This window comes from Marmota marmota, unplaced genomic scaffold, assembly GCF_001458135.2.
Source record: "Marmota marmota marmota unplaced genomic scaffold, marMar, whole genome shotgun sequence".
Taxonomy (NCBI): Eukaryota; Metazoa; Chordata; class Mammalia; order Rodentia; family Sciuridae; genus Marmota; species Marmota marmota.
In genome coordinates this window covers 7,627,363-7,699,451 of record NW_026000057.1, presented here as the reverse complement: position 1 = coordinate 7,699,451, position 72,089 = coordinate 7,627,363, and positions in this window count along the sequence as shown.

The window sequence follows — 72,089 nt, the reverse complement described above, 5'->3', positions numbered from 1 at the left end:
GAGAGGAAGATTAAAAACTCATGTGCTGAGGATATGGCAGGGATCACGAAGGAGGAGGCGGCGGTGTGAATGGAGAAGAACTCTAACATGCACACCAACAGAAGTAGGAGGAGTGGTGGGTTAGGGAGCACGAGGACAGCCACGGGCCAGTGGGGCTCTGGGAGGTGGTGCAGGAGACAACCGACAGAAACCCATGCCTCCATGGGCCAGGAAGGGGTGAGGGCTGAAAATAGAGAGTTCACAGTGAGAAGGTGACTCAAGCCGTTCCAGGAGAACGTGGAGGCAATGAACCGAGGACTGTCCTCGTACTCAAAGTAGATAGTGAGGACAGAATTTGCATTTGAGAACTTTGGTGATGAACATAGGTGCACAGCAATAGAAAAGGAGGTCCTACAGTGAAAGTCCGCGGCAGATTCAAGCACCTAAAAGCTTGAAAGCCCTCACAAAGGGCTGTGAAACCATTTGGTAAACATAGTCAAAGGGAGAACCCGCCTTATAGTTTGTGTCTTCTTGGACCTCAGTGTGATGGTTGTGACTTGGGGTATGCTCATTTGATTTTTAGAATGTCTAAATATGTTTACCAGCAAACTCTATTATATAGCAACTCTGCTGCACATGACTCTAAAGTATTAAAATCACCCTTTTACTTTCCTTATTCGACTGCTAACATTTCCTTTTATAATGCAGGGTTGATGTGACGACAGTTCTTGGGCTGCAATCAGGCACAGGCTGGGAGAACCCCCTCTTCCAGTGGGCTGCTTCCAAGTCTCCCTCAGCTCTTTGAGACCCTCTGAGTGTGGGTGTCTCTGTGCACAAAAGAGTCAGACATATCTAGTCCCTTTGATTGCTCATCTTCTTGAGTCACAGATAGGCCCACAAGCCTTCTGTGGAATTACTGCCCTAATCTCTTCGATGAGTGACATGTTAGCTATGAAAACTATTTTCAAGTTATTGTTTTAATAGACCTTTACCATCAGGCTCAAATAAATCATGACTACTTCACACTGGTTGGAAGACAGATTTAGACTTAATGAGAGAGCACAACTAAATCAAAGTATAATACTGGGAAAATTTACCTCCTTTTAATGTCATATTTCTTTCTAAATGGCTGTGATGAGTGGTTTTTTAAGAAGGCTTATGAAAGTAGTAGAGTATTTAAAAAAGTTAAGACTGTATGACAGGTTTCAAAAATATCTGAAAGTCAGTATATATGTTCAAGCTTAATAGTTCCATATCATAATACCCCTAATAGATTTTAAAGATCTTTCTTGGCAATTAAAAAATTAACTAATGCTAAAGAGAGATCAAAAGAACTTAAAACCAAATGAAATGTGTCAAGATTATTAGGTAGAAGCTGAAAATGAATATGTGGGCTGGAGAATAAGGGCAGACTTTTTATTTAAAGCTATCTAAAGTTTAGACAATGTGAAATTCTTAAGGAGGCTGATTTTCTCCTGCAACCAGGGGGAATGATTTTTACAATGGTTAGGAATCTGCCTCCTTATGCTTGTGACAAGGTGACCTCTGAAACCAGGGAAGACAGGGAAAACACTAAGTAAAATTATGGATCAGGTAAAACGTGTTTCCAGTACTTTCAGACCCTCCTTCCCGTCTCTCTGAGTGTTCTCTTGAATTCTTTCTGGCCATTTATCCTGCCCAATCCTCTTCTCACGAATAGGTCAGGCGAGGGCAATTTCCAGTTTACAACAAATTTGCCCATCTTTTACCTTCTGAAGGAGATTTATGTTTGAAGTTTTATTTCTAGTTATTGTGTCATAGAAAGGTTTTATCTTTTGTCAGATTTCCAAGCATTAGTCCATTTGTGGAAAGGTCTTTGCAGGAAGAAGGGAGCTTCCCAGCATCCTTAATATAATACCGTGTAGGTATTATATGCTTCGCAAAGCATTCACCAGTGTGGTTTTAACAAGTGGGTTGAAGGCAGGACTATGTGTTTGTAATGTCTATAAAATAAGCTGCATGGGTATTAGTTCAGAGGCAGCTGGGTCCTTTACTCTCATTGCTCAACTTCCTAATAAATCTTCATCGCATGAAATCCAGTGTGTGTGTTAGTCAGTTTTCCATTACTATAACAAAATACCTGAAGTAATCAAATAAAAAAGAAGAAAGATTTATTTCAACTCACAATTTTGTAGGTTTCAGTCCATAGTAGGTTGGCCCCATGGCTTTTGGGCCTGTGATGAGACAAAACATCATGGTGGGAAAAAGCTCCATGTGATGGAGAAAGCTGCTCATCTCATGGCAGTTGGGAAGTGAAAAAATAAAGGAAGAGACCAGGGTCCCCCAATCCTCTTCAAGGGTATGCCCCCAGTTACCTAAGATCTCTTACTAGGTCCCAACTCTTTTTTTTTATTTTTTTTTTGTATACTTCAGTATGTTTATTACAATAATGGCAATTTAGAAACAACCTAAAATGTGCAAGATTAGGGATTAGCCAAGTAGATTGTGGCATCTCCCTAAGATGAAATAATATGCATGTATTAATAAGGATAATGCAGACATAATTGTACACATGGAATGATGTTTACAAAATAGTAAATAGAAAAGGCATCTAAATAGAATATTAGAGTATAATCTCATTTCTGTGTATTTGATCCAAAAGAATGTATAAAGTATAAAAAGACTTACTTCTTGGTGGGAGATGGGACTTAAAAGTAAATTAAAGCTGGGGGGCAGGGTGCCTGTCGGTAATCCCAGCATTCAGGAGGCTGAGTCGGAGGATCAGAAGTTCAAGGCTGGCCTGCCAGCAGAGTGAGACCCCGTCTCAAATTAAAAAAAATAAAAGGGGTTGGGGACTTAGTTCGGTGGGTTCCATTCCCAGTACCAAAAGAAAAAACAAGAATTAAAGTTTTCAGCCTATAAGAATTTCAGAAAGTGAAAATGAATCATTTATACTGTGAAAAGGCTTTGGGTCAGGTTTCTCACATATGAAGAAACGTAACTCCTACCTATACCTGAGAAGCCCTGCAGATGCTCCTTTCGCTGGACGCATTTTCCAAAGCAGATGGGACTTCTGCTGTGGTTGGGATCTGGAATGGACTTTCAGGGAAGGATTTGATTGAGGGGGTTGGGCCCTGAACTAGGTCCTGCCTTTTAAAGGTCCCCCCACCTCCCAATGGTCCCAGAGGTGGGGACCAACCCTTTAACACATCGGCCTTTGGGGACATACCAGGTCCAGACTGTGGCACCCGGTGACTACCCTTTCCCACTTCCCACTAACTCGCTAATGACTCCTTAGTTATTAAACCCAGGAGACATTTCTTGGTGCTCCTTGTGTCCTGGCAGCACTGTTTGGCATGGGCACACACTCTCTCTCCTCCTCTGTGGTCCTCATGATGTGGAGCCTCTCTTCAGCAATTCTGCTGCCTCTGCTCACCCATGGGCAGGAGCCTTTCTCCTCTTGGCCTCACACCCACAGGCCAGCTGGGCCAGCTCCTCCAGGCCTCCACTTTAACTGCTCCTTCTGCTCTCTTTATATCCAGATCTCACAATGGCCCCTCCTGCCCCAATTGTCTGCTGGTTTTACTCCAGATGGAAACTTGGGCGTTATTATTGTTTCTTGCCTCTGACTATCAAATCAATTACTGGGGGCTTCCGTATTCCCTGCCTTCTGGTTTCTGGAACTTGTGTCTCATTGTGGAACTCACCATCTCCAGCCCGAGGGTCGCCCTGTGCCTCTCCGCCCAGCCAGGCTTGGTGCTGTGACCAGAGGGACCTTTCCATATCTGAAAATAGTCTTTTTTTTTTTTTTGAGGGGAGTACTAGGGATTGAACTCAGGGGCACTTGGACACAGAGCCACATCCCCAGGCCTATTTTGTATCTTATTTAGAGACAGGGTCTCACTGAGTTGCTTAGGGCCTGGCTTTTGCTGAGGATGGCTTTAAACCCCGATCCTCCTGCCTCGGCCTCCAGAGCCGCTGGGATTACAGGCATCTGCCACCACTCCTGGCTGAAAACAGTGACTCTTGTTTTTTTTTTTTTGTCACACTTCTCTGTGTCCCACCTGGTGGATAAAATCTGAATTCCATAGCCAGGCATGACTGTTTGATTCCTGTGGGCTGCTCCTGGTTTTCCTCCTCGCTTTGGTCTTCCATCCTGTTTAACCCTTTAGCAACACCGATCTGGGAGCAGGTCAAACGGGATGCTGTTTCATGCTCCAGGTTTGGGCAGCTCCTTTTTCCTGGAATGCTCTCTCATATTCCTCTGGATCAGGAAATCTCTTTTGCGTTTTTTCTTTGTGGAGTCTTTTTTGCCAGACACTTGCAGGAGTTTCAAAGCTCCCACTGTACCTAAATATACTTCTGATACTTCTTTTATCATATTGGATTGTAATTGTGGCCTATGTGACTTATCTTCTCACTAAGGCACAAGCTTCTTGATGGAAGGGGTTGTGTATTTCCTTAAGTCTCTGTGGTTTCTAGAATGGTCCTTAACATTTTAAGTAGATATCTATTCAATGAAAAAAATGTGTGATAATTTAAAATGCCCCAAAAGTTTTTTTTTTCTTTTTTGGAAAAGTGTTGGAACCCTTAAAATAGAGGTTTAGCTATTAGGTCCTATGGTCCTTTCCCTCTGTAGGTATTCTTCATGGGTCTTCTTTAATAGTTATTTGTGGAATCTATACATTTTGTACTCTTTTGCATTGCGTTGTAGTTCCACAGCTTATAGACATTCAAAAAGGTGTTTTCTATCAGAAAAAAAAAATTATAAACTACAAAGGGTGGACTGATAAGGAAGAAAAGCAAACCCCAAATATGGTTCAAGCTACTTTTTTTTTAAAAAAATGAAAATCACATTTAACTTCATTGTAAAGGTAGGATTCTGATTTTAAAAAAGTACTGACTAAATTTATCTTATAAGCACTCTAATTTATTTGGTCTTTCCAATAAGATGAGAAAAAGATTTGAAAATTAGTACTTTATCAGAATTATTTCTATTTTGACACTGTTATTTAATTCTTGAGTAAAGACAGCATAGCATGACAGTCACAGGTTCTGGGAGTTGGGAGGAACTTTAGAAGTCTTTTCTTGATCATTGTCCCATAAAAGTTCATGCATCGAAGATTTGGACTCCAGTGGATGACATTGTTGGGAGGTAGCGGAAACTTCCAGAGGTGAGGTCTAGTGGAAGAAATTTAGACCTCTGCTCTCTCTTTTTGCTTCCTGTTTTCGATGAGGTGAGCAGCTTTGCTCACATATTCCGATTATGATGTTCTGCCACAGGCCCAAAGGAAATAGGACCAAGGGACTATGGACTGAAACCTCTAGAATTTTGAGCAGAAACAAGCCTCTACTCCTTTAAGATGATTATCTCAGGTATTTTGTTACAGTGATGAAAATCTAACACCACCACAATAGAAAACATTTATTGAATAGCTACCACCAGACAGGCTCTATATACATTCATTCATTTCATGAGGTTCACACAATTATTACTATCCATTTTACACACGAGGAATAAAAAATAGGCACAGTAAAGTTAAGTAAGTTGTTCAAGATTATGGAAACTAAGTGGGAGAGCCAGGCTTTGAACCTGTTGAGTTCAGTTTGTTCATTTGATATAGGAGAGAACTAAGACCCCTCACAGGCACACACTTAACTGTAGGTACGAACCGCTCTCCCACTGTGGTTCCGGTAGTACATTAGCGCTTTTTGATTTGTTCTGGGTATGTTACAAATTGGTAGCAGATCATCTCCAGCATCAGCCTTATTCAGTGGCTGTTCACAAAACAAAATCAGTTCTGAATCAGAAAAGACAAAGTCCACATAAACTCTCTCTCTCTCTCTCTCACACACACACACACACACACACACACACAACACACACACACACACAAACTCTTGCATTGGCCATTCTTATCAGTGAGTCTCTTTGATCATTGTGGGAATATTGAACAGGCCAGAAAAATCCCACAAGCATCCACGTGTACACTATAACAAGATGCAGGGATATAGAATATAATTACCTGAGACTTGACTTTTGATTTTTGAAATATATCTTTGATATAAAACTATTCTGAGTCTGGTCTTTCTCTATTTCTGATGCAAGAGCCTTGAATTCCTGAGTCCCTGGCCTCACTCTGAGCAGCAGCCGACCCAGATGGGATGGCACATGTTCAGTGGCGGTGGTTCTGAGTTGCAAGGCTGTGGAGAAAGAGCTATGGCACTGTTTTCTATGGGGATTACAGAAATAATTGTCACACTGGTTTTTGTGTCTTTAAATTAGAAGTTCTTTGTGGTGGTGGGCTATTCTTTTAGCAGCATGTTTCTACTTACTGAAAAGCTTTGCTGAACACAATATACCCACTCTGCTATGTAAATAAAGACATTATTGTTGGAATAATGCAGTTCCGGGGATGCCTCTTCGGGTAGGCCTATCTGTCAATCTGGGTTTAGTTGGCTTTCTCAGCCCACCCATTCTAATTACTGCTTTTCACTCTCCTAGAATGGGGATCTGGGAAGGGGATTTGTTACAACTGGGTTATTTAAATGGAATTTTCCAAATATACAGTATCTCCTCCTCAGATCACAAGTTCACTCCCCCATTCCTTCCTGCTTGCTTTAAAAGGCCTTGGCAGGCTATGATTATGAACTGAAGGGCAGGTTTCAAGCACCCTCTATTTATGAGAGGGGTGAGGGCCATCAGAAAGCTGCATGCATTTGGAATTGTTACCCTTTATTCTAATTTCATTTCAACTTCTGCTGAATTCGAGAGTGAATTCATAAATGCTGGATATCAGATATGCTATCAGTCGTCTGGCCTTTTTTTTTTTTTTGTGATTGAAGTTTGCCCTGACCTTTTAGTAAATATAGGTAATTTGATGCCATATTCTTAACATTGTGTGTTAGCAAATAATTTCATATAGATTTCTTTTTTTTTTTTTTGGTATGTGCGTGGTGCTAGGAACAGAGCTAGGACCTTCTGCAAGATAGGTGAGTGCCCTACCACTGAGTTACACCACCAGCCCTAGAATCTATTGTTTGAAAAAGACGGTAAGATGCTAAATTCATAGTAGGAAGGCAAACACTACCTTGAAAGACAGCACACTCATGATGTTTGTGATCTGTAATAAGGTGATGCCTATCTTTGCAATTTCCTCACCCAGGACCTCATGGCCCAGAAACAGGTACCCAAAAGCTACAAGTGACTGTGATATGGTTTATATCACGCCAGCATAAATTTCTCTGTTTTCTTATATCTGTGAGGCTGCCAGATGTATTCTCTTGTGAGCAATCTGTAAAGGAAACACTGAGACACTGGAGGCAAATCTTCCTGCTTTATAAAATGGATGGTTCTTTTCGACCCATTCTCTTCTAAAAGGGGCTACAGATTTTATGTGGATCATAATCCATTTAAGCAGCTATTTGATCCTAATATTTTCCCCATCTCAACCTTTCCTTTCTCAACCATACTTCCTAAAACTCATTGCTGCCTGCATTTCTAATCTCCTTCTCATGTGGGAAGTTCCTTATAGATTGGCTTCCTGTCCCAATCACATGGACTAATCCAGTGAGCCCTGCTCTGTACTCATGTCTTTTAAATGTCTGCCTCATCTCAGGGTATCAAACATTCCCCCAGTCAATTTCTTGTAGTAACCATAATTACAATAATGGTCAACAAAGTTATTATTAATAGTAAACATAAATCATGTAATATATCATTTGTAACACTATTGCCATTTTAATTCTTGGTACTGCAAAGGCTGTCTTTCTATTTCCAGGTCAATTTCTTCCATCTTTTTGAATGGACTACTCTTTTCTACAGTCTACTGTCTATTGGCATCTTCCAATTTACTTAGCTTGGAAATTTTTGAATCATTTTGATTCCTTGCTCTCTATCTTTCCCTTGGTGATTATCAGTTAATGATCTTGGATCTTCCTGTGGAGGGCCTTGCCCCAACCCTTTCCTTGTCATTACTTCATGTGACATTTGCAGCTTCCAATTCTCCCCTACTGTAGCCTGCCCTGCTCGAATGAACTCCGGAATAACTTATGTACATGTCATTGACAACCTAAACATCATACAGAAAAGGATTCTCCAAAGATTATATTTATTTGGGAATATGCATGCCATCATGGACATAAGTGCTTATTCAAAGAGGCCAAGGCAAGGGGAAGTTTTTAAAGACAAAGAGGGTGAAATTCATGTGTGCTACTTGGATACAAAGGTCACTGATCTCAGAGACCCAAGGCCTGAGTTGGGTCATTGATGAAGGTGCCATAACCTGGCCAGTGTTACATCGGTGGCATCTCATCTGAATTGCTGCAGTCTCAAAGAATGTTAAGGACAAACTTTGTTACAAAATTTTGTGCACATGTGGAGACATGCAGAACATGGGTGCATGTAGAAGGTGAAGAAACTTCTTTTGGGGATTTAGAGAGTCTGGAAACAGTATTAATTTCAAAAAGGGAGGAGCTTTCCCTCTTCATTATTTCTGAACTAGTTTACTCTGGATCTGACATGAATGATTTCCTCTTAGCATAAGCAACTTTCACAGTATCTTCCTTGCCAAAAGTTAAGGATGGATACTGATGGATGAATTTTGAACTTCATAGTCTGTACCTATTTTTTTTTTTTTGGTACTGGGGATCCAACTTATGGGTGCTTAACCATTGAACCACAGCCACAGTCCTTTTAAAAATATTTTATTTAGAGACAGGGTCTCGCTGAGTTGCTTAGGGCCTCACTACGTCGCTGAGGCTAGCTTTGAACTTGCAATCCTCCTGCCTCAGCCTCCTAGGCCAGCCTCCCAAGCTGCTGTGATTACAAGCATGAACCACCCTACCCAGCCTTAGTCTATATCTAACATTACATCCTGTTGCTCCCTTACGAGTGCTATGCTTCAGCCAAATATGCCATGCCTAGTTGTTAAAATTTTAATTTCTTCCTTCCCACATCTGCCTCTCCTTCCTTACCCTGGTCCTCCTCCTTTTCCTCTTTTGCACTCACCAGTTTACCCTACAAACATAAATGAAGACCTCATCACAGCAAGGCATTGCACAGACCCTAGAAATATAAAAAGCAAATCCACGAATCCATGACATCCCCTTAGGCTCTGTACTAGCAAGTGGATCTAACAGGGTAGAAAAAAAAGGTGTTAATATAATAAATGACATATGCATGTTTTGCTTAAAGAGTTTTTGGAATGCAGAGAGCTAGCAACCAACACTGTGTCATACAGTGAGAAAGTGTCCTAACAAGAATATGACTCTTCAGCTAAGTACTGGAACCAGATTTTTTCAGGTAAACGGGGGAGGATCACTCCAGTCAAAGGGCACAGGCTGCAGTTATGAGGCCTCATGGAAGATTTTGGAAATGGCAAGATATCAAAAAGCTGGATCTCGAGGGAGATTGGGTGGAGCGGGTAGTGGGTAGACAGGCAAATGATGAAACTTTCTGTATTCTTTCATCCTGTGGTAGAGGAAGCAGAGGCTTAGGAGCATTTACAGAATGACAACCCCATTTGTAATTTAGGAAATAATATTCTGGATCCAATTTTCAGGATGGAAAGGGACTAGCAAACTTTCAATGACTGTTGAGAGTAAAGTAGAATAAGAGATATTTAGGACTTATAGGACTTTGTGACTCATTGGTTCCTGGGGAAAATAGAGATGAAGAACTAGGGAGAAAATCTGGACATTATTGCACAGGGGCTGCTGAGGCTATAGAAGGACATGAGATCACCTTGCAAAGAGAAAGCTTAGGACAGACCATTATCTTCTTCTCTCCTCCAACCCCCCACTACTTTTATATCAGGGATTGAACCCAGGAGCACTTAACCACTGACCCACATCCCTAGCCCATTTTTAAATTATTTTTTTATTTTGAGACTAGGTTGCTTATAGTTTCACTAAATTGCTGAGGCTGGATTGAAACTTGTGATCCTCCTGCCTCAGCCTCCCAAGCCACTGGGATTACAGGTATGGGCTGCCATGCCAGGCTCAGACCCACTTCTTTTTATCTTTCTACTGGGCTCTTTAGTCCAATGTGTACCCTGGCACCAATATGTATGACAGATATGAAAACAGGACTTCTGACACAGAAGCTTAGCTGCTTGACCTCCTCTCTTATCTGAGCCCATCAATGGCTGGGGCTCCTGAGGACCCTGGGGAAACCACTGCTGGATGTGTGACAGGGAAAGAGTAAGGTGGGAGGAAATTGTAATTATTGAGCATCTCTCTCTCGTAGCAGGTACTGGTCTAGGTACTTCTCCTGATGATTGTGATTGTGATTGATGATCCTGAGGATGATAGCTGGTATCAGTAATTTCTCTTTTCTAAGATAATAAAAATTATTGCCAGAAAAATCCTTTCAAAAGCACTTAAAAATTCTCTATTCCATTTGGAACTGGACTACATACTTTTCAAGTCAGAAAGATGCTGAATTTGTTCCCCAAAACCAGTTGCTTGAAATGATTTGACTCTAGAAATGTAGTTTTCCTCATGTATGCCTTAAAAAAATAATCTCTTTTGAAAATACAGAGGTTCTAGGTAACCAGTGATAATAATGTCTATGAGGAATTATTTTGCCAAGACAGGTTCTTTTAGCACATCTGGCAAATCTGTTCTGTTCTTGCTCTCTTATTTTTATGGGCCATAAATGACACATCATAAATGATTCTGAGCTAAGTGTCAGGCTTAGTTTTCAAAAAACTTTCTCTACTGATGTTTCCAGAATTTTTTGAGAACTAAACATTAATAGAAAAAAAATTGTTGGGTACTTTTTAGCAAGTAAGTTATTAATCATCCTGGAGTATATTTAATTTTTTTCTTGTGTTACTGCATTCTAATAAAGATCTGTATTGTATTCACAGTCGTCCTGTACGTGCCTTGGCTTTGCATTGCTATGCTTTATCAGAATATAGTAGAAAACTTTTAAAGTAAAAATTCCTGTAGGAATTGACTCATTCCATGTGTTAAATTTTCAATTAATTATATTTCTAAATCCACCCTTTAAATGCATTAGTTCAATTTATATTTTGTTCCTCCTTTGTGAATACATGATTAATTTTTATGGATTTTTCCTATGAAAATTTGTTTATAATTTTATCAGAATAATACATTGTGTCTATGATGTATTAAAAGCATGAACAAAGCTTCTTCGTAACTACATTTTGTGCACAGAGATTGTAATGCATTATAAATTGATGCTCATAAAGTTTTAGATTTTAAATTTCTAAACTAACATTTTAAAAACAGAACTTCTGTATCTGAGGAAATGCCCTTCTCTTGTGATAAGCAATGAAACTATTTTAAAATAAATCTTTCACATGGAAATTTAATTATCCACAGCTTGATGGGTTGTTTTAGAAATACTTTTTTTTTTTAATAGTAAAGAAGCATAAACAATCAGCTCACAAAATACCAAAAGCTTTAGGCCTACTTAATCAGTGAATTGGAGGACCTAAGGATTTTTTTTTTCTTGGTGAGATATTTAATGACTTGCCATTGCTCTCTTCAATGCTGGGCTTATTGTGACCTGAATTAGGGAGTCTTTTGTGCTTTCACCCTTTAATTTAATTAGATAATGATTTTGCAATCAGGAGTTCCCTGGAGATAGCAAATTTATTGACACTGTAAATCAACCTCTAGATATAATTTCATGCTGTTCATTTCATTGTTGGTGGATAGAGAGGCCATGCAGAGTAGGGGGCAAATGTTAATTCGGTCAGAAATTAAGTCCTCGGTGGTCTAGGCCTAGTTTGATAGAAATGGCAGAAAGATTGAGCTAGGAGGTCAAGTAAATGAAGTCCCACAGAGGATCAAGAATATTAAGACATTTCCTAAATACAGGCAAAAAAATGTCGTTCATTTTGTATAATTAAGCACGTGAAGGTATGGGGTTAGTGAAAACCGACACTATCAGATTTTTCAACTAAAACTACGGTTTTAGAGATGAGAATATTTGGGGCCTGAAAGATAACATGCTATAGTAATTTTACTTGGTGTTGGCATTTAGGGTGTCTCATCCATATGGCCAGCTCTTGAGTTCTGAGTTGGACTTTGCTCCTTTGTATCTTTGAAAATCTTTTTTAGGTATTAACAGAAAAAAGTGTATTTCTTCCTATATAATGTTTTGCAACTTTTTTTTGGTTTTGTTTTTTGCACTATAACCTTTTCAGTTAAAAAATGTTCACAGAACACCAATACATAAAAATTCAATTTTACAAAAATACATTTATTTTTTAAGTTCAAATTTTATGATGTTTATTTATAAAATAATTTAGTGAGAATGTGAGGCTACCTGTCTGAACAAGGTATTATAGACAAAAGATGAAAGTTTATCTGCAACCAATCATCTTTTGTTTTTTGATTGCGAAGCACTGAAAATAATGGTACGCAGTTAAGTAATTACAAAGAATAAAATGATCACTACTTTAAGAATTTCCCTTTAAGGACTTGTGTTGCAATGTCTGACTATGCAGCCAAGGAGAGCCAGCAATTTGAAAGAGAAACAACAAAGATGTCTAGCAAGATGGAATAACTAGACATAATATTATGAAACAATGGTTTTCAGATATTGGACACCAGGCAGCACAGAACAGGGAGCCCTGAGAGATGGGAAAGACACATGGTAGGCCTATGATTAAACCAGTTGGCTAGTTAAACCTCCAGGCTGCAGTGCTGGCAGGGTGAATCCAGGGATGTACCAGCCTCTCTGAGTTGAGGAGCCATAGCTGAGAGTCAGGCAGGACCAATGATATTAGAATTTATAAAACACGGTCGTGGAGTACAGACAGTAGCTCAGGCATGTACGAGTCAGAACTATGACGGGGGCTCCCCGTGAGTCATCAGTTGAATACTCTCAGAAATTACGTGAGACAACTAGCCAAGGCCTGGGAAGGCACCAAAGGAGACAATCTCTGAACACTGTACAGGCCAAGCACAGTCCGTGTTCCCACCAGCTGGCAGAAGAAGCCTATATTCTTGAAGCTTTGAGTATTCAGCAGGGTGTACCCTCAAGAGTGGGGCAAGATCCATCCTAAATTAGGGGCGGGTAAGCTCTTTATAGAAGGAGCCAGATGGTAAATATTTTAGGCTTTGTGTGTGACATATGGCCTCTGTTGATCCTCTTCCTTGTTCTCCTCCTTTTCCTTCTCTATTGTTTCCTTCTTCACACCTCTTTAAAAAATTAGAAATCATTCTTAGCTTATAAGCCATACCAAAAAAAAAAAAATCACCCATAGTCTGTATTTGGCCCATGGGTCAAAGTTTTCTGACTCTTACCTTAGATTTAAGATTGTTCTGGTCCTGCCTAATAAAGCTTAAAAGCCAGTAATTTCTCTTTTCTAAGATAATGAAATCATACCGTGTCCTATCTACTTAACTGTATTATAAAAACAAATCTCACAGTCATTTAGAAGAATGCAGAAAAAAAAGGAATGCAAAAATATATAGCATACAAGAGAGTAAAATTCACAGACTGTCGACCAATCAAAAATTTCTAATCATAAAAAGAAATGAAGAAAAAAAATCAATTGATCAAAACTGACTCAGAAATTACCCAGATTGTAGAATTAGCAGATAAGGACATTAAAATATGTACTATACACATGTTGTATTTATTTAGTAAGTTACATAAAGATGGACCTGGCTAGGCAGAAATAGAAAAGATGAAAGAAGGCTCATTCTAGGAAAAATATAAACTATCTAAGAAAAAATGTGCTATATGAGATCAGTAGCAGATTAAAATTTGCATAAGTTTAGTAAATTTTAAAGACATAGCAATAGAAACTACTCAAAAAGAAACACAGAGAAAAAAAATACTACTTGCCACCACCAAACACCATGAACAAAGACACAAAAACAGAACAAAATGAGTCAACCATATGAAAGGATTATACAATAAAAAGGGTAATATTTCATGCCAATTAAGGTTTGCCTCAGGAATGCAAGGTTGGTTTAACATTAAAAAAATCAATGTAATTGGCTACATAAGTAGAATGAAAACGAAAAATATCCATATTATCATCTCAGTAGAAATGGAAAAGGCATTTATGAATAGTCAGCACTGATTCCTGATTAAAAACTATGAGAAAACTTAAAATGGAACTTCATCAACTTGATAAAGTACATCTATAAAAAACATGCTATTAGTATAGTTATTGGTTAAAACAGAATGCTTTTCCTTTTATTAGGAAGCAAACAAGGAAGTCCACTCTCACTACTTCTATTTAATACTTTCCACTCAGTGTTACTGAACTACCAGAACTAGTACAACAGTTTAATATTCAAAAGCAATAAACAAAAATTGACTGCATTTCTCTGTACTAATAAAAAAACAAGTGGAAATTGAAAAGGAAAAATTGCCATTTCTGATATCATAAAATATGAAATGCTTAAGGATAAATCTAACAAAAAATGGGCAAAATCTCTACATCTGAAATGTATAAGACATTCCTGAAGGAAAATAAGGAAGTATTAGATGAATGGGAGACTTACTGTATTCACACATCAAAGACTCAAAATTTGTTAGGAGCCAATTCTCCCCAAATGCATAGATTCAACCAAATCCCTCATTCCAACAGTTTTTAAAAACAAATTGGTAAATAAATCCTAAAATTTATACGGAAATTTTATCTAGAGCAGCCAAAACAGCTTTGGAAAAGTTCAAAGTTGGGAGACAGATGGATGATAAATCTGCAGTAATCAAGACACTGTGATAATGGTGTAAAGATAGACAAAAAGACCTTTAGGAAAGAAAAGAGTATCAAGAAATATTCCTACACATGCATGGTTGCTGTCATTTGGCTCTGGAATGCATCCCAGAGGCCCATATGATAAAGGCTTGGCTCCCAGCTTGATGCCTTTGTAAGACTGTGGAAACTCTAAGAGGTGGGGTCTTTAGGTCACTGGGGGTGTGCCCTCAAAGGGACTGTAAGACTCTCGACTCTTCCTTGTCTTTGCTTCCTGGCTCCCACAAGGTGAGCAACTTGCTCTACCACATGCCTGTGCCTTGCCACAGGCCCCAAAGCAACAGGGCCAATTGATTGTGGATGGGAACCTCCAAACCTATGAGCCTGAATAAACCTGATCTCTCACAAGTGGATTAACTTAGGTACTTGTAATGGCAACAGCAACCTGACCAACATGATGGTCCATTGATTTTCCACAGTTTCCAAGGCAATTCAATGGGGAAAAGGACGATCCTTTTCACATATGGTACTGGAAAAACTGGGTAGTCATATGCAAAATAAGTAAATAAAATTAAAAAAATTAGCTTGACTTTTAGCTCATACCATATTAAAACAGTAACTATGGATGGCTCTTAATTTAAGATGTAAAAAAATTCTAAAACCTTTAGAAGAAGAAGAAGGCATAAGCAAAAACATAAAATGTAGTGGCTTTGAGTTTGGGAAAGAGTTTTTTTTTTTTGTTGTTGTTATTTTTAAGGGAAAAAACAATAAATTGGACTCTATGAAAACAAGAAGTGTTCGCTCCTCAGAAAACACTGGCCAAAATGAAAATAAAAGTCACAGATAAGGAGAAAATATTGATAACAAATATATTTGACAAAGCTCTCATTTGTAGAATATATAAAGAATTTTATTCTCATTGATAAAAAAATATCAGCACAAAAAAACTGGAATAAGATTTAAACAAATACTAAAGAAGATATACCAATGACATATAGACATATGAAAAGATGGTCAACATAATTAATTGTTAGGAAAATGCAAATGAAACTCACAGCACACACTCACTAGAATGGTTACAATTTACAAAATCCTCATACTACCAAATGTTGGTGGGAAAGTAGAACAAGTAGAATTTTCATTTGCTGCTGGTAGGAATGAAAAATGGTCCAAACTGGTTTGGAAATTTTGGCACTTCCATAAAAACTTTAAACAAAAGAACTAATAAGTGACCCAATTCCACTGGTAGGTATTTATTAAGTGAAAAAATATTTTCATTCAGGTATTTGCACACAAATGTTTATAACAGCTTTATTTTATTTATGATGGCCCCAAACTGGAAATAGTCAAAAGTCCCATAGGTGAGTGGATGAACAAGCTGTGGGGCTGTCACTCAGTGGTAGAGTACTTTCCCAGTGTGCACAAAGTCCTGGGTTCCATCCCCAAAGCAAATAGGTGGTTGCCTGAGCACTGCAGGGAGACACAGTAACAGAATTATGTAGGTATATAAGCACAATTTTGGGGAGAAGTGGATTTGTTCATCAACCTGCTTGTGTTGTTTTATGTGTATCTATAAATGTCACAATTTGTCAAATTGTATACTTCAAATAATTTGGAATTTACAGTATGGTGATTGTACTCAATACAGCTGCTAAGAAAGAATAATTGCAAATATTTTAAAGCTGAATCAGTAGAGTTATCTAGCCAATATTCTTTCTTTACCATAAGCATAAGAATCAGATGAGAAGCAACTGAACTGTATAATCAGTACTAAAATGATTTTAATACAATCCTATTACTGTGCTCCATCTTAATGCTTTCACATGTTTTTGCAAAATTGCACATTATGCATTGAGGAGAGCAGATGCACCCATATTATCGCAGAGTGTTTGCACAAAATATTTTCCAAGTACAGACATGCATAGGATTGTATTATTAGAAGAAATATTGTATTACCCCAGAAAATGAAAACATATGTCCAAAGACTCATACTCAAATATTCATGGACATTCTATTCCTAATAGCTTCGACTAATGAATAGATAAACTAACCATGATAAACCCATATAATAAGGTATATTTAGCACTAAAATTAATGAATTACTGATAAATACAATGATATGCATGAATCTGAGAAATGTTTTTCTAAGTGAAAGAGGTTAGACATAGAAAGCTATATTCTGTATAATTCCATGTGCATGAAATACCAGAAAAGGCAAACCAATAGTGACCAAAAGCAAATTAGTGGTTGATAAGGTTCAGAAAGCAGGAGTTAGACATTGACTGAAAAGGGGCACACGGGAACTTGGGAAGGTAGTGAAAAGAAATATCCTATTCTGTGATTGTTGTGGTGGTAACACAACTGTGTACCTTTGTCAAAACATACCAAGTTGTTTAATTAAGAATGATAAATATAGCCAGGTGTGGTGGTGCATGCCAGTAATCCCAGATACTCAGAAGCCTGAGGCAGAAGGTTAACAAGTTTGAGGCCAGCCTGGGCAACTTGGAGAGACCTTGTCTCAAAACAAAATAAGAGTTGGAGGTGGAGCTTAGTGGTAGAGCACTTGCCTCTTGGTTTTGATCCCTTATACTATGAAACAAAATCAAAAAATGAGAGCGATGAATATAATAGTATATAAATCAATGAAGCTGGCAGAAAGAGAATATCAAGTCTACATTTAAAAGAAATTAGTAGGTATACAAAGAAAGGGTGGGAAAAGCTAAGATCTGAGATTTGAATAAAATGGAAAATAAGTCAGCAGAAGTTAATTAAAGGTCTTTAGTGTGTTAGAAATTTATTTTTAATACATTCAAGTGTCCATGTGGACTCGATTATAGTTTTAAAAAGTTACATGTATTTTTAGAAAGGAATTAAAATGTGTGTCAAAACCCTGGAGTATCATTCAATCCAGCTCCTACTTAATATTCTGCTTGCACCTCAGCTCATCCCTTGTTTTGATTGTTATTGTGGTTGTTGCAGTAATCCATGGTTGGGTTATGGAGCTTGTTTTTACCCCAGTTTAAAAGTGGTATAATCCTGCTTATTATTTTCCTGTCTGTCACTAAGACATCCTTGGCAGCAAGGGTGTTGTTCTGTGGACAAGGAATAAGTGCATGGTCATTCTCTAGAAAGACCACACAGTGGTGTTGGATTATACCTTCCACGCTGGATTTGAGAAGCCCTAGATGCAAAGCGACTGTCTGGGAAGAGTACAGAAGGGTTTGATCTCAACAATCTAGTTTTTAGTATTCAGATGCTTAAATTCTAGTTTGAAGCAAACAATTTTAAGATACCCTATCAAAGTTGTGCTACACTGCTCAAAGTTTATACAACTCACCATATGATAATCTCCTAACTTTACTTAAAACAACATTATAACATTTGGCAAATTCATTTCACTCTTGAAGGTACAATTTCATCAACAATCCCAATTTAGAGATGTAAGTTTTACAAGTAGCTTTAGTAGCGGGGTGAGGACGATTCTTCAAATATTTAGGAGCCATGTTATCTGGCTGCCATTTAAGGCATTCTTCTGATGAATCTAACAATTAGAAGCTGAAGAGTGAATAAGTAATTTGTTTATTAATGGAACTATGGGACCAAATATGGGTACTTGGCAATCAAGGTAGATAGCTTCTTGAGGAAGAAGAAGGACATAGAAATGGAGAGAGCCAAGGTAGAAAGGTTAGGTGGTGATGTGAGTGTTCTATCTAACTCTTCCTTGTCACTCCTGGGTCTCACCCAATGCGGGCAAGAAGGAGAGTAAAGACTGGTACCAGGACTAACACTGTAGACATGTGACTTGTGAATCTAGGAATATGTTATCCTTTAGGAGATGCATGGAGGAGACATTGAGAAGTTTTTATGGTATTCTCCTATACTTCATAGTGCCATGCATTATTTTATTGTCACAAAGACTAGAGAATCAAAGTGGAAAGTTATTGGAGATATGTTCATAAAGATAGGCAGGGAAGGCCATGTAGGGCCTTTCAAGTGACTTAAAGTCTGCCCCCCAGCATGATGGCAAGATGTTCTTTGCAGAGCTTACATTGACTCTTACCTGGAAACTAGAACAAAGGGGTTTACCTATGAACTAAAATAAAGAAATGCACAAGCAGAGAACTGTTCATGTAGTGCCTAAAACAATTGGATTTTGTCTGTGTCATGCAATAAAAGGACTAAGAAGGTCGTCAGCCCAAGTGCAGTGGCTCAGGGATATTGTCAAGGACCTGGGCTTCTTGGCCTTTCCTGTGCATCATTCTTAGCTTGTGGCTTTTATCTCTTAGTTGTAATACGGCTATTTAATTTTTGAATGTCCTGGTCACATTATGGGAAAGCAAACAGAAGAGCAAAGTACTGGAGGCATACGGTGATTAAGTCTGTCCTTTTGAAAGGCTCTTCTGAAAACTCTACTTGAGATTATTCTGATTATTTCTCTTTGGTCAAGATTGGGTCAAATGGCTATGCTTAGTTCCAAGAGCAGCTCAGAAGCTGCTGGAAAAAAATCGGGGTTCAATTAGTAAGAAAGAGTGGCAGAATGGGTATTGGGTAGACAACTAGAACCATTTTCCACAGGGAGTGAGACTGCAACCTCAGGGTCAAGTTTGAAGTCCATTTCTGGAACTACCATGAGAGATGATGGAGCTTGGACCAGGGTGAAAAGGGGTGAGAGTGCAAGTGCTCAGGAGTATAATATATATTTATATTTTAAAGAGCCAATACCTTGATAGTAGTCTTGATCTGAGATGACAATGGTAGTGAGCAGTTGTTGAGAGCTGCTACACAGGAGCGAGTGCCCTGTAGCTTGGAGCCATGGAGATGTGGAGACTGGCTTCCCTGTGGGGAAGCAGGGGGTTCCTCACCTCTGCTCAGCAGGGGAGGAGGGCTTTGGGAGTGGGCTGCCTTCTTGTTCCTCTGTAATACTACCCCTGACCTTTTTTGGATGGAATGTTCTACCAAATGGCTCCCCTCACTAAATAGGGCTTCAGAATGAGCTTCTCTCTTTCTTTTACCTGCGTCTCTTGCTTCCCTTGTGGGAGATGGGGTTGAAATGCCCCAAGAAGAAGGTACTTTCTTGTGTCTGTGTGATTATTTAATAGCCTGCCCAATTCACCTGGAGTGACCCTGATGTAGTCACATGTCGCAACAAGCAGTCAAGGATGATTTCCAGATAACTCCTAGTCTACAGGAGAAAAATGATAGTATCATCTACTGAAATAGGGAAACAAATCTAGAGTTCTAACTTAAACAGAGATAACAGCATTGCTCATGTTGGTGGTGGAAGTACTTTGGGCTGATTGCTTAGCAGATCTGTTGTGGCAGATATTCAGAGGGGAGACTGGTTGATGGACATCACTGTTGACCTTTTCAAGCTCCCTAATATGTTGCCCCACAGAAAGCAGCAGCTGTAGTCAGGAAGTCTGCCTTTGACACTAGAGACCTTCAATCCATTCAATTCTCTAATATTTGGATTAACCAGGCTTTTCAAGTAAGAAATATCCTCTTGGGCTTGGGAGCACGAGAGAATCTCTCTAAATTAGTCATGTTGCTGTGTTTCTGAAGAACATATAGCCCATGTGAACAGGGTGGGGAACATACTCAGGCACTGTGGCAATGGAAAGGGAAATTGTCACTTTGAAGATTTGAGAGAGAAAAATTCAGTTTGAAACAGTGGAATGAGACTTGCATTTAATTCTGTTGGACATTGCTTCCGTAATAACACTAGGACACCACAGTGCCTTGAGGGCTATTAAGATAGAGTGGCCCATGAAGCCTGGAGTCAAGTCCCATTTTCTTGACCCACTTTAAGAAATCCTTCAAAATACGACTGTATCCAAACACATGTCTCATGTTGGCTATCAGTGCCTGTGGATTGCTTCTCCTGCTGCTCTCCTCTCCAGTTCCTACTCTCCAGGCTCCCTCCAGCTGTCACCCCCATGTTGCTCCACAGTCTATACAGATTAGATGTGGCCAGGAGGTTTATCAGTGGTTCAAAACTATGATCAGATGGGGATTAGAATTAACTTATTGTCCTCTAGACTCCAAGTTCTGGGGTACCCTTAGATGCCCGAGAGACCCCCTTGATAATTTCTGAGTCACAGCTCTATACTAGGTGCAAGGCTTTGAATTCAACTCCACTCTTCACTCTAACAAGCTATCCCAGGGTATCATTGCTTCCTTTGAAGACAGGGCTTGCTGCTCAGATTTCCTAACTACAATTCCCTCCAGTCTTGCTTCCTTGGAGAGTTGACTGATATTTCTTTTGGTGTTAGCTACAGGTTTTTTTCTTCTTTTCCTATTATAAGCAGACAAGTCTCCCAGAACCACACACAATTCCTGCTGACTCTTACGTAACCACCCAGAGACTTGTCACTGTGTCCCATCCTGTGGACTAGTTCTTGTTCTGAGGTATACCGGACCAATATTTAAATGTATCTGGCTCTGAGATTCTGTGTTGCAAACTCTTATACAGATTTTGTAACGTTTCTCTATTCCCACCTTCTGGTTTGTTTTTCCAACTTAGCTGATCTCACTGTTCTTTGAGTGCCCCTCTCTCCCTTGTGATTCCCCTCTTGCTATTCACCTCAGCTGAACAGGGCTTTGTTTTTCTTTCTACACTCTAGACTCTATATACCTGATGAGGTCCACCTCAAGTGCTAGTTTTATAAAACATACCAACGTCTAGTCCCTGTAGTAAATAGCAGAACAATAAAACAACAATTTAAAAAAATGGGCAAGGGATCTGACTAAACATTTCTCCAAAAATATTTGCAAATTGTCAATAAATACATGAAAAGATGCTCAATAACATAGCCATCAAGGAAATGCAAATAAAACTGTAATGAACTACCTTTTAAAACCCACTCTTACCTTCTAAAATGGCTTTAATAAAAAGGCACAATAATAAGTGTTGACAAAAATGTGAAGAAATAGGGACCCTCATGCATTGCTAGTGGGAATGTAAAATGGTGCTAATGTTTTGAAAAAAAGAGTTTGGCCATTCCTCAAATTTTAAACATAGTTACCATATGATGTACTAGGTATATGCCCATGAGAAATATGTCCATATGACCAGTAGTATTATTCATAATAGCCCCAAACACCACAAATGTCTACCAACTGGTAACTAGTAAATGAATAAATAAAATGTGGTGTATTTACATAAGGGAATGAACACACACACACACACACACACACACACACACGCGCACACACACACACACACACGGCATATCTATGGAATGGAATGGTATCTGTTTTGGGCAATAAAAAGAACTGAAATACTGATTCATGCTACAGCATAGCCCTGAAAACATGATGCTAAGTAAAAGAAGCCAATCACAAAAAGCTACACACTGTACAATTCTGTCTATATGAGATGTTCTAGAACAGGCAAGTCAGAATGTAGACAGAATGTAGTGTTTGCCTAGGACTGAGAGATGAGGGGACTGGGAGAGTGATAGACAACGAGTATGCGGTTTCTTTTGTGTTGTTTTAAAATTGATTGTGGAGATACACAACTGTTACTATGTTGAAAGCTATTGGATTGCATATTTTAAGAGGATGAATTTTATAGAAGGTGAAATGTGTCTTAGTAAAGCTGTTAAAAAGAAATCTCACTCTATTCTGCTCTTTCCCACCAAGGGAAAAAAAATGGCTGCCATTGAGTAGTTCTTCGGATGCTGGGTTACACAATCCGATGCACCCCTTAAAGAATGAAGGATTTATTTTTGCAGTGGCTGAGGATTTTGACTGCTAGTGACTCACAGTGGAGTCTTTCTGAAATTACCTTCAGTTGATGAACCTCTAAGGTTACACCTCATCCCACCACTGCTCATATCAAACAACTGCTCAAGTGAGTCCACTGGTTGAGGGAAAAATGTCAGTTGTATGCAGTGCTATGAATGATATCATATGAAGCTCCTAATTAGAGATATTGTGTTGTAGAGATTGGAATGGGGACAGGTGAGAGGGTTGAAGAATGGTTTGCAGTTGACGACGCATGTGAACCCTTTGCAGAAGTTCATCTATGAATGGGAAAGAGACAGGTGAAAAGGGATGCAGGATGAAGAAAGTATTTGGTTTTCTTTCTGTAAAGGAAAGAGTTTGAATATAGCACTATAGAACACTTCATGAAATACAGAAAAAAAAAGATATTAGAAAATATGGAGGATGATTTATGTAACTGGTAATATGAATAAAATAAACCTATACAGAAAGGGAGCAATTTCCAAGATATATTTTAAAGAGAAAAAGCAAGGTGCAAAACAGTGTTATGATGCTAGATAGACCTATATGGGTCTATTTCTGCATGGGTAGACATTTAGATTGCTTCCAAACTTTTTCCCCTTATAATCAGTTTGGCAGTTAATATTCATGTCCATATCCTTGCAAACATAGGTGTGCATATCTACAAGATAGATTCCCAGAAATAGAATTGGTCTATAGTTGCTTATTTTTAAAATTTTGATTAGATATTGTCAGTTTGACTTCCAGAGAAATTGTCTTAGTTGATGTATATAAATATATGGGGGTGTCTGTTTTTGTATAGTTGTTGACATTATGTGTTATTAAATCATGTCAAACTAAGAAATAAGAAATCTCTGTCCATTTATAATTTTAATTTGATTGGATATAGACATTTTAATGTGTATAAATTATATTTGTATTTATTTTTAAATGAACAATCTATTCTTGGCTTTGATCATTTCTCCCCCTATTGGCTTGTGCATATTTTTTCTTAATGATTTTCAAGAACCTCTGGAGGTCATATATAACTTCTAATTGGTCATTTGTGTGACTTGGCTTGTGGGGAGCCATTTTGATGTGTTAAATTGAAAAAATTTAAAGTTAAATCAATGAAGGTTTTGAACTTTGTAAGTTACCTTACTTTGAAATGATTTTAAAATGTATTAAATCTCTGTTAAGTTTCATGGTTTTTCATTATGTTTGTGCATGTGAACTGTTAAAATATTTCTTATTGTAAAGAATAAGTAAGGATATAACATTTTCCCCAGATGTCTGTAAAATCACCCATCTACCCTACTACTTGGAAATGCCCCTATATTGAACAATAAACAACTGACACATATGAACCAATCGCTAGACTTTCTGAACATTTCTACTATCAAACTATTTTAATTAATTTTTTAAAAACTTATTTATATTTCTTCTAATTATTCTAATATATGACAGAATGCATTGTGATTCATTGTATACAATTGCAATACATGTTTAATTTCTCTGGTTGTACATGATGTAGCGTCATTCATATGTGCAGTCATACGTGTACCTAGGGTAATGATGTCCATCTCATTCTACCATCTTTCCTGCCCCCATTCCTCCTCCCCTCCTCACCCTCCCCTTTGCCCAATCACAGTTCCTTCATTTTCCAATGCCCCTCCCCCCTCATTATGTATCAGCGTCCATTTATCAGAGAGAACATTCAGCCTTTGGTTTTTTGGGATTGGCTTACTTTGCTTACCATGATACTCTCCAACTCTATCCATTTACCTGCAAATGCCATAATTTTATTTTCTTTCAATGCTGAGTAACATTCCTTTGTGTGTGTGTGTGTGTGTGTGTGTGTATCTATGTATTTATATATCACAGTTTCTTAACCCATTCATCTATTGAAGGGCATCTAGGTTGGTTCCATAGTTTAGCTATTGTGAATTGAGCTGCTGTAAACATGCATGTGGCTGCATTACTATTGTAAGATGATTTTAAGTCCTTTGGGTATAGACTGAGGAGTGGGATAGCTGGGTCAAATGGTGGTTCTATTCCGAGTTTTCTAAGGAATCTCCATACTGTTTTACAGATCAGTTGCACAAATTTGCAGTCCCACCAGCAACATTTGAATATGTCTTTTCCCCCATATACTCGTCAACACTTATTATTGTCCATATTTTTGGTAACTGCCATTATGACTGGTATGAGATGAAATCTTAGAGTAATTTTGATTTGCATTTCTCTAATTACCAGAAAAGTTGAACATTTTTTCATATATTTGTTGACCAATTGTATACCCTCTTCTGAGACATATCTATTCAGCTCCTTAGCCCATTTATTGATTGGGTTGTTTGTTTTTTTGATGTTAGTTTTTTTGAGTTCATTATATATCCTGGAGAGTAGTGCTCTATCTGATGTGTGTGTGTGGCAAAAATGTGCTCCCAGAATGTAAGCTCTCTTTTCACCTCATTGTTTTTGTTTTTGTTTTTTTTGCTGAGAAGAAGAATTTTATTTTGCATCCCATTTATTGATTCTTGGTTGTATTTCTTGCACTTTAGGGGTCTGGTTAAGGAAGTTGGGGCCTAATCCGATGTGATAAAGATTTGGGCCTACTTTTTCCTCTGTTAAGCACAGGATCTCTGATATAATCCCTAGGTCCTTGATCCACTTTGAGTTGAGTTTTGTGCATGGTGAGAGATAGGGGGTTAGTTTCATTTTGCTGCATATGGCTTTCCAGTTTTCTCAGCACCATTTGTTGAAGAGGCTATCTTTTCTCCAATGTATGTTTTTGGAACTTTTGTTTACTAAGAGATAACTGTATTTATGTAGGTTTGCCTCTGTGTCCTCTATTTTGTACCATTGGTCTACATGTCTATTTAGGTGCCAACACCATGCCAATTTTGTTTCTATAGCTTTGTAGTATAGTTTAAGGTCTGGTATTGTGATGCTTCCTGCTTCACTCATCTTGCTAAGGATTGCTTTGGCTATTCTGGGAAAAATAAGATTTTTCCAAAGGAACTTCATGATTACTTTTTCTATTTCTATAAGAAATGTTATTGGGTTTTTAACTGGAATCACATTGACTCTGTGTAGAGCTTAGGGTAGTATGGCCATTTTGATAATATTAATTCTGCCTATCCAAGAGCATAGGAGATCTTTCCATCTTTTAAGGTCTTCTTCAATTTCTTTCTTTAGTATTCTGTAGTTTGCATTATAGTGGTCTTTCATCTCTTTTGTTAAATTGATTCCCAAGTATTTTTTATTTTTTTGAGGTTATTGTGACTAGGGTAGTTTTCCTAATTTCTCTTTCAGAGGATTCATCACTGATATATAGTAAACACATTTGATTTATGGATATTGATTTTTATATCCTGCTATTTTGCTAAATTCATTTATTAATTCTAGAAGTTTACTGGTGGAGTTTTTTGGATCCTCTAAGTATAAAATCATGTCATTGGCACATAATGGTAGTTTAGGTTCTTCTTTTCCCATTCATATCCCTTTATTCCCTTTCATCTGTCTAATTGCTCTGACTGGAGTTTCAAGGACTTTGTTGAATAGAAGTGGTGAAAAAGGGCATCCCTGTCTTGTTCCAGTTTTTAGAGGGAATGCTTCCAATTTCTCTCCATTTAGATGAGTTTGGCCTTGAGCTTAGCATAGATAGCTTTTATGATTTTGAGGTATGTTCCTACTGTCCCTAGTTTCTCTAGTGTTTTGAACATGAAAGGATGCTATATTTTGTCAAATGCTTTCTCTGCATGAATTGAGATGATCATATGATTCTTATCTTTAAGTCTATTGATGTGATGAATTACATTTATTGATTTTTGTACATTGAATCAACCTTGTGTCCCTGGAATGAGACCCACTTGATCATGATGCACTATTTTTTAAACATGTTTTTGTATGTGATTTGTCACAATTTTTTTGAGAATTTCTGCATCTATGTTCATCAGGGATATTAGTCTAAAATTTTCTTTTCTTGATGTGTCTCTGTCTGGTTTTGGTATCAGGATGATACTAGATTTGTAGAATGAGTTTGGAAATGGTCCCTCCTTTTCTATTTCATGGAAAAATTTGAGGAGTATTGGTATTAATTCTTCTTTGTAGGTCGTGTAGAACTCTGCTGGTAATCCATATGGTCCCAGGTTTTTCATGGTTGGTAGGCTTCGATGATGTCTTCTATGTCTTTGCTTGAAATTGATCTATTTAAATTGTGTATGACCTGTTGACTCAGTTTGGGTTGATCATATGCCTCTAGAAATTTGTCACTGTCTTCAATGTTTTATATTTCACTGGAGTATGAATTTTCAAAATAGTTTCTAATTGTCTTCTGTATTTCAATAGTGTCTGTCACAATATTTCCTTTTTCATCATGAATTTTAGTATTTTGACTTTTTTCTCTCCTTTTCATTAGGATGGCTAAAGGTTAATCAATTTTATTTATTTTTTTAAAGAATCAACTTTTTGTTTTGTCAATGTTTTCAATTGTTTCTTTTGTTTCAACTTCATTGATTTTAGCTCTGATTTTAATGATTTCCTGTCTTCTACTGCTTTTGGTGTTGATTTCTTCTTCTTTTTCTAGGGCTTTTTTTGTTTCTTTTTCTAGGTCATTTATTTGTTGACTTTTTCTTCTTTTAAGGAATGAACTCCATGCAATGAACTTTCCTCTTAGTACTGCCTTCATAGTGTCCCAGAGATTTTGATATGTTGTATCATTGTTCTCATTTACCTCTAAGAATTTTTAAATTTCCTCTTTGATGTCTTTTGCAACCCATTGTTCATTCAATAGCATATTATTTAGTCTTGAGGATTAGCTTCTATATCTTTTATTGTATCATTGATTTCTAATTACATTCCATTATGATTTGATAGAATGCAGGGTAGTAGCTCTACTTTTTTGTATTTGCTAAGAGCTGCTTTGTGGGCATAATATATGGTCTATTTTAGAGAAGGATACATGTGCTACTGAGAAGAAAGTGTATTCACTCATTGAAATATGAAATATTCTATATATGTCAGTTAAATCTAAGTTATTGATTGTCTTATTGAGTTATATGGTTTCTTTGTTCAGCTTTTGTTGGAAGATCTATCCAGTGCTGAAAGAGGTGTGTTAAAGTCACCCAGAATTATTGTGTTGTGGTCTACTGGATTCTTGAACTTGAGAAGAGTTTGTTTGATGAACATAGATGCTCCATTGTTTGGGCCATATATGTTTATGATTGTTTATCTTGTTGATGTATGGCTCCCTTAAGCAGTATGAAATGTTCTTCTTTATCCTTTTTGATTAACTTTCATTTGAAGTCTACTTTATTTGCTATGAGGATGGAAACCCCTGCTTGTTTCTGCAGTCCATGTGAATGGTGTGTTTTCCACCAATCTTTCACCTTCAGTCTGTGGATGTCTTTTCCTATGAGATGAGTCTCCTGAAGGCAGCATATTGTTGGGTCTTTTTAAAAATCCAATCTGCCTCTCTATGTCTTTTGGTTGGTGAGTTTAGGACATTAACATTCAGGATTATTATTGAGACATGATTTGTATTCCCAATCATTTTTGTTTATTTTTGGTATTTAACTTGACTTGGTTTCTGTTTTAATTCATTTTTCTTTTACTATAATTCCTCTCTTTGCTGATTTTCATTGTTGTTCATATCTTCCTCATGGAATATTTTGCTGAGGATGTACTGTAGTGCAGGCTTTTGAGTTGTAAATTCTTTTAACTTTTGTTCATCATGGAAGATTTTTATTACATCATCAAATCTGAAGCTTAATTTTTCTGGATATAAGATTCTTAGTTGGCATCCATTTTCTTTCAGAGCTTGGTATATGTTGTTCCAGGATCTTCTAGCCTTTAAGATTCTATTCTTATCCTTTATGCTAGGCATTTTCATTATAAGTGCATTGGTGTAGATCTGTTGTAATTTTGTACATTTGGAGTCCTGTAAGCCTCTTGTATTTGATTTTCCAATTCATTCTTCATGCTTGGAAAATTTTATGATATTATTTCATTGAAAAGATTGTGCATTCCTTTGGTTTGAATCTCTGTGCCTTCCTCTATCCCACTAAGTTTCAGATTTGGTCTTTTGATGCTATCCCATAATTCTTGGGTGTTCTGTTCATGCTTTCTTACCATCTTCACCCTGTGGTCCACTTTATTTTCAAGATTGTATATTTGTCTTCATTATCTGACGTTCTGTCTTCCAAGTGATCTAGTCTGTTGGCGATGCTTTCTATTGGGTTTTTTATTTGATTTATTATTTCCTTCATTTCAAGGATTTCTGATTTTATTTTCAGAATCTCTATGTATTTCTTGAAGTAATCTTTTGCTCCCTTATCTCTTTGTTGGTGTGATCAATGGATGCCTATATTTTCTTTTATCTCTGTTGGAGTGATCAATTTTTGCCTGTATTTGCTCTCTTACGTCATTCTTTAATTCACAGATAATTTTAATTATGTACATTCTGAACTCTTTCTCTGACATTTCAGCAACTGCACTGTCCGTGGATTCTATTATTGAAGTATCTTGATTTGTTTGGGGCACTTTCTTCCCTTGTTTTTTTCATGTTTTCTATGTGTTTCTTGCAGTGTGGATCTGAGGTATTACAGTTCTACTCTATGATCTTGTAATGTCCCTGCAGATTACCTGTACCTCACCTTAGTGTTGGGCTTTCAGTCCCTGGCCAGTGTCTCAAGAAGGATGCTACTGCAACTAAAGTTGGTGGCAACAATCGTGGAGGTAACTCAAGAGAGCAGTGAGGGTGTCCCAAGATGGATGCAACCACTTTCAGGGATGGGGCTGAAAGTGTGGGCCTTACAATGGCTTTGGGCTGCCTGTTTGGAGATGTAGCTGTCTCCAGGACCTGTCTGTTGTCTCATGGTGGAGGTTACTGTGTGGGGAGGGCTATAGTGATGGCTGCAGTGTCCCAAGATGGTGGTGTGCTGGGGGAGCAACATGTTGGTAAATGGGGAGCCTTAGAGTGGTCCTCTGCTTTGCGTGGGGGTAGTCCTAGGCCTAGGCTCTCACATTGGTCAGTGGGGGCTGTCCTGGGCCTGACCTGGGCTTGGGCTCTGGTAGGGTTTGGTGGGAACTATCCTAGCCTTATGCCTGGGCCTGGGCTCTGTCATGGGTCTCCCATGACATGAGGGTCCTGGGCCTGACCTGGGCCTGGGCTCCTGCCTTGGTCGTAAAAGTTAGTTTTTAAAAGTTGGAAATTCACCCTTAAATAGATGAATCAATAAAGAAAATGTGGTATACATAAACAAGGAAATATTACTCAGCCATAAAGAAGAATGGCTTTATAATATTTGCCATTGAAGACCTCAACAAAGGAATACACCAGCATGCAGGCATGGAAAGTGCTGGGCCATTTGTTGAGGGTCACACCTTCTCCAGTGTCTCTTCTTGTAAGACTCAGAATTCATCTCCCATAGGAACACATATCATCTTCATCACCTTCTCTTTTAATCACTGCCTCCTGTCCTCCTATTCACCTGTCAAGAACCTAAGTCCAAGAGCCAGATTCAGTTCAGTTTTATCCCTGCAGGGGATGAGGTAGGGCTGGGATGTACTCAGCCCTAGATGCCAGCTGCCTGCTTGGAAAGGGCAGAGAAATAGGAAAGGCTGAGAATTTTTCTTACATTCTTATTGTTACAAGAGTCACCTTTTGCTGTTTTTTTGAGAATATTCACAAACAGGAAGTGAAAAGGATATGAAACAAAGATTTCATTCACAAATATCTGTTTTCAGAAAATATTTATGGTACTAAAATTTTTGATTTAGCACAAAATAGCTTCAAAAATGCTTAATCCAAAAAATTCCCAAATTTTCATAGCGCTCTTAGTGTTCTAATAATCATTTCTTAGAATTCTAAGCCAAAAGAAATAGCTGTTTGATTTATTAAGTAGTTCTAAAAAACCTAATGGGTATTTATATGCCAAGAACCTACTAACCTTTGAAGAATAATTTATAAATTTCAAAAATACCTTCATTTTTAGGTAATGGCATGAATAATATGTATGAGCCTTTAGGCACCCAAAATTCTAAGTCCTGGGCATCAGATTGCATACCATCCACTTTCGTTTCCTGTTCCACATTTATTTTTGCATGGTGGTTACTTGTTCCTCAAACCAACAAAACTCAGATTTTGCAAAGATATGGGATCACTGATGTAGCACTATCTAATATTGAAACTGAGAACTACCTCAAGCTAGTAATCCTTGCAATTTCTGTTTGCCTGAATATTTCAAATATTGTGCAGTGGCCTTGTGAGTTTGTTACAGTGATTTGTGAGTTTATTACAGTGACGGTATCTCAGCACGCAGTTTGAGAACCATGGGCTTAAAGTATAATGAAGGTGTGCATGCAGGAGAGTGCTAGCAGATACATTTCTGTTTATATCTTTTGGGTGCCATGTTGGTTATGGGAGTGCTTCTTACACCCTCTGATTCTCTCAGTACAATTTTATCACTCTACTATAGTATACCGTGGGCATAAAACACTGTTTCTCCATATCATTTGTAGATCAAAACACTATTTCTCCATATCATTTGTAGACCTAAGTTCTTTTTCCTCCTCCAGGCAGGAAACAACTTTCTAGATCCTGAGTTTCATTCTCTACATCAGATTGATTAAGGAGAAAAATAATAAGGAAAGGTATCAGTTTGTAGAAGCTTACTCCTTGCTTGTAACTAGAATGTGGGATTGTTTTGTCATTTGTGCCAATCAATTTGAATTGCCAAATTAAGACAATGTTATGATGTCAATTTTAATTTTAGATTTCTGCTACAGATTATTTTGTAGAGAGTCATGAAAATGAAATAAATATATGAGCATATTTTTACTAATTCCAGGTCATATACACCTCTACTTCATTTGCTGTTGAGTGATCCAGAAAACCTGTACATGGAAATAAAAGATCACTTTTATTTAAGCTGTAATTCAGAGAATATCTTCCAATAACTCTTCCTGCTCTGATCATTCATATGCTTAAAAATAATATATTACTCCTTTATAGAGACACCAAGTATATTGAAATTAAACATGTATACTTTATGACAGATCATTTGTAGAAAACAAAACTAAGTCGTATGTAATCCAAATGGGATCTAAGTTTCTTATCTGAGTTGACAAACAACAACAACAACAACAACAACAACAAAAAACAACACAAAACTACACTGTATTTTAATGAATAAGATGTTATGTTATGTAACTTTGCTAAGAGGCTTATATTTCTTCTTATGGCTTCAAAATCTGTCTTGAAGCATTTGTTGGTTAATACAGCAAAACAGATATTTTTATTTATAATTTTACTTGAACATGATTGTTTTTCTATTTACTTTCCAATATTACTCTAGCTTACTGGTACTAATTCTTTGAACAAGTAAATAATCCAATTATGTATTATCATTTTTTATGTGTAGAAAAATGTGGAGGATTTTCATTTGTCCAATGCATGCAGTTATGAAATCTGACATCAGTGGAATATCTATGTGTAAGCCTTTTATAGAGGACAGACTAAGGAGTTTCTACTGACGTGATCTTCCTCACTTAACCTCCTTTAAGCCCTTTGAGATTGTGTTCTGGGCCCGTATCTTTGCCTCCAGAGCTTCCTACATTTTGAGCTTGTCTGCCTCACACTGGTCAGGAACCAGAGGCCCCTCAGAGAGACTGTGCTATAAAAGAATGGAAACAAATATTCAGCTCAAATCTTGTTGTACTTCTAACACATAAAATCGGAAGTTCAAGGTGAATGTGAAAGGTTCTTCAAGAATATTGCCTTTCTTAAATAAAATGAAACATAAAGAAAGAGAAGAAGGAAAGAAAGAGTGTTCTGTTGTACAATACTCACCAGGGAGACTTTTTGCAAGATATAAATAAAGTTTGCATACATAAAGTTTTTAGAATAGTATCCAGCTTGAAGCACTACACAAATGCTAATTATTATAACTATTTTTAATTGTTGTTGTTGGCTAAGTTCTACCTCTCTTCAATGCATGAAAAACTGAGATGGCAAGAATTAAGAGGAATGGAAACTAGATTATTTCAAAGTAGTATTTCTACTATGCAGACAATGACAGAAGGAAGATAGATTACTTCGGAATAGAAAGTTTCTATATACACCCCCCTTCTGAAAACATCCTTTTATTCCCTTACAGAGATAAGTGTCTAATCTATTAATTATTTTGTAGCAGCTGAAGAACAGCACATTGTTTAGCTGACGGATCTGGGTGCTTCTTCGAAGGTGGGACATGAGAATCAGTCTTACCATGAAGCCAATTTTTTTTTTGGTAACACCCATCTTTGGTACCCCAGGAATAGCATGAGGTGGGGCATAGACCTGTGTCCTGACCTGTTCCTTCCCACAGTTCCCCAACTGTCATCCTCAGAGTGAGAATCTGTATTAGTGTAACTGCTTTTCCTGCAGATGGGAAGTCCTTCATTTTCCTTCAAGGTCAAAGGCACCTGGTTAAGAGCTGCAAAAATAACACAGGACAACTTTCCAGTGTGAGATGTCAGTAGTCCCATCTTTATTCCCTGAATCACTGTCTCTTCTTCCTCTCTCCATGGGATCAGAAGTACTGGTCAGTCAATCCTCCTTGGGTAAAGGCCTTCTTCTGCAGCCTGATTCCTACCAACCAGGATCCACAGCTGAAAGAGTCAGTTGGCAGTAACTATTTATTTCAGTGCTTACCTCGAGTTGTCCTAGCTTGGTTTTGATAGCATCTTTAGTGGTGAGCAGCGACAGAAAACACATTCCATTGCTTTACTAGGTAGGCCTAAAAAATCACAGTGCTCTGAGTCTCTTCCTTACCGTTCTTAGCAAAATGCTTGTAGAGCTGAGCATTGGTTGGCTTGTCCATATCACTAGGAACAGTAATGTCTAACCCAGTGGTTTTCAAACCTTAAAAGCCTTTGGGTCTTAAAAGCCTTTCATACTCTTAAAAATTATTGCATACTCCAAAGGCTTTTGTTTATGTGTGTTATATTTATCATATTAGATATTAAGGTCGGTTTTTTTTGTGGGATTTTGTTGGGTTTTGTGTTTGTTTTCTTTTTGATTTGTTTTTTTGGTACCAGGGATTGAACCCAAGGGCACTTAACCAGTGAGCCACATACCCAGCCACCGCCCCCCTCCTCTTTTTTTTGAGATAGGATCTCACTAAATTACTTAGGGCCTTGCTAAGTAATGGCTTTGAACTTGTGATTCTCCTGCCTCAGCCTCCTGAACCACTGGGATTACAGGCATTCACTACCCTGCCCTCTTAAGGTAATACTTTTAAAACACAATAATATACAACTACACATTTCATCACCCCTACAGCAACAATAGTATCACTGTTCACTTAAGAAGAAAGGCCACTGGGAGCTCTCACACCTAAAGACTTTAACACAACCCCCGTCACACACAGAAGGGCTGTCTTTTTTAGAACTCCAGTGTTGAATATAAACATTAAAATTGCTTTCACATATTCCCCTCTTCCTAATATATTCTGAAAAATTATAGAGTAGATTAAAATACTGGAAATTTTCTAGAAAAGTTGCAAAACTTTTATCTTCTTTCTTGAATAGCTTCTTCCCAGAAGCTTGAGAGCCACCTGAAAAATCTCTCCAAATCCAATTTTATCTCAATTCACTGATATACACCAAATCAGACTCATTCTATGAAAAATCCTTTTTTATATTCCATGCACCAGTTCTCAATAAGGACATGAATATTGTCCTAAATATGAACCTATTTCTAATATTTCACTAGTTACATTAAGACTATGTTTGAAGGCCTCTAGTTTCATGGCCCACCCCTTCTCCTCCCATTCATAGCTTTTCTTATATATCTTGTACCTAAGCAAATGCACACTCCACCCCACATGGCCAGGCTTCATCCAAAGCTCCTTCCCTTGGGCCTAAAGGAGTATACCAGTAGCATGGTTTTATGTAAGTGGACATCCAGGGAGAAGAAGCCCATGCTGGCCCTTTGGACATATTTGGCATATCTGGATAAGGAATTCCAGAATAGCCCAAGTGTTAGTTTAGAGTGAAGGACATAGGCTTAGGGTAGGCACATACCCTGGGTCTACTGCCTCTTCACCCTTGTAGGAGGGCCCCGAGAGAAGGACCAGAGAGAAACTCCCCCCAAACCTGGTTGCCTAGCTTTAAGGATAATTCTGCTAAAAGTCAATGGCTCTATTCTATGAGTGAAATAATTGTTGTAGGTGTGTACTGTATAAGGATTATAAGAATCCTAGTTAGAACTCTGGAAAGCAGCGTCGAGATTCCTTAGAAACTTGGAATGGAATCACCATTTGACCCAGCTATCCCTCTCCTCAGACTGTACCCAAAGAACTTAAAATCGGCGTACTACAGTGACATAGCCACATCAGTGTTTATAACAGCTCAGTACACAGCAGCTAAATGGAACCAACCTAGATGCCCTTCAACAGATGAATGGATAAAGGACTGTGGCATATATACACAATGGAATATTACTCAAACTTAAAGAAGAATTAAATCATGGCATTTGCAGGTAAATGAATGGAGTTGGAGAATATCATGCTAAGTAAAATAAGCCAATCCCCCAAAACCAAAGGCCAAATGTTTTCTCTGATATTCGGATGTTGATCCATATGGGGGGGGGTGGTCAGGGAAATATGGAGGAACCTTGGATTGGACAGAGGAGAGTAAGGGGCTGGGTTATGGGGGTAGGAAAGATGGTGGAATGAGGTGGACATTATTACCCTATCTACATGTATGATTGCACAAATGATGTGACTCTGCATCTTGTATAACCAGAGAAATGAAAAGTTGTACTCCATTTGTGTACAGTAAGTCAAAATGCATTTGGCTGTCATGTAATTAGAACAAATAATGGAACAAATAATAATAATAATAATAATAATAATAAATCCTGGTATAAATCACAAAAGTAACCAAATCATCCTGAAGGCTCTGCTTGCTTTTTTTATTTTTATTTTTTTCAGTACTGGGGATCAAACTCAGGGCCTTGAGTATGCTAGTCAAGCACTCCACCACTGAGCTATGTCCTCAGCCCAAGGCCATTTACTTTGAAAGACCAGATTTTGGTAATTTTATTTCCCAACAACTTAGTTAATAGAAACTGATTTCTCTCAGAATTTTCTTTGGCTTTTGTGGGATTCCCCCCAAAAGTCTATTTACTACTGGAATCACAACACTGGCTCCAACTGGTGGATGTTACTTTCCCATGAGACCACCAAGAAGGGTACACTCCTAACAGTGTCCCTCACTAGAACCCCAAGGTCCCTGTCAAAGGTACTAAGTATAGATATTCCTAATACCTCCAATTTTTGAAATACCAGGTTTATTCTGGGTATCTTTAGAAAGTGAAAAGAATGGCATCTTGTCCAACTCTGTAACATTTTTGTCACCAGAGTCTCCAAACAACTCTATTTATGCCCCATATTACAAAAAGTCTCCTTCATATAGTTCTGTGAATTTCTGGATTTCTTTTCTCTCTAAACAAGCCCTGCTTCACAGATTAAAACAGATACAGACACCATATCACGTACCCCAATTCATTCACTTACATTCCTTATGTCCTTCATAAAACAAAATCTGCTGTACGTGTAACGGGATGAAAATAGGTCATACGAGGAATGAAGCAGAAAAGGCGTCATCCAGTGTGAAGGTGTTAAGTACAATTTGAAGCCTGGTTTGGGATAAATAAAACCATTTCAAGAAATAATAACAAAATAATTGATACGGTATCTAAGTTGCGTGTTGCTTAACAATGGGGATATGTTCTGAGAAATGCATCTTTAGGTGGTTTTCTCACTGTGCGAGTGTGGTAGAGTTTACTTACACAAACTAAAATGACAGTGATATTGCTAGACAGTAGAATCTTATGGGACCATCATCCTATCTACGGTCTGTCCTTATGCAGCGTTCAACGGTATTTTGTCTTGAAGGAGTAAGAAAAAATCTGCAGATGGGAAGTGGCAGCTGAGCAGTTAGCCCTCAGAGGTTTCACCTTTGTAATGGAATTGCACCACGTCTGTCAGGGCTTCTGACACCACATTAGCTTCCAGAGATCTAAACTTCCCCTTCAAAGCCCTGGCTCACCTGTGGCCAACCCTTCTGTGTCAGTCTGATCCTCAGAAGCAGATGATTAAACAAGATTAAATGTACAGGAGACGCACTGGGGGGAGTCACAGGTGACTATGAGGAGGAAACGGAAGGAAACTGGAGAGTCTCAGAGCATGATCCAGGTCTGACTCCTACGAAGAAGAACAGGAAAAAAAGAAGTGAGTAGAAGAGGGAGAGAACACACACACACACACACACACACACAGTCCATTACACTCTCCAGAGCAAAAGATCGGAAAGGTACACTTTGGTGGCCTCCATCTTCTTCCTTTGGATCTCAGACCCAGGATTGTCCTTTATTTAATGTTACCCACAGACCCTGGACATTTGGACCTGTGAAAGGAAACTGCATCTCCAGCTGATGATCTAAGCCAATGTTAAGCATTACGTACTCTGTCCTACCTGCTCCCACACCAGACAGCATTGGTTGATGGTAGCATTCTTTCATGACAGACAAGAAAGGAACCTAAGAATTATATTCAGCACAGTGCTCCAACCAGCTACTCTCCATCTAGCAGAATTGGCATTGCTATTATTTACCATCATGATTTAAACTCATCAGGAATTACCCTACCTCAGGCTACATCTTTCTACCAATTTGCACGTTTATAATATTACCAGTGGAGCATGACCTTTTTAAAATTCAATCTTGTCTTCCTATATGGATTCTCATACTTGTACCCTATTATTCTTTGTCTTTTTGAGACCCTTCTTTCTTATCACTCACCTTAATATCTTGACTTGGATTTAGAGAAAACCTACAGATCTCCCACGCAGTGGGGAAGAATAAACATCAATACCTTCAACAAAATAATATAGATGAAATAGATAAATTTGCTTCCAACTATAAAATGACATATAGCTTACTAACACCAATCTCAAACACTTTGAGATGGATTTCTGATTTAGGTTATCCAAGACCATTGCCTTCCCATATTTCCAACAATAAAAACAGACAGAAGAAAATATAATGAAACATCTTCAGTTTCCTTTACCCTGGGCTGAATGTTCAGTATAGGATGATCATTGATGGGTAGTACATTAGAATCAATATGGTAATTAAAACTAAGAGATATGAAATGTGTGTAAAAGGGTAAGAATGGCAATCAACAGGGAATTGCCAGTTCTGAATTGAAGAAAATCAAATTATAGTACTGCTTAATTTTTAGTGCTTTGACAGGGGCCAAAAGTTCTACAGTATCAATGCTGGTTAAAAGACAAATTGGTTACGGCAGTTGATTACCTTTTAACAGCTTTTCTTCTTAAAAAAGTCAAGTCACGTTACGTTATAGAGATGTGCACCCCTGAAAATTCCAGAACATTCTGGGACATAATCATTTATTTCTTTTATATGAATTTGCAGAGCTCTTTAAAAGAAAATAGATAAAGAATAAAAAGTAAAAAAGAAAAGAAAAGAAAAGAAAAAAAGCCATACAATTTACCTGTGACTATAAGTGCACATAAAAAATACGTATTTCAATAGTGACTACATAACTAAAATGAAAGGTGAACAAGCAGCCCATTTTTTAAAACCCAGAAAAAAGCACTCTTTTAACCTTCTTTTGGATGTACTAAAATCACTGTTTTACCACACAAAATGGAAAGAAAATCTAAAGCAAAGACTGTTGGTTCTGTGAAATATGCTGTATTTTCCCACCTGTTTTCCCACAGGTGCTTAATGCATTTTTCAACACAATAAAAATTCTTATATTTTCTTATGTGTTGAGATGCATATGTTTTCACAGTCTGGATATTGTCATTATTATTTTTGTATCACTTTTAATATGTTGAATTCAACAGTAAGAAATAATAGCTACATAATGTCTCTCAATTAAAATTTTTCATTTTTTAAAAAAGTAATTTTGTTTTAATAAAAAGATTTTTGCAAACTATTTTATAATTCTTAAAATGTAAGCACTGAATATATTCAATATTCTCATTTTTACAATTATACAATGAATTCCACAGAGGAAAAAAATACTACCTTATTTTTATTTGTTTCACTATTTTACTAAAGTTTCATTTGCCCACTTAAAATTTTTTTCTTATTATATTAGATTTTTTTCTAAGATATTTGGAAAAGGTCTTTGTTTCTTTTTAGCCAACACACTTTAATTATTTGATTACTAGCATGAAAACCCAGATGTCTGGTCACATCTCTAAGTCATCTGGTAATCACATAGTTAGAATCTCAATGCCACTTCATGTGGGTCTCTATTAACACTGAAACCATAAGGGATAGGAAATAGACCCTGGGGGACATAATTTCCAAAGTCTTTACAACTAAACTAATGCTGAGTCATCTCCTTCTTTTGATATGTCTTTAAAAGTATTATATTAAAAACAAAAGGGTAAATAAAAATTCTCTAGGGTGTTTCCTTATACTCTCATATCTTCCCTTCCATGAAGATATCCCTGATCCTAAGTGCTTTTTACATTCTATTCCCATTATTATTCATAGGGGACCCCAAATTCGATTAGGGATGCTAAGTCCTATGACAAAGGGCTTGGTATAGACAGTGTGGTAACCAGTTTTTTTATTTTTATTTTTATTTTTTTTTTAATTGGTTGTTCAAAACATTACAAAGCTCATGACATATCATCTTCCATACATTTGATTCAAGGGGCTGGGGATGTGGCTCAAGCGGTAGTGCGCTCGCCTGGCATGCGTGCGGCCCGGGTTCGATCCTCAGCACCACATACAAACAAAGATGTTGTGTCCGCCGAGAATTAAAAAATAGATATTAAAAAAAATTCTCTCTCTCTCTCTCCCACTCTTTCTTAAAAAAAAAAATATAAGGTAACCAGTTTTTAAAGTGATTCATTAGCATTAAACCAGAAAGAAAGGAAAGGGGCGGCAAACTTTGACTTAATCCTGTTGCAACTCCAATATTTGCCCAGTTACAGGCCATGCAGATCAGCTCAAGATCCCGAAACCCTTACCACCCAGTCTTTAAATCTATAGTGTTCAAGGGAACCCAAAACAAACCTCTAAAGATAAAAGTCAGAGAACCCCCAGCTTCAAGATGGCAACATAAAGACATCAGTGATTGTGTGTCCCTCTGAAATCATCTGAAAACAGAAAGAATAAGAAACAGAATTAGAGAGGATGAACCTCAGTATATTGGAACAAGAATTACAGTAAAAATTGGACCAATGGACAGAAGAATGCTGAGAAAAGCCACATAAAAATCTATGTGGAATTACTGAAGGAAAAAGAAAGAAAACCAGACAAACAGAAGGCAGAGAATACACACCAGGAAAATCCCCCATGGAATGGGAACATCCTGCCAAACCATTTTTTTTTTTTTTTGAAATTTAAATATAAAAAATGGCCTCTAAGAAATAAGACTTCAGAGTATAGTCAGAAGGATTCAAGAAAGAAATACCAAGTCCAAAGGACTTCTGTGGTGAAGCCCCTGGCCCTGGAACGGGAGTAAGTTTCCTGCTCTTTGTTCCGCATGTGGAGGCGAGTACCACTGAAGTATGAATCAGCCTTGTGGGCTTCCTGTCAGCCCTGTGGGCTTCCTGTCTATCTGCCCTCCTGAGAGCCTGGGACAGATTGTACCTGCTGATTAGTTGGCCCAGCTGGGCCTTGCATGACCGACCTGCAAAACCTGACCTAGTTTGCCTAAGGCTGCTCGAGACCGCTTCCTGTAAAGTGTGTGTGTGTGTGTGCTTAACCCTGAGGGTGGGAGGATATATAATAGGGGGGTAGAAAAAATAAAAGTTGTCTCCTGGATGAAGAACCTTGGTGTCCTGTGTCCTTTAACCTTGCCGTCCCTCGCCGGACTCGGCTCCTTTGGCCGGACGCGGCAGACTTCACTGGTTTTTTATTTTTTATTTATTTTTTCTTAATAGGCTAAAAAGAATTAAGAGACAAAAAATGGAAAAGAAAAAAAAATCACCATAGAATTTAAAGCCACCAGATAAGGAAGCATAATATAAAACAAATTAATGGTGGGAGCCCAGGCCCAGGTCAGTCTCAGGACTTCCCACTCTGACCTGCATGACAGCCCAGGCCTAGGGTCACCCCCACACAGAGCAGAGGACCACGATAAGGCTCCCCATTTACCAACGTGCTGCTCCCCCCGAACGCTGCCATCTTGGGACACTGCAGCCATCACCATAGCCCTCCCCACGTAGTAGCCTCCACCTTGAGAAAACAGACAGGTCCTGGAGGCAGCTACATCTCCAAACAGGCAGCCCAAAGCCATTGTAAGGCCCACACTTTTGGCCCCATCCCTGAAAGTGGTTGCATCCATCTTGGGACACCCTCACTGCTCTCTTGAGTTACCTCCACGATTGTTGCCACCAACTTTAGTTGCAGTAGCATCCTTTTTGGGACACCTGCCAGAGACTGAAAGCCCAACACCAATGTGAGGTACAGGTAATCTGCAGGGACACTACAAGATCATGGAATAGAAACTGTAATACCTCAGATCCACACTGCAAGAAAGGAAGACACGGAGACAACATGAAAAAACAAGGGAAGAAAGTGCCCCAAATAAACCAAGATACTTCAACGACAGAATCCATGGACAGCGCAGTTGCTGAAATGTCAGAGAAAGAGTTCAGGATGCACCTAATTAAAATGATCTGTGAATTAAAGAGTGACATAAGAGAGCAAATACAAAAATTGATCAGTCTACCAAAGACATAAGAGAACAAATACAGGCATCCATTAATCACAGCAACAAAGAGATAAGGGAGCAAATACAGGTAGCAAAAGATTACTTCAAGAAAGAGATTCTGGAAAAAAATAAACCAAATCAGAAATCCTTGAAATGAAAGAAACAATAAACCAAATAAAAAATTCCATAGATGTATAACAATGAGTGTCTTCTTCCACCATCCATGCAATTCCCCTTATCCCTCCCTTTTCCTCCCACCCTTCTTCCCTATGTAAAGATAATCTTCTTCCCATGCTCTTCCTCTCTTCTCCATTTTTAGGGGTGCCCCTTATATCATTGAAGACATTCAGCATTTGTTTTTTGGGGATTGGCTAGCTTCACTTAGCATAATCTTCTCTAATGCCATCCATTTCCGTGCAAATGCCATGATCTTATTATTTTTTAGTGCTGAGTAATATTCCATTGTGTATATATGCCACATTTTTTTTTATCCATTCATCCATTGAAGGGTATCTAGGTTGGCTCCACAGTCTGGCTATTGTAAATTGTGTTGCTATAAACATTGATGTGGCTATATGCTGTTTTTAGGTCCTTTGAGTATAGTCTGAGAAGAGGAATAGCTGGGTCAAATGGTGGTTCCATTCCCAGCTTTCCAAGGAATCTCCATACTGCTTTCCAAATTGGCTGCACCAATTTGCAGTCCCATCAGCAGTGTATAAATGTACCTTTTCCCCTGTATCCTCAAGCTGAAGGTGCAAGGGTGGGAAAAATGTACCACTCACGTGGACAACATAAACAAGAAGATAAAGTGGACTTCAAACCAAAGCTAGTGAAACGATATAAACAAGGATATTTCATATAAGGGAGTCATCCATCAGCAAGACATAACAATTATAAATATCTATGCCCCAAACAACGGGGCATCACTGTATATCAAACAAAACCTTCTTAACTACAAGATTCAAATAGATCACAACACAATAATACTAGATGACTTAATTAATGCCAGTACTCCTCAAATTATTCTATGAAATAGAAAAAGAGGGAACCCTTCCAAACTTTTTCTACAAATCTAGTATCATCCTGATACCCAAACCAGACAAAGACATATCAAGGCAAGAAAATTTCAGACCAATATCCCTGGTGAACATAGATGCAAAAATTCTCAATAAAATTCTGGCAAATTGCAAACAAAAATATATTTAAAAATAGTGCACCATGATCAAGTGGGGTTCATTCCAGGGACGCAAGGTTGATTCAATGTACAGAAATCAATAAATGTAATTCATCACATCAATAGACTTAAAGATAAGAATCATATGATCATCTCAATTCATGCAGAGAAAGCATTTGAGAAAATACAGCATCCTTTCATGTTCAAAACACTAGAAAAACTAGGGACAGTAGGAACATACCTCAAAATGATAAAAGCTATCTATGCTAAGCCCAAGGCCAACCTCATTCTAAATGGAGAGAAATTGGAAGCATTCCCTCTAAAAACTGGAACAAGACAGGGATGCCCTTTTTCACCACTTCTATTCAACATAGTCCTTGAAACTCTAGCCAGAGAAATTAGACAGATGAAAGGGAATAAATGGATATGAATGGGAAAAGAAGAACCCAAACTATCACTATTTGCCAATGACATGATTCAGAGGATCTAAAAAAACTCCACCAGTAAACTTTTAGCATTAATAAATGAATTCAGCAAAATAGAAGGATATAAAATCAATACCCATAAATCAAATGTATTTACTATATATCAGTGATGAATCCTCTGAAAGAGAAATTAGGAAAACTACCCTATTCACAATAGCCTCAAAAAATAATAAATAAATAAATAAATATTTGGGAATTAATTTAACAAAAGAGGTGAAAGACCTCTACAATGCAAACAACAGAATACTAAAGAAAGAAATTGAAGAAGACCTTAAAAGATGGAAAGATCTCCTATGCTCTTGGATAGGCAGAATTAATATTATCAAAATGGCCATACTACCCTAAGCTCTATACAGAGTCAATGTGATTCCAATTAAAAACCCAATATCATTCCTTATAGAAATAGAAAAAGTAATCATGAAGTTCCTTTGGAAAAATCTTATTTTTCCCGGAATAGCCAAAGCAATCCTTAGCAAGACGAGTGAAGCAGGAGGCATCACAATACCAGACCTTAAACTATACTACAAAGCTATAGGAACAAAAATGGCATGGTGTTGGCACCTAAATAGACATGTAGACCAATGGTACAAAATAGAGGACACAGAGGAAACCTTCATAATACAGTTATCTCATAGTAAACAAAAGTGCCAAAAACATACATTGGAGAAAAGATAGCCTCTTCAACAAATGGTGCTGAGAAAACTGGAAATCCATATGCAGCAAAATGAAACTAACTCCCTATCTTTCACCATGCACAAAACTCAACTCAAAGTGGATCAAGGACCTAGGAATTATATCAGAGATCCTGTGCTTAACAGAGGAAAAAGTAGGCCCAAATCTTTATCACGTCAGATTAGGGCCTAACTTCCTTAACAAGACCCCTAAAGCACAAGAAATAAAATAAAGAATCAATAAATGGGATGGATTCAAAACTAAAATTCTTTTTCTCAGCAAAAGAAACAATCAATTAGGTGAAGAGAGAGCATACATTTTGAGAGCACATCAGACAGAGCACTACTCTCCAGGATATATAAAGAACTCACAAAACTTAACACCAATAAAACAAACACCCCAATCAATGAATGGGCTAAGGAGCTGAACAGACATGTTTCAGAAGAAGATATACAATATATCAACAAATATTTAAAAATGTTCAACTTTTCTAGTAATTAGAGAAATGCAAATCAAAACTACTTTGAGATTTCATATCATGCCAGTCAGAATGGCAGTTATTAAGAATCAGACAATAAGTATTGTCAAGGATTGGGGGAAAAGGCATACTCAAATGTTGATGGTGGGACTGCAAATTGGTGCAACCAATCTGGAAAACAGTATGGAGATTCCATAGAAAACTTGGAATTTAACCAGTATTTGACCCAGCTATCCCACTCCTCGAATTAATAAATGAATTTAGCAAAACAGCAGTGTATGAAATCAATACCCATAAATCAAATGGATTTCTTATACATCAGTGATACCTAAAGGACTTAAAATCAGCATACCATAGTAACGTAGCCACATCAATGTTTATGATAGCACAATTCACAATAGCTAAACTGTGGAACCAACCTAGTTGCCCTTCAATAGATGAATGGATAAAGAAACTGTGGTATATATACATAATGGAATATTACTCAGCATTAAAAAAGAATGAAACTATGGCATTTGCAGGTAAATGGATGGCGCTGGAGGATATCATGCTAAGCAAAGTAAGTCAATCCTCCAAATCCAAAGGCTGAATATTCTCTCTGACTTGTGGATGATGATCCATAATGGGTAGGAGGGGCATGGGATGGAGGAACTGTGACTGGGCAAAAGGGAAGGGGGAGGGGTCTGATTTTGGACCCCTTCTGCACTCCCTGAAAATTTCGGATCACAGCACACATACCACTCCTTCCCCCCCACCCCAAAAGCCAGCCCAGCTAAACATCCCAGACTTGGCCTGGAGCTTCCCTTGTCCATCATTTGGCCACTGACTAATGGAAGGAGGGGGCATGGGGGCAGGAAGGATGATGGTATGAGATGGACATCATTACCCTAGGTACGTGTATGATTGCTCATATGGTGTGATGCTATATTGTGCAGAACTAGAAAAATGAAAAGTTGTGCAGCAATTGTGTACAATGAATCAAAATGCATTCTGTTGTTATATACACCTAATTGGAACAAATAATTGGAATAAATAAATAATAAATAAAATTTGGGGGCTGGGGCTGTAGCTAAGTGGCAGAGCGCCTGCCTAGCATGTGTGAGGCACTGGGTTTGATCCTCAGCACCACATAAAAATAAACAAATAAAATAAAGGCACTCTGTCCATCTACAACTATAAATAAATAAATAAAAATTTAAATATCTTCACTTTTAAGAGGTTGTATTTTACCAAATCCCCAGCTGGGACTGGCATAGTCCCAGGAAGGGTCAGTGTTGGATGTAACTGGTTATCCTAGAATCAGGATTTGGTGATTGTGCAGGTGTGTCCAAGGAGTGGGTGAGTGTATCAGGCAGACAGAGAATACTCACTAGAAGTGGAGGAAGTCACCTTCCAGTGTGTAGCCAAAAAAGGGAACCCAGAGTCAGAGTTCTGATATTGAGGTGGCATACAGGCCTGTGGTTCCTGTTACTACTAGTTACCTCTAGAACTAGAAGTCCAGGGCCACCAGACTGAGGTTACAGGCCTATAAAGATAGTAGGACTAACCCAGCTACTAAGGGAGTTTGTGAAGATCTTTGCCCCCCAAACTCAGCAAACAACAAACTACACCCGATGCTTGGTGATGCTATTGCTTTTACTTGCGGGTATTGCCACCTGTCTGAACCCCCAAATTACTGACCATTTGTTGTCCTATCAGGTCTGGTGGCTTACAGATGCTGTTTGCTTGTGAAATTTAAAGACAAAATTTTCCAACTGCTGGTCACCAAGTTATCCAGTCGTCCCAACTCCACACCAGCTGGATCCGGTTGGGGTGCTATGTAGACACTCTAGATGACATTGGTCTCATTATAATTTCATGATAACGATCACAAAACAAGCCCACAGTCACTATGACAGATGAACTGTTCCCAAATTAAGAATAAAAGAGGTGCCCCCCTGATTTTGGACCCCCTTGGCACTCCCTGAAAATTTCCGATCACAGCATGCATACCACTCCTCCCCGTCCCCGCCCCCAAAAGCCAGTCCAGCTAAACATCCCAAACCCAGACTTGGTGTGAAGCTCCCCTTCTCCATCATTTGGCCACTGACTAAAATTTCCTACCTGGTCCAAGAACTGCTTAGTCATTTGCAACTAGTACTGAGTAGGAAAAAAAACACTTACAGACTCGGTAACACTAGGACCCTTCAAAGCACCTCAACGCCTCTTTGCTTGTGAGAAACAGCCATTTATATCCTGAGCAAACTGGGTGCTGGTTGCAGATGTTTGGTCAAGCCCCGCAGCTTGGCTGTGGGTGGAGGGCCAAGCCCCTCAGGGTGTTCACATTTCCACCACCAGGACAAGGAAGCGACCAAGGCAGCTGAGGAGTCCTTGGTGCATTAGTGGAGACAGGCGCAGAGACAGGTGATGGGGTGGGGCAGGCCAGGCCCTGGCCAGGAGCAGGCTCCTGATGGGGGCGGGGTGAGGGGGCAGGGCCAGGGGGCAGGGCCAGGAGGAGACATGTGAGCAGGAGTGTGTCCAGGGCGCTGGCCAGGAGCTGGCACACGATGCTGGGGTGGAGCAGAGCCAGCTTGTGGAAGGATTTCATGGGTGAGGACGGGGGAAGTGCTGGGGGTGGAGGTCGCTGAGTGTTGGCCCCCAGGTGAGCAGCGGGTCTAGGGTCTAGCCTTAGAAGAGGGTTGGGGTGTACTGTGGGAATTTAGTTTTGGATTTTAAATACTTGTTATACATATTAAAAACATTGCCCCTCAGGCAATTAGCTATGTGATAAAAATGAATATTTACATACCCTGAAATCACAACTTTTATCAGTGTATCATTATATATTTAGGATACATCATAGTCACATATTTATTGGTGTGTATTTATATACACAGTAGCGGGGTTCATTTTGACGTGATAATATGTTTTCGGTACGTAATTTGCTCTATTTCAGTCCTCAGTGCTTCCTCTTTCCTGCGCCCCCTGCCTACCCCTATTCCCTTCCTCTCCTTTGCTGGTCTTCTTTCCAGTTATTTATTGTTTTTGTCAAAAGTTGGTGCTTTATAGATGAACAGTTGACTGTGGGATATTCATATATGTCCACAGCGTGGTTTTGTCGATTTCATTGCGCATTTCCTCCCTCTACCGGCCGCTCCTCAACCTCCTGGCTATTCCGCTGAGCTTCCCCCAGTTTTCACAGAATCTGTACCCTTCCTTACTTTGCTCAAGCTTTTGCATATGAGAAGAAACGTTTGATCCTTGATTTTCTGGGTTTAGCTTATTTCACTTAGTATCATGTTCTCCATTTCCATCCATTTATCAGCAAATGCCAAAATTTCATTCTTCACTATGGCTGGGTAAAACTCCATTGTGTATATATACTGCATTTTTCTTAATCCATTCATCTGTTGATGGGTCCCTGGGCTAGTTTTATAACTTGACCATGGTGTATGGTGCTGCTGCAAACATTGATGTGGCTATATTATTACAAATATGCTGAGTTTAGTTCTTTTGGATAAGTACCGAGGAGTGGGATGGCTGGATCATATGGTGGTTCCATTTCTAGGTTTTTTAAAAAAATTTTTTAGTTGTCAATGGACTATATTTTATTTATTTATATGTGGTGCTGAGAATTGAACCCAGTGCCTCACACATGCTAAGCAAGTGCTCTACCATTGAGCTACAGCCCTAGCCCCCATTCCTAGTTTTTAAAGGAATACCCATATTGCTTTCCAAAGTGGTCATACTAATTTGCAGTGTCCTCAAAAATGTATGGCTGTTCCTTTTCTTCCACTACTTTCCTGCATTATCATTTGTATTCTTGATGATTGCCATTCTATCTGGAGTGAGGTGAAATCTCAATATAAGTTTTGATTTGCATTTCCCCAATTGCCAGAGTTGTTCAACACTTTTCATCTACTCATTGGCCATTTGTTTTTCTTCTTTTGAGAAATGCCTGTTTAGTTCTTTTGTCCATTTACTGATTGATTTATTTGTATGTGTGTCTGTGTTTTAAGCTTTTTGAGTTCTAATATATTCTGGATATTAAACCTCTGTCATAGGTTTACCTAGCAAAGATTTTCTCCAATTCTGTAGGCTTGCTCTTTGATTGCCTAATTGTTTCCTTTGCTGGGCAGAAGCTTTTTAATTTGATGCTGTTCCACTTATTGATTCTTTATTTCTTGGGCTTTTAGAGTCTTGTTAAGGAAGTTGGAAGCTGTGCCAATGTGTTAGAATGTTGACCCTATGTTTTCTTCTACGGGTTGCAGTTTCTGGTCTAATTTCTTGGTCTTTGATCCACTTTGATTTGACTTTTGTGCTGAGTTTCGTTCTTCTATAATGGATAGCCAGTTTTCCTAGCACTATGTGTTAAAAAGGCTATCTTTCCTCAAACATGTAGTTTTAGCATGTTTGTCAAGTATCAGATGACTGATACTATGTGGGTGTGTCTTTTATTCTCTTCCATTGGTCTTCATGTGTACTCTGATGGCAATACTCTGTTGTTTTTTTGGTTACTGTAACTCTGTAGTATAATTTCAGATCAGGTGTAGTGATACCACCAGCATCAATCTTCTCTTTCAGGGTTGTTGTGGATATTCTGGGTCTCTTATTCTTCCAAAGGACTTTTTTTTTTTTTTTTTTAGTTTTGTGAAGAGTGTCATTGGTATTTTGATGGGGATTACTTTGAATCTGTATGGTGCTTTTGGCAGTATGGCCATTTTAACAATATTAATTTTGCTTGTCCAAGAATACAGGAGGTCTTTTTTCCATCTTGTAAGATCTTCTTGAGTTTCTTTCTTCAGCTTTTTTTTTTCTTGTAGTTTTCTTTGTGGAGGTCTTTCATCTCCTTGGTTAATTTAGTTCCCCAATTTTTTTGTGGTTATTGTGAATAGGACAGTTTTCCTAATTTCTTTCTCAGCAGATTTATTAAATTTATCAGCTCTAGAAGGAGTCTGGTGGAGATTTTGGGTCTTCTAAATGCAGGATCATGTCATCAGCAAACAAAGATAATTTGACTTCTCCTTTTCCTGTTTGTAGTCCTTTAATTTTCTTCTCTTGCCTGGTTACTCTGGTTAGAGTTCCAAGGACTATATAGAGAGTGGTGAGAGTGGACATCCTTGTCTTTTCCAGCTTCTTTTCTGCTCAATATGATGTAGGCTCAGTATGATGTTGTTTTTGTCATATATTTCTTATATAATGTTGTGATAAGTTCTTTTCATACTTAGTTTCTCCAGCATTTTTTAACCTGGATGGGTCCTGTATCTTTTCAAAGGCCTTTTCTTCATTTATGGAAATGACTGTATGATTCTTGTCCTTAATTCTGTTTATGTGGTGAATTACATGTGTCGTTTTGCGTATGTTGAACCAACCTTGCATCCCTGGAATGAAATTGATCATGGTGTATTATCTTCTTGATGTGTTTTTGAATGTAGTTTGGTAATATTTTCCTAAGGATTTTTGCATCTCTGTTCATCAGGAGATTGGTCTATAATTTTCTTTTGTTGATGTGTCTTTGGGTATTAGTGTTCTACTGGTTTATGGAATGTATTTGGGATTGTTCCCTTCCTTCTAATTTCATGGCATAATTTGAGAAAGACTAGTGTTATAGTTTTTCTGGTACAACTCAGCTGAGAATTCATTTGGACCTGGACTTTTCTTTGTTAGAATGTTTTAATTGCTGTTTCAATTTTATTATATGATATTGGTCCATTTTGGTTTTCTATATCTTTATGATTAAATTTTGGTAAGTCATATCTGTGTAGAAATTTGTACAGTGTCTTCTAGATTTTCCAGTTTGTTGTTTCTAAATAGTTTATAAAAATCCTGTGGATTTCTGTGATGCATGTGGTGCTATCACCTTTCTCATCTCTAATTTTGTTTATTTGGGTCTTTTCTCTCATTTTGTAAGTTTGGCTAAGGGTTTATCCATTTTTTCCCATCTTTTTGAAGAACCACCCCTCTGTTACATTGACCACGTTGGTTTTTTTAATTCTCAATTTTATTAATTTTGGCTCTGATCTTAATTATTTCCCATTTTGTGCTGATTTTTGAATCAGTATGTTCTTCCTTTACTCAGGCCTGAAGTGGAGCATAAACTTATTTATTTAGGATCTTTTTTTAAATGTAGGTGATCAATGATGTACATTTTCCTCTTAGATTTGCTTTCATACTGTTCCCAAAATTTTGATGTTGTATCTCTCTTCTTATCTGTATCCAACTTTTTTTCTTTCTTGTCTCATTTCTTCTATGATCTCTTCTTCATTTAAGACAGTATTGTTGTATCTGTATGTGTATATATGGGTTCTATTATTTTTCTTGCTGTTGATTTCTAGCATCATTGCATTATGATCTAAAGGGATACATGGGATTGTATCAATATTTTTGTATTTACTGAGACTTACATTGATGTGGAATATGGTCTATTTTGGTAAAAGTTCCATGAGCTGCTGAGAAGAAAATAAGTTCAGCTAATTGGGGTGAAGTATTATGTAGATGTCTATTAGATACACTAGATGTATAGTATTATTTAGGTTAGAAATATCTTTATTGATTTTATATTTGGATGACTTATCTATTGGCGACATGGGTGTGTTGATATCATCTAATATTATAGTACTGGGATCTTAGATTTAATGATAATATTTTTTCATATATTTTTTAAAATTAATATTTTTTTCAAATATTAATATATTTTAAATATATTTTAAATATATATTAATATATTTTTAATATATTTTCAGATAATATTTTTTCAATGTAATTAGGTGCACTGCAATTTCATGCATATATGTTTTTTATTGTTATTTCTTCTTGATTAATTGTTCCCTTTACCAGTATGTAGTGGACTTGTCACCTATGGTTAATTTTTGCTTGAACTCTACTTTGTTAGAAATGAGAATAGCTACTCCTGCTTGTTTTCACACTCTACTTGAACTAATTTTTTTTAAAATCTTTTTATTTTCAGTCTGTGGGTGTTTTTGCCTATGAGATGAGTCTCTTGCAAACAGCATATGATTATATCTTGTTTTAAAATACATTTTGTCAATATATGTTTTTTAATTGTGGAGTTGAGATCATCTGCACTTAGTGTTACTATGACAGATTTTTGGGTTGTTGTGGAGAGATTTCCTGCCATCTTGGTTTATTTGCTAAGTTTAATTTGTTTGGTTTTCTTTTAGTTGCTCTTCTAGAGAACTTCATCCATTTGAGGGCTTTGGGGTTTGTTTTTGAGCTCTGTGTGTAGATACCTTTGAGTATTTTTTTGTAGTGCTGGCTTAGTGGTCATGAATTCCTCTAGTTTATTCTTAACATGGAAAGTTTTTATTTCTACTTTGATTCTGGAAGATAGCTTTGCTGTATATAGCAATATTGGCTCACTATTGTTTTATTTATGAGCTTGGCCTATCTTACTTCAAGCCCTCTTTGATTATAGGATGTGAGTTGATTAGTAAGAAGTGAGCCTTATTGATTTACCTCTAAATGTGACCTGATGTTTTTCTCTTGTAGCTTTTAATATTCTTATTTTCTATTTTAGAAATTTTGATATGATGTATCTTGGAGAGGTTCTTCTTTGATCTTGTCTATTTGGGGTTCTGTGTGTCCTGTACGTGGATTTACATTTCATTTCTAAAGTCAAGAAAATTTTCTCCTATTGTTTCACTGAAAAGGTTCTTAATGCCTTTAGCCTGTTTCTTCATGTTCTCTTCTATCTCAATGACTCTGAAATTTGGTCTCTTGATGTTGTCCCAGAGTTCTTATATATTCTGATCATGGTCTTTCATAAGTTTTTCACTTTATTACATACTGAATATTCAATTTCATATACCCCATGTTCAAGACCTGAAGTTCTATTTTCAACATTATCTAGTCTGTTGGTGATACTTTCATATTTTTATTTGATTCCTTGTGTCTTTCATTTCATGAATTCTGAATGGTATCTTTTCAGTATTTCTATTTTTTTATTGAAATGGTCTTTCACCTCCTGTATTTGCTCTGAATTCATTCCTTAAATCTTCTTTTAACTCATTCATTGAACACTTTAATATTTAGATTTCTATAGCCTTTCTCTGTAATTTAATCCTCATTTATATCTGTGGGTTAGTGTTTGAGGGATTGTAAATTCTCAGGGAGACTTATTTGTTACTTTATGTTTTTAGAGGTCTTGGACCTGTGCATCTGTTGAGATGGATTCCTCTTCCTTTTATATGTGTGGGTCCTTTGGTGTGTATTTTTTTTCTATTTTTGTTCTTGGGATTTATGTTTGTTTTTACTGTATATGTCCAGAAATGAGACCTGAAAGTCCCTTTCAGGCTGTTTCTACTTGGCAACTGGTCATTGGTTTGAGGTTTTTGTCTGTCCTATTCTATGTGTTGAAGTACTATTGAAGCTTGAGTAGGGCTAGTTTGTGAATAGAGTGAGATTTGCTGTCACTTGATTGATTTGTGAGTTCAGTTCAGTAGTAGGATCTCCGTCCTGTGATTTTTTTGAAGTGTCCTAATCACTTTTCTGCCCCTCTTAGAAAAAGGGGGAGCAAGGAATAGAAATCATGGTAGCAACCACTATACAGCCTTAAAAGACATGTCTGGTGCCTACTAGTGATGTTTGACACCTGAATAGAAATACTGGGGTCAGAATTTCACATTAGCATCAACAATAAAAAGCCATGAACTGGATCTGACATTAAATAGCAGGTGTTAATTCACTGACTATTATCCAGTGTATTAACAACCATAACAACACGAATGGTGGGGGTAGGGTTTATATACGCTAAATAGTTCTATCAGATAGTGAAATTGTAGTTTCTTAGGTGAAGAGAAAATGAGGTAGGAAGGCAAGTGAAAGTTTGAAACATTTAAAAAGTGAACATAAGGGAAGCAATAGAGAGATATCAGGTGACAGGTATAAAGAATAAAAAATACAAGTAATACAGGAAGAGGGAACAAGACAGTTTGGCTCTAAGAGGGAGTAGAAAGTGAAGAAGGAGTAAAAAGGAGAACAAAAACAGAGGTACAGACAAGTAAAAAAAATCAAACCAAAACAAATCCATATAAAGTTTCATCTCTCCAAAATCAAAACAAGGCTGAATAAAGGGAGAAGAACAAAGCAACTAAAGTGAAAGAAAAAAATTAAGTGACTATATTAATATATTATTATACATATTATATATATAAAATATATTCATAATATTACATTTTCAAACCTATCAGTGCAGCAAGAACATACACATACACACAGAATGGAAAAAATAAAAATAAAAAATAAAAAGGGGGAAAAATTCTTTAATGAGAAATAAAGGGCTTCTTCTGTTGAGGTGGTTAAAACTGTTGGCATGGATGGGTAGTCATTGCCTATGCTGTTGAACCATTCTTTGCATTTTATTCTGGGCTCTTACCCCTTAGATCAAGGGCTGGGGTTGTTAAATCTGACATCTTTGTTTTCTCCAAGAAATTGTTAGGGGCCTGGAGACAAAGCTGTAGCAGCTGTCAGCTTCCTGTCTCATAGTATAGGGTGGGATAGACTGGGGAATCTTGAAAATTGGAATTTTACCTGGACTGTCCAGGTTGATGCCCTCCCTGAGTGAGGCTCATATGGAGTTTTAAATGAGAAGTTCTGGCAGCTGGGTTTAGTTCTTGCTTTAGAACTTTATCGGAAGGTGTGAGATTAGACCAACCTCCTGTTTCTGGGCAGATGCTCACATCTGCTGGATGTCTGGGTCTGAGGGACTTTTCAAAAATTCTACTCTCCCCATGGGTATCTAATTCTTTGAAGTTCTCATGTAGTCCATTACCATGGATGTGCATCTCCCCAAAGGGCTTTGTCAGACCTGGACTACAGATGTGCTTTTCTAATCTGCCGTTGGCCTCTTCCCAGTTTCTTGATTGGGCCACCATCACAAAGGGAACCCAAGCTTCTCTCCCCTTGGTATTCCTATCCTGGATTGCCCTAGGCACAATCCTTTCTGTTCCTCTCAGGTGGCTGCTGGATCTAGGTGGCGACACCCTTTATGAGCTTCTGACCTTCATCCTCTCCAGGCTGTCCTGTGGCCACTTGCAGATGGTTCCCACTATGATTCTCCACTCATTGGACAAGAGATTCCAGTCACTTCTCTATCAGCAGCTTCCTCCACTGTCTCTGGGTCAGTTAGGATGGGCCTTTCTCTCTATTCCACAAGTTCCCCTATGTTGATTTTATTCTCCATGCTTTCCTCTTTCAGCCTCTCCTCTGCAGGGGGCTGGAGGCACTGACACTGCTGCCACCAGCTAAGCTGGCACATCTCTAATGTATTATTTCTTATTTTATGTTCAAAGCTTCCGACTTTCTGTGTCCCTATACTTATTGTACTGTCCAGTGTTGGATTTCAGTGAATTCCCTGTCACCCACGTGGCTGAGAGGCAGTACTCCAGCTGCTTGAGTCTTGGCCTGAGGAGCAATTGAAGGCTAAACCCTAACCCTCTAATCCGTTATCTTCCATCCTCAATATGACATTTAAATTTTTTTAAAAAATTCTAATTTGTTATATATGACACCAGAATGCATTAGAGTTCATATATCACATATAGAGCACATTTTTCATATCTCTGGTTTTATACAAAGTATATTCACACCATTCGTGTCTTCATACAGGTACTTAGGGTAATGATGTCCATCTGATTACACCATCTTTTATAACCCCCAGGCCCTTCCCTTCTCCTCTCTCCCCTTTGTCCTATCTAGAGTTCATCTAATCTTCCCATGCTCCCCCTACCAACCCCACTATGAATCAGCCTCATAGAAAACATTTGGCATTTGGTGTTTTGGATTAGCAAACTTCACATAGCATTATATTCTTCAACTCTGTCCATTTACCTGCAAATGCCATGATTTTATTCTCTTTTATTTCTGAGTAATATTCCTTTTTTTGTGTGTATATATGTATGTATGTATGTATGTATGTATGTGTGTGTGTGTGTATATATATCACATTTTCTTTATCAATTCATCTACTGAAGGGCATCTAAGTAGGTTCCACAGTTTAGCTATTGTGAAATGTGCTGCAATAAACATTGATGTGGCTGTGTCCCTGTAGTATGCTGTTTTTAAGTCCTTTGGGTATAGACTGAGGAGTGGGATAGCTGGGTCAAAAGGTGGTTCCATTCCCAGTTTTCCAAGGAATCTTCATACTGCTTTCCATATTGGCTGCACTGTTTTGCAGTAGCACCAGCAGTGTTTGAGTGTGCCTTTTCTGCCACATCCTTGCCAATACTTATTGTTGCTTGTATTCTTAATAGCTGCTATTCTGACTGGAGTCAGATGAAATCTTAGAGTAGTTTGGATTTGCATTTCTAAAAATTGCTAAAGGTGTTGAACATTTTTTCATATATTTGTTGATTGATTGTATATCACCTTCTGAGAAGTGTCTGTTTAGTTCCTTGGCCCATTTATTGATTGGGTTATTTGCTTTTCTGGTGTTTAGCTTTCTGAGTTCTATATATACCCTAGAGATTAGTGCTCTATCTGATGTGCAAGTGATAAAAATTAGCTTCCAAGCTGTAGGCTCTCCATTCACCTCATTGATTGTTTCTGTTGCCGAGAAGAAACTTTTTAGTTTGAGACCATCCCATTAATTAATTCTTTTGCCAAAGGAGTCTTATTAAGGAAGTAGGGGCCTAATTTGATATGATGGAGATTGGGGCCTATTTTTTTTCTATTAAGTGCAGGGTCTCTTGATTCACTTTGAGTTCAGTGTTGTGCATGGTGAGAGATAGGGGTTTAATTTCATTTTGTTGCATATGATTTCCAGTTCTCCCAGTACATTTGTTGAATAGGCTATCTTTTCTCCAATGTGTGTTTTTGGCACCTTTGTCTAGTATAAGATAACTGTAATTTGTGAGTTAGTCCCTGTGTTCTTTATTCTGTACCATTGGTCTACATTTCTATTTTGGTGCCAATAACATGCTGTTTTTGTTACTATTGCTCTGTAGGATAGTTTAGATTCTGGTATAGATGCCACCTGCTTCACTCTTCTTGCTAAGGATTGCTTTAGCTATTATGGGTCTCTTATTTTTCTGGATGAATTTAATGACTGCTTTTTCTATTTCAATGAGGAATGTCATTGGGATTTTACTTGGAATTGCATTAAATCGGCATAGTGCTTTTGGTAGTATGGTCATTTTGGCAATATTAATTCTGCCTATCAGAGAACAAGGGAGATCTTTCCATCTTCTAAGGTCTTCTTTAATTTCTTCCTTTAGTGTTCTGTAGTTTTCATTGTAGAGGTCTTTCACTTCTTTTGTTAGGTTAATTCCCAAGTATTTTAATTTTATTTTTTGAGGCTATTATAAATGGGGTAGTTTTCCTTGTTTCCCTTTCAGAGGATTTGTCACTGACATACAGAAATGCCTTTGATTTATGGGTATTGATTTTGTATCCTGCTACTTTGCTGAGTTCATTTACTAGTTCTAAAAGATTTCTGGTGGATTTTTTTTTGGGTATTCTAGGTATAGAATCATATTATCAGAAAATAGTGCTATTTTGAGTTCTTCTTTTTCTATCTGTATCCCTTTAATTTCTTTCATCTGTTTAATTGTCTGGCCAGTGTTTCAAGAGCTATGTTAAATAGAAGTGGTGAAAGAGGGCAGCCCTGTCTTGTTGAGAGCCACAGCCGAAGGGGCCCCAGCAAACTTCCAGCTGCCAGCAAACTTCCAGCTGCCGGCTGATGATTGGCTCACAGTGGCCCCAGCAACATCTAGCTGATTGGCTCCTCTGCGGTGATGCTCATTGGGCTGTTTCCCTGCCCTTTCAGACCACGGAGCTGCTCATTGGGGGACTTTTTTGGCTCCGCCCACGTGACCCAGCCAATCGGCCTCAAGAGCAGGAGGATTGTGGGAGGTGGAGAGAGGCTTGTGTTGGAGAGAGAGGCTTGTGGGAAACCCGTGGTGGCAGTTGGGGCTCTGAGGGTTTTTCCTGAGAGGCTGTTTTGTTTGGCGTGTGTGGTTCTAAAAATAAAGTTAGTTTCTTTTGACAAGTGGCTCCTGATTGTGCCCAGCCAGACTTCGGCATTGTCTTCTTCCAGTTTTTAGAGGTAATGCTTTCAATTAAATTTCTAATCCATTTAGAATGATGTTGGCCTCGGGCTTAGCATAGGTAGCTTTTACAATTTTGAGATATATTCCTGATATCCCTAGTTTTTCTAATGTTTTGAACATGAAGGGATGCTTTATTATGTCAGATGTTTTTTTTCTGTGTCTATTGAGATGATCATATGGTTCTTATTTTTAAATATATTGATGTGATGGATTACATTTATTGATTTCCATATGTTGAACCAACTTGCATCCCTGGGATGAACCCCACTTGATCATGGTACATGATCTTTTTGATATGTTTTTGTATTCGATTTGCCAGAATTTTATTGAGAATTTTTTCATCTACATTCACTAGACATATCGCTCTGAAGTTTTCTTTCTTTGATGTGTCTTTGCCTGGTTTTGAAATCAGGGTGATTTTGGCCTCATAGAATGAGTTTGGAAGTGCTGCCTCTTTTTCTATTTTCTGAAATAAATTGAAGAGGATTGATTTGGTTCTTCTTTAAAGATATTGTAGAACTTGGCTGTGTATCCATCTGGTCCTGGGCTTTTCGTGGTTGGTAGGCTTCTGATAGCATCTTCTATTTCATCGCTTGAAATTGATCTGTTTAAATTATGTATATCATCTTGATTTAATTTGGGCAAATCATATAACTATAGAAATTTGTCGATGCCTTCATATTTTCTATTTTATTGGAGTACAAGTTTTCAAAATAATTTCTAATTATCTTCTGTATTTCTGTAGTGTCTGTTGTGATGTTTCCTCTTTCATCATGTATGTTAGTAATTTGAGTTTTCTCTCTCCTTCTTTTAATTAGCATGGCTAAGGGTCTGTCAATTTTATTTATTTTTTCAAAGAATCAACTTTTTGTTTTGTCAATTTTTTCAATTGTTTCTTTTGTCTCAATCTCATATCTGATTTTAATTATTTCCTGTCTTCTACTGCTTTTGGTGTTGATTTGTTCTTTTTTTTAGGGCTTTGGGATATAATGTTAATTCATTTATTTGTTGACTTTCTCTTCTTTTAAGGAATGAACTCCATGCAATAAACTTTCCTCTTTGTACTGCCTTCTCAGTGTCCCAGAGATTTCAACACATTGTATCTGTGTTCTCATTCACCTCTAAGAATTTTTTAATCTACTCCTTGATGTCTTTTGCAACCCATTATTAATTCAGTAGCATATTATTTAGTCTCCAGGTGTTGGAGTAGCTTTTATTTCTTATTTTATCATTGATTTCTAATTTCATTCTAGTATCTCTACTTTATATTTGCTAAGAGTTGCTTTGTGGCATAATATATGGTCTATTTTAGAGAAAGAGCCATGTGCTGTGAGAAGAAAGTATATTTGCTTGTTGAAGGATGAAATATTCTATATATGTCAGTTAAGTCTAAGTTATTCATTGTATTATGGAGTTCTATAGTTTCTTTTTTCAGCTTTTATTTGGATGATCTATCCAGTGGTGAAAGAGGTGTGTTAAAGTCACCCAGAATTATTGTGTTGTTGTCTATTTGACTCCTGAACTTGAGAAAAGCTTGATGAAAATAGATGCTCCATTGTTTGGGGCATATAAATTTATTATTGTTATGTCTTATTGATGAATCGTTCCTTTAAGCAGTATAAAGTGTCCTTATTTATCCCTTTTGATTAACTTTGGGTTGAAGTCTACTTTGTTTGATATGAGGATGCAAAAACCTGATTGCTTCCACAGTCCATGTAAGTGGTATGATTTTTCTCAACCTTTCACCTTCAGTCTGTGGATGTTTTATGTGGATGTCCTATGAGATGAATCTCTTGGAAGCAGCATATTGTTGGGTCTTTTTTTTTTTTCCAAATCCAATCTGCCAGTTTATGTTTTTTGATTGGTGAATTTAAACTATTAACATTCAAGGTTATTATTGAGACATGATTTGTATTCCCAGCCACTTTTGCTGATTTTTGGTATTTAACCTGATGTGGTTTCTTTTTTTGATTCATTTTTCCTTTAGTGTAGTTTCTCTCTTTACTGATTTTCATTGTTGTTCTTCATTTCTTCCTCATGGAATATTTTGCCGAGGATGTTATGTAATGCAGGCTTTTGAATTGTAAACTCTTTTAACTTTTGCTTATCATGGAAGGTTTTTATTTCACCATCAAATCTAAAGCTTAATGTTGCTAGATATAAGATTCTTGGTTGGCATCCATTTTCTTTTAGAGCTTGATATACATTGTTCCAGGATCTTCTAGTTTTCAGGGTGTGAGTTGAAAAAAATCTTCACATAATCTTATTGGTTTCTCCCTATATGTAATCTGATTCCTTTCTCTTGTGGCTTTTAATATTCTCTCCTTATTCTGTACAATAGGCATTTTCATTATAATGTGCCTTGGTGTGCATCTGTTGTGATTTTGTACATTTGGCATCCTGCAAGTCTCTTGAATTTGGTTTTTCAGTTTGTTCTTTATGTTCAGAAAATTTACTGATATTATTTCATTGAATAGATTGCTCATTCCTTTGGGTTTGAACTCTATTTCTTCCTCTAACCCAATAACTCTTAAATTTTGTCTTTTTATGCTATCCCATATTTCTTGAATGTTCTGTTCATGATTTTTTACTATTTTCACTGTGTGGTCTACATTTTTTTTAAGATTATATATTTTGTCTTCATTGTCTGAGGTCCTGTCTTCCATGTGGTCTAATCTGTTGGTGATGCTTTCAATTGGACTTCTAACTTGGACATATTATTCCTTTCATTTCAAGGATTTCTGTTTGGTTTATTTTTTAGAACCTCTATCTCTCTATTGAAGTAATCTTCTGCTTCCTGTATTTGTTTATGTAGCTCCTTGTCAAAATGATCTTTTGCTGCCTGTATTTGCTCTCTTATATCATCCTTAAATTCACAGAACATTTCAATTATGTACATCCTGAACTCCTTTGAGATGAAGGATAATGTTATCAGATCCCAATATAAACCATATACACCCTCAAAACAAATGTTTGCTATGAACACGTTTACAGTTTGGTCACAATGTACAGAAATGGTGAATTCAATTATTATCTACAGTATACTCCATAGGTTTGTAAAAGGGTTTACAGTTTCTGATGGTGGACGAGAAACTGGGGGTGAGGAATGGATGATATGCTGAGGAGGTGGAAGTGAGGATATAGAATTGTTATATCTTAGGAAGTGTGAAAGAGAAATATAAAGAGGAAGATTAGTAGCAGGAGAAGGAGAAGATGTAGTAGATAAAACAAACACACATATATATTAAGAAAAATAAAAAATGTTAAAATAGTAGAAATTGATGGGGAAAAAAAGAAAAAAACAAATATACAACACAACTGTAATATACTATTCAGCCATCCCAGTCCTTAGAATCCTAATTCATGCAAAGTACTTGGTTGCACATATGTTGGGGATGTTAGGGTGGAGGAATAGAGAGGGAAAGGAAACAAAAATCTTGAAAGAAGAAACAGGGCTTGTTTTTGTTGGAGATCAGTATCTTTGCTGCTTCCCTTTTCATCCAAGAGGTGTGGTTGTCAGTTGTTAGCTGGTATCTCAGCCCTCAGGGTGATGAAGGTAACCAGGGTGTCACTGCCGGGGTAGCAGCTGCTGGGGTGAGGGGGGAGTTAGAAACTGGGTACCTGGCCGACCAGAGTTCCAAACCGGGAGTTGCTCCCACTGAAGATGGTGATGTAGGGGCCCAAGATGGAGACTCCTGCTTTCAGTGGTGGGGTGTTGGGTCGAGTTGGGTGAGCCAGGCGATGGCCTTGGATGAAGAGTTCAGAGATGAGCTCTGTGATGCGCAGGACTACTGGGTGCCTGAGCAGAACCATCAGCAGTGTGTGGCTGGGGGCTGACTTCAGAGCCTGTGTGAAGTTCTTGGGTGCAGGCAAGCGATGGCCTGTAGGGGACTTTCTCTGCTGCTGTAGAGTCCCAAGATGGCAGTGACCGGGGGAGCCCCATGTTTCTACAGAGGAGTGGCGGCCAGAGTTCCTCCATGTGGGAAGCTGCTGGGTGTCTTGCGTGGGAGTGGTGTGGGTGATTTCTGCTCAAGTCGGTGGCCAAATGTTCTGTATCAGTGCTGATGGTTCTGCGTGAGCACGTGGTGGTCCTGCATGGGCGAGTAGTTGGGAGACCTGCTCTGACGCTGAGGCCTGGGGCCCTGAACGGGCATAGTGATTCCCACACAGGAGCAGGAATATCCCTTGCAGAGAAGCAGTATTCTTGCTACTTGAGTCCCAGGTCATGGAGTGACGCAGAATGCTGCCTCCCTCGGGCCTGCTATCTTGGATCCTCCTCTCAATATGACATTTTTAACCAAAGGATGTACAGTTAAAAAGTATGGAGTTGATTCCCAGGTGATAGAAGCCCAAAATCATGTTTAGACTTCTCTCTCTCTCTCTCTCTCTCTCTTGTACTAGGGATTGAATCCAAGGGGGAAAGCCTCTACCAGTGAGCTACCTACCCAGTCCTTTTTATTTTGAGACAGATGTCCTTAAGTTGCTCAGGCTGGACTCCAGCTTGCAATTCTCCTGCCTTGGGCTCCCAAATTACTGGGATTACAGGCTTGTGCCACCATGCTTGGTTCCTTTTTTCTTCTTTTTACAGATAGTCTTCTTTAAAATTTTTTTTTTTTATTTTGTTCTGGAGATTGAACCAGGGCCTCATACATGCTAGGTGAGCACCCTCCCATTGAGCTACCCACCCTCACCCCCACCCCCAGCCCTCCTCTAGATGGTTCTTAAAGATCAAACCTTTTAGTGGTAGCACTACTGAAAGTTGCTTTACTTTCTTTTTATCCCTTTGGTAGTTAGAATTGAACCCAGTGGTGTTTTTACCACTGAGTTATATCCACAGCCCTTTAAAACATTATTTAAATTAAAAAAATTTGTTTCAGAGAAGGTCTTGCTAAATTGCCCAGGCTGGGCTTGAACTTTTGATCCTGTTGCCTCAGCTTCCTGAGTATCTGGGATTACAGGAATGAGTCACCATGCCAAGGGACAATTTGCTTTATAATAACCCCCTCCCTTGAGAATGACATTCTGAGGGGAATGTCCCATGCCCTAATTATTTTCTAGTAGGCTCCACTTTTTAAAATTCACTAACTGTCAATCCTATTACTTTGGGGATCAAACCTCTACCACAGGATCTATATTTCTATGTTCCAGTACGTAGGAAAATCATAGAATAGGTTATTCTAGATGATATATAAATGAATGGGGTATGGTTGTATTCAATAAAACTGTTTATAAACACAAGTGGCCTATTGGTTTTGGCCTATTGGCTTGCTGTAGTTCGCCAACCCCAGGCCTATAGTGAGAGACTTTATAGTAATTTCTAAATTGTGTTTGTTGTTAATGATCAGTGCATATTAAGTGCATGCTTTGTGTCAGGCACTGTGCAAACATATTCCATGTGTAGGCTCATTTGAGAGGCTAACTCTAGGAGGTAAGTACTTTGAAAATCCTATTTTATGGGCAAGGAAATGAAGATGTATCTCACAAGCAAACCTAGAACTTTATAGAGACTTCATCCTTAAAGATTGTATTCTCCTGGTCAAAAGAGGCTGTGTTTTTTTATAAGTATGGCAGCATTTTAAATTTTTATTACACTACTCATTCTGGTACACTTGGAAACTTATTTGTTACCATTTCAGTTATCCATATTGTTTCTTGAGTCTGCAGTTTATTTTTCTGCAGTTTATGCCAATGATCTTGATAATTTTATTCTGTGTCTTTAAATTTAAATAAAAGTCATGATTGCCCATTTTGCATCTGATGCTTATCATGTAGTCATTAATCTTTATATAATATCCATGGCTTATGATAGCATATCTGTTTGTGACTATGAGCATAAAAGGTCTAATGACTTTGAAGAACACTTAAGTGCAATCTCCAGGAATTCATGAGATAAGTGCTTTTGTAACCACTCAACAAGACTGTACTGGAAGATGCAGAGACAAGATCACTTCTCTCTGCGACAGAGTACTGAAGACAAAAGACCATCCTGGGAATTTAAGAAGGTTTTCTTTCTGTTCTTTTCAAGTATGCATGTGCCAGCTGACAAAACTGGAACAGATCAAATAGAAGGGCATGACTGACATCTCTTGTGAGAATTTTAATTTTTCTATCACCAAAACATGGTGGCCTTGCATCTGAACTCCTGGTGAATCTCACAGGTGCAGTGAGATCATGAATCAAGCAAGCATTAGAAGTCATCAGGAAATAATTTTCATATACACTGAGGCATATTTTCTTTTGAATTAGTGTTTTAATTTAATCAAAAAAGTAACACAGCCATACAGTGTGAAACAGAAAAAGGAATAGTCATTATTTATAGGCCCTCTAGAGAGTTTGCAGAGACTGCATGTAGAATGTCATTGTAAAACTGATGTTTTGATAGCTTGTTTTTGAAGTGAAGATGAGTTTAACCAAAGGTCTCAAGGAACACAATAAACTGTCCTATTTTTGCTAAATACTCTTGGTTGTAGCTGTGTTTGTCAGCTTTCCATCACTATAAGAAATACTTGAGAAAATCAACTTGTAAAGAGAAAAGGCTTACTTTGGCTGATGGTTTCAGAAGTTCCAGTCCATGATCCATTAGCATCATTGGTTTGGACCCATGGTGTCACATCGTGGTGAGAGCACATGATAGAGCAAAGCCGTTCATGGCGGGGATGTGAAAAAAGAGAGGAAGAGAAAGAGATTGGAGTCCTGTGTCCCTTTTGAGAACCTGTGTACCCTATGATGGGAAAACTTCCCAGTAGGTCCCACCTGTTAAAGTTTCCACACCAGTCTGGGGACTAATCTTTTAATACATGGGCCATTTGTGGACATTTAAGATCCAAACGGCAGCAGTAATTTTCAAGTAATATCTGTTATTTTCCAGTAAGATCAAATAAAAAAAAGTGCAGAATATAGAGCCTGCTAAGGCTCTGTAATAGAACAGGGCAAGGGTACAAGCGAATATTTGTTCCCTAAATGTTTTTCTGGATCAAGCAAATAGCTGATTAAAAATAAAGGATGTCATTTAAGGGAGAAGTTTCTGCCATTTTTCCTCTTGCTGTCTTTTTTATTCACTTAGAGCACATCTCCAAAATTATGGGAGTTTGTTAAGCATTATAACCATTTCAACTTTTGAATGTATACAAAAATTATTTTACCCTATTCTCTTTACGTCCTACATAGGTTTGATTACCAAAATTGATATCACCATTTTTTGCCCACATGTAATTAGATCACTAAAATTAATATAATTCTTGTGAACATAAAAATAAAGAATCAGAGAATCTCAGAGATGAAAGGAACTTTAGATTTTATTTAGGGCAGGATTTCTTGTCCTCAGCACCATTGACATTTTTTTTGTACTTCTATTTTCACAGCAGTTTTATTCATGATTATTAGGCAAACCACCAACACATTTCTTTGAAATACTAAAGAATAAACAACTGGTGTATAGTCAGTCACACAAGGGAATACAAATTAGCTATAAAAATTTAGTTACCTATTTAGAAAACAAAACGGATACATTTCAAAATGATTAGGATAAATGAAATAACTTAGATGCTAAAGACAATATTCTCTTATTACATTTATAAGAAATTCTAGAAAGAGTCTGATTAGAACGAGAGGATTAACCAGAGCTCAAGGGCTAGAGGCAGGAGACGGCTGAGGGGCAGAGTCTCAGTGGGTGAAGATAATGTTTTTACATTCTTGTTTGTTGGATATACATTGTCAAAGCTCACCAGGTTGTATGTTTATAATTAGCACCACTGACATTTTGGAGTGGATCATTCTTTATTGGGAGGTGGGTGGTGCAGGGAGTGTGTGCAGCGGGGGGCAGTCCTGTGAATGTGGGATGTTTGACAGCATCCCTCATCTTTGCCTACTAGGGGCAAGTAGCATAGCTCCTCCACAGCAAGGTACTAGCTGTGACAATAAAAAGTCTCCAGCTATTTCCATAAGCTCCCTTGATCGGGGGCAAAACAACCCTCGGCTGAGAACCTCAGATTTAATGCAACCTCTTTTTTTTTTTTTTTTGTAAAATGATGTAATTGTCCTACCCGGGTTTTCTGATTTAAGAGATTTGTTCTTAAATAGCATAGTGAGGTCCAGTACACTAGAGGTAAGAGAAAACAAAGAATGGAATTATGAATATAATTTAAAGCCTGGCCTTAAATAGAGTAGATGCAACGTTTTCACTTCATGAGCTTTTTGCTTGCTTGCTTACTTTGTCCTTTCTATGACTTTTAATTCTTTTTCTAGGGTCTTCAGATTATACTATAGATTCATTGCTACTAAAAAAAATCACTAAACATATTGTTTAATTCAGCTGATCCCACATATATAGTGTGTATAAAATTACATATATATAATGTGCATGTAATTACAAATACATGATGTTTCTTACATATATATGATGTGTGTGTGTATAATGTTACCCACGTGTATAATGTTACCCTGAGTAGCTGGGACTGCAGTGTGTGCGACTATACGTGGCTTATTTATTTATTTTATAGCAAGACTTCCTCAGTGAAGCAAGCAGTATGTTGATTCTTAATATACACTCCTGTCTTCTCACTGACCTGTAATGAAGAGTTCCCAGACCCACACTGATACCCAGTCTCCTGTTTAGAAGCACTAGAATATATGATCCTGGTCCCTGAGGGGCTCCCCATCCAGTGCTCTGCCTGCTAATCTGCTTGGATGTACCCCACCTTGCAGTTCTGTTCTCTGCCTGACATAACCACAGAGCAAACTGTATTATTATCTTGGCTAAGTACATTCCATAATTCTACATCAAGTCTCTTGAACTTTATGCTTTTATCTTCACAAAGTGTCCTAGTAAAAGAGAAATTTTGAGACGAAAATCTTCTGATGACAATAACAATTCTATTCAACACTGAAAAATTCCAGATATATAATTTATGTGAGGAGTGGGGAGACAGAAGGGATGGGGTACTTCCAGCAAGAGTGTTCAGGCAGAGAGAAAGATGTGTGCAGACTCCAAAGCAAGAAAGATCTTGGAGCCTTCCAGAGTGGGAAGAAGTTCACTGAATCTGAGGCTAGAGTTCAGGGCAGAAATTGGAAGAGTAAGGAGAAGGCAGATGGTGGAGGACTTGTATGCTAAATTAAGTACTTTTGATTTTATCACAAGGACATTGGAAAGCCAAGGCATAAAATGAACAGATTTAACAAAGACTATCTACCAAGTATCTATTTCTATGATTTGAAGGTTTCTAAACTTTTTGTTTCTGGATCATAGAATCTGCCTTAAAAGTGACCTAGGAGAGAAAAAGCTAAATCATAATTACAAGGATCTTAAGACAATGCTATTTTCTAAATGTGTATTTGTGGAATGTTAAGCTAAATGTCAAATCACAATGTCATACAAGATATTTAGTTCAGAGTCTAATGGCCAGGAAGAAAAAAAAATCTAGGAGTATGACCAGATCTTCTGGACAGGAGAGAAAAGAAGCAGTTTCTAAGTTCAACTTAGATAGCTGGTGACCACATTAACTTTGCTTAGCATTTCAATAAATAACCTTAGATCTGACTAGAGCATGCACACTTGGAAAACAGTCTCAGTTCTGGAGAAAGCTGATGCTGGTTCAATTTTTGTTCTGCTGATGGAACAATCTGTCCCTGTTATGGTGCCCTGATACCTCGACGAAATAGAAAGATTGCAAGCTGTATAGTTGGAAAACCAACAAAGTCAAGCTGTCCTGACTTTTCTAGTTTAGCCTTTGGATTTTCAACTTAGCCATAAATGGGGAGATGTTTAACACAGGAGGAGGTCCATATTGCTACCCCCAAAATGTGGAATGCTTATTACTTTTTCCAGCTTTAATTAAACATATGATTGTTCTATGCAATAGGAAGAGAGTGTGGCCAGTGAATCAGAGGATGACTAAAATAATACCATGGTGTCCTTTGATGTAAAACCATAGCGTTTATATAACAGCGGGATCTGGCAAAAAATAACTCCTGTCATTGTTTTGAAGTATAAGCCTAAAGTTTGACTCCTTTCTACTGTACTTCATGTGGATAACCAATATGATGAGATTATTAGCAGTAAATCAATTTAGGACTTTCCCCTGAAGCCATCAGACAAAATTCTTTTTTTTCATATCTTGAGCTAATAAACCAGAATCTAGTATTTTATGCATGCTTCTCCTCAGAGTTTGAAAAGCGGGAAGTATTTTATTGTAATTTAGAAAAATGTTCTTTTCAGGATCGTTTTTGGACAAGTATATGGTAAGAGTACTATTCAGAAGATTTAAAAATAAATGTTAAGTATTTGGCACAATATTTTGAGATGCTTTAGTTAAACTCAAAGAACTTATGTGAATTTTCACATTAAAATATCAAATTCTTTTCAAATGAGACTTTGGGGAAAATTATCTTGATCACATTGGGTTTGGTAATAATGCCATTTATTCAATGTGCTTTATTCTCTGTTTTTAAAAGTACTAATTTTGATTCTGAGAAAATTAAGAAAGGCAGTGTGCTAAAAGCAATTTTCCTTTTATGCAAAAAATAAAAGCCTTACTAATTTTTGAACTTAGTTTTGCATTCCAAGTGTGAAGTTTTTTCAAGACCTGCACATTTTGTTTTTCTGTTTTGGAGAGTAAAGGGGTAGTTGTTAAGCCATAATTGGAACTTTCAGCAATATTACAGTTCTTTTACACTCTTTCTTGAAAATAATAGGGCAAATTTCTGCACTTGGAATAGAACAAAGAGATTTTAAGTGTAAAAGTATCAGGGTAGAAATATTATAAAGGCATTCTTCTGAACTGTATTAAAAGAAGAATGGAGGAATCAGCAATGGAAGAAACATATCTTTTAATATGGGCTAGAAAGAGAATGTTTATCCTGAGAAAGACTTTGGTGGACTTGGGTGTTTAGAATTAGCTACCTTTGCCGGGAATAAAGGAATGAGCCTTGTAGTTGGATATTTGATTTATTATTCATGCTTTCTCTTATATCAATGGATAGTCTTTACCAGCTATTTATTTTTTTTTAGAGGAATGTCTAGTGATTTGTTTGTTTGTTTTGCTTGATCACCAGGTTGAATACTAAATGTGCATCGATTAAGTACACTAATAGTAGTAGTTAGAAAATCCAGTAAATAGTTCTTCCCCAAACTGAAATATTTTGGTCATCATCTTTGGTTTTTGTATTGTGCTGAACTAGGAGTATCAATTTTGATTCTGTCTGAATTTAACATTACTCCAGGTAGTCAGGTCTATGTTGTTGTTTTTTTTTTTTTTTTTTTTTTTTTGTGTGTGTGTGTGTGTGATTTTTATTCTGCTTTCTACTCCAATAGGTACTTCAGATCTCCTGCAATAAGTGTTCTGGCCTGTTTTTCTGTTCTTTCCATTTCTCAGGCATCTCACAGTTTTCAGTGTGTAGCACGCACAGTGAGTGCTGAACTAGCAACCTGTGTACTGTGGACATGATCCTTTCTGTCTCTAGGCCCATCCTGACTGGACTGGAATATGAGGGATGGACTGAAGCAGTGTGTCACAGTGGGGATTATCTTAGATGGGATTCTGTGGAAACAGACCCGAGGGGGAGTTGAGAGGAGACTTTGACTGGGGTGTTCATAGGACATGCCTATTATAATGAAGTTGGGAGGACGGATAGAGAGGCTTTCCTGCAATAGGATAACTGAGGCCTTTCAATCCACCCTACAGGAAGCTATAGGGGTAAGAAGGTCCTGTAGAATTGTCTCAGTTCTTTGTTTCCTTATCAGCTGTCTCCACGGGTACCTCCTGGGTGGAGGAAGACTCTCAGGCAAGGCTGTTCTAGGTGGCTATGCCTGATCAGGAACACAAATGAGCCACAAGCTAATGGTGTTCCCCGTAACGGAGTGGGTGCATTGGACTTGAAGAAGGGATAGAGCATCAGTTTCTGTTTCTATTACTTTCAGCACAGCAATTCTTTGTTTTGTGGAAATAAGCAGGCCCCACAGGCATACAGCATGCGTGTCCCCCACCTACCAGGACCATCAAACACTCTCTCACATTTTCAAATACCTTTCAAACCCTGTTTGAGAACCACTGGGTGGAGGGTGGCTCACGTCTGCTATAACTCTTATATTGTTTCTGGGTGAGCAAGTGTAGTGTGGATTTGAGAACCAAGTGATAAACTCATTGTGACTCAAATAATGCTGTGACTCAAATATAAACAGTTCTGTGGAATGACTGTGTCAAAGGGCATGAAGATTTTTAAAGAGTGTTGTAGGCATTGCCTTATAAAGCCACTGGACCAATTTATATTCTCACTAGCAATCAAAAAATCATTTTTTAAAAAAAAACCCTTTTATCTCTATTAATTTGAATCTCTGTAAATTTCACTGATATTGAGGATGAGGTCCCGGAAGGTAGATAAGGAAGGGGGCTGTGTATAACACAAGTTATGCTGCTGTGCCTATTTTTATCCAAGTTTCATTAATGCTTCGAAGAACTGCTCTGACAACATGAGAAAGAGCCAGGCAAAAGGGAGCAGGAAAATTGCTTGGCACTTTATCTATAATTCATATTTAAGAAAATTATTGTGACTCAAAGCACTTAAGAGATAAGCAATTATTGGGAAGAACATGGGAATATTTTAAATTTTGACTCTGCGATTCAAACTCTCTTGGAGGTAACCCCTTATTCCAACTTAATAAGTTTAGACTAGTTCAATTTTATCCTTTTAATATCTACTAACAGTTCAAAAGGAAATATCTGCTGTTAGTTTAGTCTTGTTCCCAAGGACCAGCTGGTGCTGGGTTTGGCATCTTCTCTGGAGAAAGACTCAATGAGTGTGGAGACTAAAATAACAAACTTGTTTTGAGACTGAGTGCTTCAAGAACATGATTGGAGACTTAAAAATTAATTGCCAAAGTATCCAACTATCATCTATGAATAGAAGAACCTATAGTTTTCCACATTTACACAAAATTCTTGATGTAGTTAATTTCAGGATCCTTGTTTCCCTGTTTATTTTGCCTTTCTGTAATTATGATTTACACAGTAAAAAAATCTCTCATCTCATTTTAGTGTTAGTAGACACCGTCATATTTTTCTACATTGCTACAAAATGAGCCAACCAATCAGCAGCATGCATTAGTTACCAACATTGAGTTGCCCATATTTCTTTAAAAACAAATTGACTTAGGAAGAAGCTTATAATTTTTCTTCAGAAATTCTGTATATTGTATGAGCTGTATCTCTTAATATTACATTTTTAGAAATAACTAATCAATTATTTTAAATATGAAAAAAATATCAAGAAGATTGGAATATTTTGCTGTAACAGCAAAAACCAATATTATCCTATAAAACAGATTGGTTTTCTGTAATTAATGCTTATAGGCCTATTAAAAAGATGGATGTTTTAATCTACATTATTTGCTTGTAAGAAGTTTAAATAATTATTACAAGGGTAAAACACATTTATTAAGGAAAGATCAGGATATATGGAAACAAGGAAGAAAAAATATTCATAGACAATCAAGCTAACCTGAAGTTTATATTCCCTGTTCTTTTCTTTTTTGTGTACACGTTTCCACTTTAAAAAATTGTATGGTGAAAACTGTATTATGAAATTATATGCATAAATTGATATGCTATAAATATTTATACCATAACCTGTTTTAATAATATGTCATGAACAGCTTTCTAAGTATCCATCCTCTTTATTTTTCTAAACAAATGAATATATTTTATAATATGGAAACATCATAATTTGACCAATGAACTGAGAAATACTTATATTGTTTAAAAGATGTCATTGAAAAGTATTTTTCTATAAATATATTTGTACACAACTGAGTCTTTTTTAGACTGCATACTTGGAAACTTTTCTAGCAGCAGATTACGATGTTGAAGGCACAGTTTGTGTTGGATGAAGATTGTTACATTTGCTTTTCAGAAGAGTCATACAAGTTTATTGTCTCCAGTAACCAACCAACCGAACCCATGCTCCAGTAGCACTGAACATAAATAGTCATATTGACTTTTTAGACAGGGTGAGTAAAAATTATGAGCATTGCTTTGTTATCTTTTTGTTATTAGTGAGTTTGAGGGTCTTTAAGTTACTGGCCATTTGCATTTCTTTCATGAATTGTCTGTATGTCTTTTGATTCTTTTAAACCCTCTTAATGGTTCAGCAGTATTTGATAGTGGTTAAAGATATTGGCCTTTTGTTATATGTGCTGCAGATAGTTTTCTCAATGATTTTATTTCTTTTAACATTATGATGTATTTCCTTGAGCAAAAGTTATGACTTTAAATGTGAAATCTTTTATTTTATTTTAGTTGTGGTTGGACACAATACCTTTTATTTATTTTTATGTGATGCTGAGGATGGAACCCAGCACCCTGCTTGTGCTAGGCGAGCGCTCTACTGCTGAGCCCCAAACCCAGCTCCTAAATGTGAAATCTTTTTTTTTTTTTAAAGAAAGAGTGAGAGAGAGTGAGAAAGAGGGAGAGAGAGAGAGAGAGAGAGAATTTTTAATATTTATTTTTTAGTATTTGGCGGACACAACATCTTTGTCTGTATGTGATGCTGAGGATTGAACCCGGGCCGCACGCATGCCAGGCGAGCGTGCTACCGCTTGAGCCACATCCCCAGCCCTAAATGTGAAATCTTTTAAAAATTTTTTCTGTATGATTTCTGGGTTTTAAGTCATGCTTACAATAGTCTCAAGCTGAAAGGAAGTATTCTAATTTTGAAAAGAAGCAATTGGACATTTATATATAAAAGTTTATTTTTCTGTGGAGTTTATTTGTGTGTGTTATGTTTATCTTGTGTGTTATGATATGAGGTAGAATACCTTTACCAAATGGAAGTTATTGTCTCAATTATTTTATAATTTGTTTCCATTTATTTTGAAATCATCCTTTTATTATCTACTTAGGTCCTCATTATCTGTTGATATTTTTGGATTATTTACTGTCCTTCATATATATATGTGTGTATGTATATACATATATGTGTATATATATATACACACACACATACATATATGTTCCATATATATATATATATATATATATATATATATATATATATGTATATTTGCAGTGGATTAAAGAAAGATAACCTAGTGTCTAGGACTCAT